General features: G+C 36.6%; 2 protein-coding genes across 2 annotated transcripts; one reads left to right on the plus strand and one right to left on the minus strand.

Annotated features, from left to right (window-relative positions):
- Positions 1-15,461: 15,461 nt before the first annotated feature.
- Positions 15,462-42,888, minus strand: LOC140147059 (metabotropic glutamate receptor 1-like). Its single transcript, XM_072168830.1, has 2 exons — positions 40,816-42,888; positions 15,462-16,034 (listed from the first exon to the last, which is right to left on the minus strand). The coding sequence occupies exons 1-2, from the start codon at positions 42,886-42,888 to the stop codon at positions 15,531-15,533; spliced, it is 2,577 nt and encodes an 858-aa protein (XP_072024931.1). The 3' UTR covers positions 15,462-15,530.
- A 5,879-nt stretch (positions 42,889-48,767) lies between these two features.
- On the plus strand, positions 48,768-56,889 carry LOC140147993 (uncharacterized). The gene is made up of 5 exons (XM_072169817.1): positions 48,768-48,863; positions 49,498-49,578; positions 50,015-50,227; positions 53,949-54,125; positions 56,491-56,889. The coding sequence occupies exons 2-5, from the start codon at positions 49,518-49,520 to the stop codon at positions 56,748-56,750; spliced, it is 711 nt and encodes a 236-aa protein (XP_072025918.1). The 5' UTR covers positions 48,768-48,863; positions 49,498-49,517; the 3' UTR covers positions 56,751-56,889.
- The last annotated feature ends 15,200 nt before the right edge of the window (positions 56,890-72,089 follow it).

Consider the following 72,089-nt stretch of genomic DNA (forward strand, 5'->3'; position numbering starts at 1 on the left):
GTGAATAGTTGCCATATGTGAAATATAGACATTTCAGTTTTTAAAATGTAGTTTACTAGGGTATGGATTTCTGTGTATTTTATACTTGTGAGCGTATTAAAATTATTATTATCTTTGAGCAAATAGTACTGTTTTTGAATAATGGCCATTATTTAAATTTATTTGAATACGCTTAAATTAGACAACATCGCTACACCTAAACAGTGCCATTTTGTTCTATTTCCCAAACAGAATTGGAGTTCGAAGTACAGCCTTGTTACTTCCAATGGTTGGAGTAGCTTGGTTGATTGGGCTCCTTGGTAACATCAACATAAACGTCGCGTACGTTTTCGATTTAATGGGTTCCTTGCAGGTGAGTTTGGACGGCAGCTGTTGACTTTTATATCAAAGCATTGAGATCAAAATGGAAACATCATAAGCCATCGTACATGTTTAAAAAGAAAGAGGGTTGTACAAGGGTCATTTAAAATGTTCTGCCTCCACCCTCACATCTCAGCTTCTGCAAATTATAGCCGTTTTATATTTTCTATGATTATAACCTTCGGTCTTACCAAGCTGTTATTGTAATATCTTATTCCAACCGTTGTAGCCGCAGTAGGAATGAAATCGGGATTATTTGTCGTGGAAATGGAGAAAATCAATACATATATTTACGAAGAAAACATAAGTAGACCAAATTTAAGTGACCATAAAATACCCTTTGGTTTATTCAGATGGCTTAAATCAAAACTGGCATAAAGAAGATATATTTAGATTATGTAAAATGACCAAAAAAGGCTTATTCCTTCCAACAAAAATTGTTACTTTTTAGGAAAGAAAAGATAAGAGCAGATTTGTTTCGTTTTTTGTTTTGTTTTTCACATTGCTTGCGCTTCAGATTATAGATTGATCCAAGCCTCATAAGGACCCAAGCTTGGCTTTTGCACGGTGCGACCGCCTACTTAAACACAGAAATAATGATATATGTTTAATGTTTTGGTCTACTATATGATTTATGTATATGGTTCCCTTCTAGGTTTTGATTTATTTATTTATTTATTTATATTTTTTGCATTTCTACCACATAATATGTTTACACATTTGTCAATATTATTTTCTGTTAAATTCAGGGGATGTATCTAGTTTTCGTCACCTGCTATGTTAACTCAGAGGTACGTAATTGTAACCCGTAAAAGGCTCTATTCGAATTTCCATGGATAAAATGGTCCAAACTATTGTAAGACAGAAAAATTATAATCAACTTGTGTTTAAAACACACAACGTAGCAAACAAATACAACCGTTCAAGCAATAAACAAACAAAAAGAAGAAACAACATTTAAACATTGTTTTACATTCAAAAAATATGTTGCACGCATATTGCACGCAACATAGCTCATCCCCACACTTTATCCTATCAAATAGAGATTTTGGCTGCAGAATAAAGCTCACATTTTCCTCATATAATCTTAGATTTTAAAGCCATAATGTACGACCTTATAATATGAAATTGTTTTGGGTTTTTTTCAAACCTGATTTTTTGGCATATTTGTAATGTTTACACATGTCCCAACTTGCACATATATAAATGGAATCAGCCAAATTTATAGTGTGTGTAGGTCAACAGAGCAAAGAGCTCGACATAAAGTCATAATTCATAATTATAAATTTATGTCCTCCCATAGAATTACATGTTAAACGGCCATAATAAGCAGTATTTGTTATTTGTTATTTTAGCTCAAAATGGACAGAAACCCTTCCTAACAATTATTACTAGTATTATTTCAGCATTTTGAGAAATCGTACATTAAGCCTTTAAGGCTGGTGTTAGATGTTTAGATGCTATGGCGAAAAATGATAGCAACATCCCTCATGGTGGGATACCACCATACTGTTCTATGGGCTGATGTGAAATACGTTTTTGCTTCTAACATCAAAACCGTCTGTGTAATTTAACTGATTGAATTCAAAACTTTTGAATCTGTTTATTTAGATACAGGCCTACCCATATCAAAAAATGAGACATTTTTCGGATAACTTCCCGATAGTCACCGGGTAGACACCGGCAAATTTCACATGCAAATTAGATAGGTAGCGGGTGACTACCCGATAAATTTTTGGGAAACAATAGTGGATACCTTTCAGGCAATAGGTACCGGATGACTACCCGATGACTGTTTTGGGAAACTAGCGGGTAACCACCCGATGACTTTTTGGGGAACCAGCGGATAACTACCCGATAACTTTTCGGGGACCTAGCGGATAACTTTTGGTGACGATATACCTGGTGACCTCTTTGGAGACTTCCTATTGACCTTTTGGGGAATGCAGAAATACAAATTCATGAGTATGCACAAATTTATTAGGCAATTTAGCTTATTATTTGAATTGTATAGTTTTTGGAGAAATACAACTTTGCAGTCATGGCAGTTGAGCTTGTGCTATCTTGCTATAAGAAACTTGAAAGTGTACAGTGTAATTATTGTAGTTATTGTACAAAAATATTCTTCAGATTTAAATTCCAATTAATGTACAACCAAATTGATATCAGCATATAAACATGTATACAGTACCTAAGTGTGATCACATCACTGACACAGCCTATAATTTCTATATCAAATATTATAATTTATTTACAACAAATAGCTTAACACAAAGCTTATAAGTTAATTGACACATTAGCTGATGATTAGTAATTTAATTGACATTAATTTACTGTCAAAATCATGTATGATTTACTAGAAAAGATATAAACTAAACATTCAAATGTGTCATATATTAGGTACATTGTGTATAAAACTGCATCAATACAAATCATTTCATACAAATTTTCCTACCTGCATTGTCATATGAAATCAAGCATTCAATGCTTTATAATTCCTACAGCATGTTCCAGATTAATTATTAAACATCTTGTAATGTCCTACATGTAAATCCATACATTTTGGACCACAAATAACTTGAATATTCTGCACAAATATATTCCAACTGCCAACAGCTAGCTACTCCATTTTGAATTCATACAGTGACCTTAATTTGACCATATACCCACCCACGCATTCTTAAGATGCTTAATGCTATTTTCAAGGTCAAATTAAAAGCGGATAACCACCGGGTAACTCCTGCAAAGAATATAAGTTTCTGGGAACCTTCTGGGTAACTCATTTGAAATATTTGAGTTTTTGGGAGACTTCCGGGTGTCTACCCGAAAACTTTTGGATAACTTAATTAGGTATCCGCAAGGTATCCGCTAGCGGGCACTTTCGGATAACTCTGGAAAAGGTACCCGAAAGGTTTCTGATAACCACCGAATGGTCATCGGGTGGTCACCGGGAAACTTTTCATTTTGCTATGGGTATATGTTAGGTACAAAACATATTATTAAAAACATCTGGCCATGCCGCTTTAATATAAACTAAATATTATTTTGGTTATTTGTTACTACTCCTAATGTGAATAAGGTAGACATTATTTGCTTCCTTTGTGTTTTATTCAGTGGCGTGCGCAGCACATTTAAAATGGGGGACAGGTTGTTCAGTTCACCCCGAATGGAGTCTGATTAGGAGTGTAAGTGCGGGCGTAGCCCGCACTGCGAGCGGCTTGCCGCGAATCCCCTCACGGGTGGGGTCCAGGGGCCGACCCCTGGTGGGGTTTTAGCCATGGGGTTTTAGCGTTTTAAAAGGCCAAGGAATCCTATTTTGAGGGGTCAATTTTGATTATTTTATTTTTCTTCTTTCCCTCCGAATTTATTCTTGATTCCCCTGAATTTCTCAGAGATTTTTTCTACCACGGACCTTCCAATTTCCCCGACTGACTGATTTCCCCGAATGACCAACAAAAGTGGAGCTGCTCCCCCCCCTTTGCGCACGCCACTGGTTTTATTGGTAAATCGCTTTCAAGTTGTGTTGGTGTGGTATCAGGTGCTATCCAGATCTGTAAATACTACTGATTAAATTATTCATTTCAGGTTCGTAACACATTAAAGAGCGAATGGAGTAGAAGAACTGGACGAGTAGATTATATAAACGTAAGCAAAAATATCAAACTAATTACAATTTGCACCATTCATAGATTATAAATGAGAAAATCAAAATAAAGAAAACAAGCTTTGGATCCCAGCAGAATTTCTATTAAAAGCAAAGTCTTTTATCGCGATGCTACAAAAATCGGAAGCTCAGGACAAAGTACGCGGTTAAAATGACAACACATCTGCACAAACCTACCACCTTTATTTTTTGTGTTTACTTTTATGTATGAACTTGGACTTTAAAAGTCTATTTTTTCTGTCCTGAATTACCTTCCTTATTCCTGAATCTCCTTGTATTGTACTGTTTGCATTTTTGGTAATTCAAATACAGAGATTATTACATTTATTATAATTATTATTATTACAAACAACATTCTGTCAGATGGGCGTAATGTTTTTTGGGGGTCCCAAATATGCTGGTGGTTCTGTACACCAAAATATGGGGTTGTAATTTTTAATGATAATCAGAAAAAAAATGTTTAGCTTTGTTAGTTTTATCATTATTACCATTACCATTATTATTATCATTATTATTATTATTATTATTATTATTATTATTATTATTATTATTATTATTATTATTATTATTATTATTATTATTATTATTATTATTGCTAATAATATTGTTACTAATAATTTTATCATTCAATATCAGGCGATGGACACTGCAATGTTACGACTGAACACCAATGAAAGATCTAGAAACGTTGTTAATGACACTGAAAAAGGATTGACAAATTCAGATGCAAATCAAGGTGCCGGCGTCGAAAACACTGCAGATGACGCAAATAGCGCTGCAGATAACAAGGGAAAAAGCACTAGCAATGACGCTGTTAATGACACCAATAACGATGCAAATCAAGGTGCCGGCATCGAAAACACTACAGATGACGCAAATAGCGCTGCAGATAACAAGGGAAAAAGCACTAGCCATGACGCTGTTAATGACACCAATAACGATGCGAATCAAGGTGCTGGCATCGAAAACACTGCAGATGGCGCAAATACCGCTGCAGATGATAAGGAAAAAGCCACTAGCCATGACGCTGTTAATGACACCAATAACGATGCAAATCAAGGTGCTGGCATCGAAAACACTACAGATGGCGCAAATACCGCTGCAGATGATAAGGAAAAAACCACTAGCCATGACGTTGTTGCTGACACCAATAACGATGCAAATCAAGGTGATGGCGTCAAAAACACTGCAGATGACACAAATAGCGCTGAAGATGACAAGGAAAAAGCCACTAACCATGAAGTTGTTGACGACACCAATAACAATGCTGACAAAATTAACACAACTGATAAAGACAACACCATTGGCAGTGTTGCACAAAACACTCTTGATGTCGCCGATAATATTCTTGATGGCACCAATAACGCGGCAGGTGGCGCCAGTAAGATTGTACGCGACAATATCGCTACTGATAAAGACAAAAATGACTCCAATGACCGTTACGCGCCTTGGGCCCGGGCTTGGGAGGACGACGACTGGTAACGCCAATATTGCGGCAAAAAAATGACAACATGGCAACTGATAGTAAAAGGGGTACGGGGCGTTAGTCCGACACGCCGCTAGTCCGACACTCCACTAGTCCGACACGCCGCTAGTCCGAATCTGAAATGCACTGCACCAGTCCGACACGTCGCTAGTCCTAATTTAAAATACACTCTGCCAATACACTCTGTCCGACACGCCGAAAATCACTGTGCTAATCCGAAAATGAAAAACACTGCGCTAGTCCGAACTGTAAACCATTCCGCTAGTCCGAATTTGAAAAACACTCCGCTATTCCGAATCTCAATTTTCGGACTAGCACTGTGATTTTCAGTTTCGGACTAGCGCTATGGTTTTCACTTTCGGACTGTAGCGCAGTGTCGGAGTGTTTTCAAGATTCAGACTAGCGCAGTGTATTTCGGATTCGGACTAGCGGCGTGTCGGACTGAAAAAGTGTTTTCAGATTTGGACAAGCGGCGTGTCAGACTATTGCAGTGGTTTCATTTTCGGACTGACGCACCCCTAAGTTTTTAGAAAATGTGTGTAGTCGGCTACCGGCCTGTCGGACTAGCGGCGTGTTAGACTGAGCGCTATTCCTATGATGTATCTCACACAATCAACCAAATGAGTTATCTGTCGCAATAAATCAAAATTAATTTAACTTTTACACTAGTTCCCAATAAACATGAAATTATGTGTTGATAATGCTATTGAAATTTACATCACAAAGTCCTGGATATATCTCTACTTTTTACGCAACAGACAGTAGCATAGACAGCAAGTGTAGTACGTTTTTTAACACAGCTCAAATTAAATTTTTGCAACAAGTGTCTCATTTGACTCGATTTTAGTATATCAGAGTTTCGTGGAAATCTTTGATTAACAAACAGTTTTATTTAATAACGGATACGCATCTTGACGTATGAAGCACCCAAGGGAGCTAATCTCCTTATAAGTTGACCTCTAGGCTTCTTTCTATATTTTCTGTCAAAGTTAATGGAATTACATCTTTTGCATCTCAATTAAATCTAAGTTACATAACGATAGATCCGTAGCATAGAGGCATAACGACTGAGGAAAGTGGCTGTGGGGCCAGGTGGTGGACACGTTGTCCTCTTCATCAGCTTGAAATACTGCGACATAATTCGCTGTAGAAGTGATGTAATAATGATGTAACTACCATAGCAATAAGGTAAAACAATCTTTGAATATATCGGGCTGCACTACAAGCAGGTTGCACTTATCATCTGTATATGTATGTCTGAGACTAAAGTCATAGATTGAATACAATACCGTTCGTTTCAAAGATACTAATCTTACAGGTGCGAGTGGTCAGCATGATATGGTTCAATTCAGAGGTATATCGCGATTGTACTAGTGAACTATATTCAAAAATTGTTTCACCCTATGGCTATGGTAGGTAGTCCGATTATTACACAACTTATACGGTAAATTGGTAAAGATTTAAGCTAAATCGTCCTTATTCATGCACATTTTGATATTGAAATTGTAATTTGTTTGCATCTGTCACGGCAAAAATTGTAAAATAATTTGAGTATCCGGTCATATGGACGACTTCAAAATGGCTGCAAATGCTTTAGTTTATTCATAATGTGTGGTCAAATATGTGGTATTTTTGACAACAATTGTGCTTTTCTTTTTATATTATAAACATTTTAATATTGCCAAAAATAACAAACGTCGATTTTTTTTGCCAGTTCTGTTGAATAATCCCCAATCATTAAAACGGGAGTCTCCCTAGAAAATATGTTAAACTGTGATTTAAATATGACTGTTATTCTACTCTTGTTACATTTTTACAAAAAGTTGTGGTACAGAGAGAGAGAGAGGTCATCGTTTGAGTGAGAAATTTATTTTTAAACATTTTCTGTTCATTTGAGGTTGAGATCATCCATAAAAAGTCAAGTGAATTATTAAATGTCTATTTACATAGCATTTTGTAATGTTTTAAGGGCTGGGGTATGAACGTTTGGACAGTATTTATTGTGGGACAATAGAGCACATCATACATATCGAATTGCATTCTGAATACGAAGAATGTCATTCTGATATCAAATAATTTTGATTTTTGAAATTCGCAATTTAATACACATTTTATGGCAAATCATTAAAATTGATATTTTTGATATTTAACAGTACTTGAAGTAAACTTTATAAATCTGATGATTTATACTTAAAGTGTATGTAGGTGGGATGAAAAGCCGACGATCAATTGAAAATTTTGACTTTCTATTGAAGATATGGATTTTTTTCCCAAAACACCCAAAAAATTAGGTCTTTTTGGGAAAAAAATCCATATCTTCAATATGAAAGGTCAAAATTTTCAATTGACCGTCGGCTTTTCCTCCCTGCTACATACACTTTAAGAATATGTCATTAGATTTATATAATTTACTTCGAGGACTGTTATATATCAAAATTTGAAAAATATCAAATTTTATAATTTGTCATAAAATTTGTATTATATTGTGATTTTCAAAAATGAAAATTATTTGATATCAGAAAGACATGCTTCGTATTCAGAATGCAATTCGATAGGTCTGAGGTGCTCTCATGTCCCACAAAAAATACTGTCGAAACGCAATAAACGCTCATTTTAGATCCCTTAAGCCCTATTTGAATGAAATTTGACAATTTTTATACATTTCCAGCATGTTGTATCGGTCATCCCACCATATTTTGTTGTTTGATTTGCATCAGTTATTATCGTACTGAGTACCCAGCAAACAAAATACGTTTTCGACATCATTCGCAAAAGGTTATAAACGGTTGTCAGAAAACGTTTAAATGTCGGGTTATATAAAGGGTACACTAATGGTATAAAACGTTTTCATAACATTAAATAACATTTGTTGGTAATTTACTGTACAGCAAACACAAATGTTTTACAGAAAACATTTAAATGTCGGGTTATATAAAGGGTAAAAAGCGTTTTAATAACATTCCAAAAACATTTTTGAAAACTTGGTACAAATCATTCTAAACAGAATGTTATTTTGGGGTTGAAAAAATATTTTGTAAAAAATGTTTGCCCAAAATATTTACAATAACGTTTTTAAAATGTTTTCACCACCTTTATATAACCCGACTTTTAAATGTTATTAAAACCTTTTGTAAAAAACATTTTTAGAACATTTCTGTGTTTGCTGGGTGCAAATATTTTAACATAATGTTATTTAAGTGTTGACAAGATATTTGGCCAAAAATGTTTGCAAAAATAGTTTACAATGACATTTCGAAAACATTTTAAAAATATGTTATTAAAACGTTTTTACCAAAACCAAAACCCAAAATGTAAATTTAAAACGTTTTAAAAACGTTTTTGTGTTTGCTGGGTACTAGCTCTCACATGTGACCAGTCATTACACAGCCGTGACGTTAGTCACGGCTGTGTCTTTTTTCTTACAGGTTCTTTCTTTCTTCTTCTGCCGACCACTACATTTGCTCTAGCACTTACATGCGCACACCGATTTTGACTTAACTTGGTCACAACCATTATTGACCATGCCCCTACATGTCACATGAAACTCGTGAGGTCAAAGGTCACGCAGGGGTCATAGGGGTCAAAAACGTGATTTCAACTCAAAATGCTTCTTCTCTCACAGATTACGTATGACGGTGACCCTACTTGCACACATGCATTGTTATAATCCAGTGTCTATGGGGTCCTCACAGATTTGGGGTCAAAGGTCATTAAGGGGTCACTTCCGGTATAAAACGAAAAACCTTCAACTTTTTTTATTTGCTATGAAAAACACAGGACAGTAACGGTATGTTCACACATGAATTGTAGTTACACTGTGTATATGTGGTATTTTTTTATTTAGGGTCAAAGGTCATTAAGGGCCACTTCCGGTATAAAACGAAATACCTTTAAAATGCTTCTTCTCCCACAAATTACGTAGGACAGTGACACCACTTGCATACATGCATTGTTATTACCCAGTGTCTATGGGGTCCTCACAGATTTGGGGTCAAAGGTCATTAAGGGGTCACTTCCGGTATAAAACGAAAAACCTTCAAAAATTTGTATTTGCTAAGAAAAACATAGGACAGTAACGGTATGTTCACACATGAATTGTGGTTACCCAATTCATATGTGGTATTTTTTTATTTGGGGTCAAAGGTCATTAAGGGTAACTTCCGGTTTGAGACGAAAAACCTTCAAAATGCCCCTTCTGCCACAAGTAACATAGCAAAGTGGTGCCACATGCACCCATGCATTGACATTAGCCAATGTCTATGGCCGTTTTCATATATTTTGGGGTCAAAGGTCATTAGGGGTAACAACACGGCTGTGTTCGTGGGTTAGACCACAGCTTAGTCTAGTTCTTCTTTCTTCTTTCTGCCGACCACTTCATTTGCTCTAGCACTTACATGCTTACACCGATTTTGACCTAACTTGGTCACAACCATCATTGACCATGCCCCTACATGTCATATGAAACTCGTGGGGTCAAAGGTCACGCAGGGGTCATAGGGTCAAAAACGTGATTTCAACTCAAAATGCTTCTTCTCTCACAGATTACGTAGGACGGTGACACCACTTGCACACATGCATTGTTATTATCTCGTGTCTATGGGGTCCTCACAGATTTGGGATCAAAGGTCATTAAGGGGTCACTTCCGGTATAAAACGAAAAACCTTCAAAATTTTTTATTTGCTAAGAAAAACATAGGACAATAACGGTATGTTCACACATAAATTGTAGTTACCCTGTGTATATGTGGTATTTTTTTATTTAGGGTCAAAGGTCATTAAGGGCCACTTCCGGTATAAAACGAAATACCTTTAAAATGCTTCTTCTCCCACAAATTACGTAGGACAGTGACACCACTTGCAGACATGCATTGTTATTACCCAGTGTCTATGGGGTCCTCACAGATTTGGGGTCAAAGGTCATTAAGGGGTCACTTCCGGTATAAAACGAAAAACCTTCAAAAATTTTATTTGCTAAGAAAAACATAGGACAGTAACGGTATGTTCACACATGAATTGTGGTTACCCAATTCATATGTGGACTTTTTTTATTTGGGGTCAAAGGTCATTGAGTGGTCACTTCCGGTCTGAGACGAAAATCCTTTAAAATGCCCCTTCTGCCACAAATAACATAGCAAAGTGGTGCCACGTGCACCCATACATTGACATTAGCCACTGTCTATGGGCGTTTTTATATATTTTGGGGTCAAAGGTCATTAAGGGGTTACAACACGGCTGTGTTCGTGGTCTTAGACCACAGCTAAGTCTAGTTATATTTTAATCCGTTTCACTTTGGAGATAATTAATGTCATTTGTAATAACTGCTTCTTCATTTTCGCCATTTTGGCAGAATATTGTTATTTCACTAAGTCCTAAAGTTGTTGAAGCTCAACGACATCCCATTTCCACCCAAGTTAAATGACAAGTCTCATATTTTTCCAAAGAAAGACCCTGGACTTAGAATTTATGCCCAAAACAAGCCATGCACCATGTACTTTTGCTGTGCTCCGACCTTTTAAACACATGCCTTTGCTTTAATTTAAAAGTCCCGATATTTTGCATGATTTGGCCCTAGTCTATTGATTTTATGCTAATGATATATGTTTAATGTTTTGGTCTACTATATGCTGTGTTTACATGTGTTGTTTAGAGGACAAAGGTACAGTGCTTATGCGATGTTACGAGTCGTACAGACTCAAGGCCAAAATCACCTCTTACCCAAATTCACACGAATGCACAATACAAACACACTGTTTGATTAAGCTAACAAAATCTAAGTCTTTAATTGAAAGTAAAATATGATTGATACATAATAACAACAATTGCATATAATGTAATAATCACACAATCACAGTTTTAGTTTTAATTAGTCAGTACTTAACCAGCAGTCTTCTTGTTGGTGATCACAGAGTTCTTGCAATGTTCTGGATGGCAGTTGTATAATCCTTATTCACTTGTCCTGCGAAAGTCAGCGATGTCCATTGTACACTTGCATTTACATCTCCTTGCGTATAAAAATCCTCACACAGAAATGGTGCTGTTCTCTCCAAACACTTAACTCCTTGCGCCGTTCTCCTAACACTTTGTCGACACCTACAAGTATGTTCATGGGTTGTACAAGACTCCGGCTGATAAGTTTTTCTCCCTCCCCCACTTAGAGTTAAGAGGTCATTCCAAAAAACTCTTTGTCAGGCGCACAAGAACTAAGTTGGCAGGCCACTTCTTCGCAAACAGAGTGGTCAAGAATTGGAACAATTTGCCTGATAATCTTGTCTCTGCACCAACCGTGGCATCCTTTAAGAAACTTTTGAGAGTCCTGCCCATCGGCGAAGAGGACTAAACTACCAAGTATACCAAGTATACCAAGTAAGTATACCGTAATCTATATAGGTAAAACTCCTTGCACAATATAATCTATCGGTGTAATTTATTCCTCGTCTTTAAACGCGGCTGTGCATTCTAGACGTTGTTTCTTTCAAGATCGGTATGTACGCAGATACGCTACGCGCCTACGCGACGCTCATCTGCATGTGCGGCGCAACTTATGGCGGCACTCATTTCCCAAGAACCTTGTCGTTAAGGTTATTAATTATTTTAAACTGTTGTGATTTGGTAGTTCACAGCATCTTACGAATGGTAGTGAGCTTTGGCAAAAATTGCATTGCTCAATTCATGGCGAGCGTGTAGAAGAATTAAAATATCACAGATATACTTTTATAGGTGCTGAGGTTCTTGAGTTACGTTGTGAAGAGGGCTGAAAGAACAACACTTTTGTAAAACGTACATAACTAATTAACAACAATAAATTAAGCAAGTTTGCAGAGTATGCGATTTGTAGAATGAACTTTCGCAAAACATCAATGTGTTAATTTTTAATAATATATTGATCTAGGTAATGAAAATCGATTTTTAGGTTGCTTCGACCAACAATACCTCGTCTACCCTTAAATGGCTCCATTTTAGCTTATAAAGTGTGGATATTTTTTTTATCAAAGTTTTTTTAATATCATGTTTTGAAAGGATTTTGATCAAACTTCGCAAGAGCCTTCGTAAGTTTTCGCATTCTCCTGTGAGCTTCGATCAAAGTGCAAAATGTGACCACTTTTAACTTCAACGGCGATTATTTTCATGTTTATTTCCTCGGTGAAATGACTATTTAGGTACAAGATAACCCAATAAATACATCTATACAAAATCTATAGGTAAGCAATTTGGTTTACATCAGAACATATAAAAAAATCATTAAAAGTCAATTACAATAATATACATTTACATCGTTAACGTGTCCAGCGCACTAAGCAAAAATACTGTAGTCTTAAGGGGTCGGTCACCTACCTTTACGCAGCATTTTTATTGGGTCTTAGAGCATATCAGACAATTGAAGATTTTTTCCAAAGCGTTTGACTTGGGCGACCATACCATCCTTTTTGATAAGATAATCCGCTTGGGAGTCCGTGAGTCCATCGTTCCATGGATTTGTGATTTCCTTCATGATAGACAGCAATGTGTTCGCTTTAATTACACTCTTTCAGACTATGTTCCACTTCATGGGGAGTACCTCAGGGTACAAAACTCGGCCCATTGGTTTTCAGATTCTCATGAACGATACTGCTCAAAATTCAACTTCTAGTTGTTGGAAATACGTGGATGACCTGACATTTGCAGAGAATGTAAATGGATCGCAACCCTGCAGCTTTTTACAATCTGATCTTGATCAGTTTACTGAGTGGTCCAAGTCTAATTTGCTCAAATTAAATCCCTCCAAATGTCAGGCCCTCCAAGTTTGCTTCAGCAAAAATAAACCCCAGGCTGGCGACTTGAGAATCGGTGCAGAACCACTGTCATACGTCACAGAAGCTAAGGTCCTTGGAATTTATCTTCAGGACAACCTCACGTGGGACTTGAGTCAACTCATCTATTCGCCGTCGAAATGATGATGTAACAGGATTAATTACCATAGCAATAGATGGATACAATTTTTAATAGATCGCCCTGAACTACAACGTCATGCGGTACCTATGCATTGAACCACAGATGTCAAACAAATGCCAATGCTTGTCTTTGAACAGAAGGGTATTGTATTCAATCTATTATTGCAGACATACACAGGAGATGAGTGCAACCTGCTTGTAGTGCAGGGCGATCTTTTCACAAATTGTATTCATTGCTAAGGTAGTTAATCCGATTATTACATAACTTCGACAGCAAATTGTCTGCCAGGCTGTATAGATGAGTTGACCTCTATGTTTATCAACAAACGCAAGGGACTGGTATATTAATATGCTTGACCGAACTGCATAGCCTGCAACCACTTAACTGTTCAATAGCTTTATGTGGCCCATACACGATTGGGGACCCTAAATGCAGGAGTGGATATAAAATCTACCACTGTGCGTGCACAATGGTAGATTTTATAGCCACTCTTGTATCTAAGGTATAGGTAGTTTAAAAACATGGACCCTGAATAAAATATAATACTACCCGACAATGATGTCACAAGTCAACTACTCCATACTGTTCACTGCATATTTCATAACAACACACTGATTTACATTAGACAGGATTAGATTTGCTTCATGAAGGCACTAAGTAAACGCGTTATGTCAGTTTTATGTGATTCCAGAGTACCGATTAGTATCGCGTTCATGTACGTCGTCGTGAACGTACATCGCTTGATTAGTCCGACGATCTTGTTCTGAAAAGCTCCTATCCCCTTCTTATTTCGACTTTGCATATGGGTGTATTTCAAAATAATAGGTATATTTCAAAATAATACGTGTATTTGAAAATAATAAGAAAGAGTAGTAGAAAAGATGAAATCCCATAAGTCTTGAGGAGATATGACCTGGACGATATGGTTTGGCAATGATACATCGTTGAATGAAAGAATGCCTTTCACCTGCGACACATTAAATAATTGAGTGTCTCAGTATAAGAACGGCCCATGGCACATTTTTGCAAAAATTTAGATTTTCAAGTGAAAGTGCCATACTGCCCTCTATTTACCTGCCACTGTAGTTACTTAGTTGTTGTAAACACTCCAAATATTATTACTAGAATCAAAAGAAACACATATTCATATATTTTCCTATGAATTCAAGATTGCAAAATGGCAAATGTGCCATGGGCCGTTTTTATACTGGGACACTCAATTAGCACAGTGACTCATTTGATACAAAGTCCCTAGAATGACAGCCGGCTCGTTACGTAACCGAAAGCCTGGGATTCAATGGATATATTTTGGGCCGAATTTTTTTTTTTGCATGTCAGATTTTGTAAGGATATTGAATCTAAAAAAGGAATACTCGCAATGGACATGTAACATGCGTCGACAACTCAACATATTTATTAATGTCCAAGTAAATTTTAAACGATGACATTGAAAATCTGTTTTATTACTGAATTCAATTCAATAGCCTTCCAATCAAATCAGACATTGGTTGAGTAACTTCATTATTCATTATGTAGCCAGACCAATAGCTAATTTCTCTCATTTTTGTTACTTGTCCAGCTGTTGCAGACATTAACCAAATTGAATGAGACAAATATATAGGTAATAGGAACAGATAATTGCGATGATGATGGTTATATATTTTCTGCCACTTTCCGCTGAGTGGCGTGAGGCTTCATCATGGCTCTTGCACTTTTTCTCCAAGCGGAGCGGCAGCAGCATAACTCTGAAAACCAATGTTGCCGAGCTGACTTAAATTCAACACGGTGGAGTGGTCGACACATGGGTCGACACATCGGCTTGCCGCTGGTCACTTCTAGCGTTTCTTTGCTACTGCGCAGTGTAGCAAAATCGTCGCCAGAGTGACAAAGCGGCAACCGGCAGGAAAGTCTGAAACCAGTATTACTTGAATATTGTCAAGTCTATTTCAAATCAAATTCATGCTCATCCAGACAACTTAAAACTGTCGGGCAGGTGTGCACCGCAGTCTAATCTGTGCTGACTAGCAAATTGGAAAACGTACGCTTGCGCTTTTCTAGCTGGTCGAATTTTATTACGACTTCATCTTTCTTCTACTGCGGATGCACACGGTGATCTAATGCTTGATTATTACGAGATGCTGAATGATTAACCGGACGATTGCTGAAGCTTGTTCCTCCAAGTGATCTATGTTGCTCCACTTCGTCATTCCCAAGAAAATGAATTGCGTATAATTTAGGTAAATACACGCATACCATGGTGAGGAATGCGTTAAGAAGTACAGCCATAGCTATAGCAACTACCTTTTGCACTACATTATTTGAAGTAGAATATAGCGACACAGCTGCAAGACAGAGTATCAATGTTGAATATACGCTCACTGCTATGAATTTGGACTCGTTGAAGTTATCCGGGACTTTGCGGGCTCTGAAGGCATAGTAACAGCAAGCAAGAATAAGCATAAGGTTGTAGCTGCAGGAAGCTAGAAAGCCATAACTGAATTGGCAGAATAATTCCAGGTGACCATCTGGTGGAGATGGGTAGATAAAGGCTGGTTTAGAAGGGCTAACAAACACCGACGGTACCATCATGATAACCTGTAACAAAACGTAAAAAGTAATTTGTTAATATATTTTGGAAGACCATAAATAACGTTCTTGTACATTACATTTTTAAAAGTAGCAAACGGAAGTATAATTATTGTTTGAACCTCGCTTAAAAGTTTATTTCCATAGCAAATAAAATGTTGTCACGAGGCCTTGATAATAAGCAGATTTGCATTCGTAAACTGAAAATGCAAGCATTCTTTGTAGAATTTATCAGAAATGATATTGATATAGATATAGAGGTCCCAGATTGTAATCGAGCACCCTGAGGAAACTAATTCAAAGTAGAAAGTACCGTTGAGACCCATTTTTTGCTGTGTTACCTAGGTAACGAAACATCCAAGATAGTGCATCCCTATCCTTATTTGAATTATTTTATCAATACGAACATTTTGTTACCTCTTTTGGCAAAATCGGAGCACTTTGATGTTTTTGACCCTCCATAGAGCCAAAAATTACCCTTTTGACCTTTTTGGATATAACTCAAGACCGATACGTCCTAGATAGGTCAAACTATACATTTTCTCAATCCTTGTGACTAGAGGAATACATTGGAATGATTAACACAATTTGAGCAAGTTTGAAATTTAATCCTGTGTAAAGTTCGATGACCTTTTCCGGCAAAAAGCTACTCCCATTCATTCATTTTTTTGTAGCCCATGATGCCAACTACCTATTGTAAAAGTGCAGCTTCGCCCCTCCCCCCCCCCCTCCAAACACCCCATCTGAGGGGCCGGCCAGGCTCATACACAAATACACTAAGCCAAAAAAGAAACTTATAATTTTTCACAAGGTCGTATCTTAAAATCCTGTCCATCAAAATTAACCAAAATGACACACATGATTGCCTCAATACTCCAATCTAAACACATGTCAATAACCAAGCAGTTGTCCAACTGACACAATAGCAAAATGCAGTGATATGGAACAGCTTCCTGGACCACATTCACCGCCCTATTGGCACTCAGCAAACGAAATCTGTGAGAACGGCATCTTGAATCCAATGTCCAAGCAAATAATGAAGTCCTTTAGTAACGGGTATGTCCACCGTGCGCTTGCACGCATGCTGTGCACCTGCTTCTCATGCTTCCAACCAAGTTCCTGATGATATCCTGGGGAAGATTGCCCCATGCTTCCCGTTACTAAAGGACTTCATTATTTGTTTGGACATGTGACATGATGATCCTGGTAAGTTTGTTTTGACTCTCTTTAATGTTTTTAACTTAATGTTGTTAAAATTGTTGGCTGTGACCTGTGATTCAAGATCATTCTCACAGATTTCTTTTGCTGGGTGCCAATAGGGCTGTGAATGTGGTCCAGGAAGTTGTTCCATATCAGTGCATTTTGCGGTTGTGTCAGTTGGCCAACTGATTGATTGCTGACATGTTTTTTGAGTAGAGTATTGAGGCAATCCTGTGTGTAATTTTAGTTAATTTTGATAGACAGGATTTTAAGATATGACCTTGTGAAAAATTATAAGTTTCTTTTTTGGCTTAGTGTAGTTTAAGTCGCATTATGTAATTGTATAATTAGGAAAGATTAAAAGCCTTTCAAAGATGATGACATTATATATATCGTTATTGTAGTGGAATAGGCAAACCAGTATGTTGTAAATAGTCTAAACTCTAGATGTTTGTATTTGCATCGCATGTGAAACTAGGAAGTGAGTGTTTGCACGAGGAAGTTACAGATACGCCAAAACTAGTAATTCGAGGAGCTCCTGAAGAACCCTATAGAGGCTATTTCGCCTTTTTCTGGCATATTTGCCTACAATTAGGGGAGTTTCATAATTCATGTATTTATGGTAACGTTTCCTCATACACCTTCCTCACATTCCTGTGTAAACTCTTCGTTTTTATATATATAGAGTGTGTACAGGGGTGTATATGTGAAAATGTACTACGTTTACATTATGACACTGTGAGTTTCTCGTCCCTTTTTGACACGGCATACCTTAATCTTGTGTATTTCGTATGTTATTTTAATTTTGTTCCCAAGTGTTTTGGTATAATACTTCATGACATGTTAACATAGTGAAGGTCAAAGATATATATCAGGCAATAGTATTAGACAAGGTTATGCAAAAACATTCAAGATACAATCACGAAATCGTATTAGACAATCGTATTTGACGCAATATAAGTATCTTAATCTTAATTACGATTGTGAAGATTATCATTCATCCAGGTATTAATAACTATAAAATTTATTTGAGTTGTAACCTGATCTACTGGACTTGAGTGGCAATACTTCACATCCTATCTCGGATTTATCATCAGGCCAAGGACAAACAAAGCAACATTGTGTATGCAATTCAGTGCAAGGACACTGGATGCGATGACGTATACATAGGAGGGATCAAACAAACTCTAGCGAAGCGTATGTACCAGCATAGGAGAGCTAGCACTGGTTGCGGAGACTCTGCGGTTTACTCACACTTAGACAGCACCAATCATTCGTTTGACAAATAAGGATGTCAAGATATTAGATCGCGAAAGCAGATGGTTTGAGAGAGGAGTCAAGGAAGCGATTTATGTCAAACGAGAGGAGGCTTCACTTAACAAGGGAAGCGGGCTTCGTTATAACTTGGCAGGGACCTATTGTTCAGCGATAAAGATGATCCTTCACACAATGTGTCATCGCCCCGATATCTTCATGGCAGAAATCCCCATAATGGTAGATCGAATCCACTAGTTCGTCAACAGCCACGCATGGCCATTTTGTTCCGACCTGTTTAATAGTTTTTAGACTATGGGCCAAAGGACCTCCGACTAAGGCTATCGACAATAACCTGGTCACTGACCTCTATAGATGTCAGTGACCCTGATACACCATCTGCTTTAGACTACCGCCACCAGTGGTCTACACTGCGCTGATACCGTGTTAAGTTCCGTTACCCTGAGTGTTGACGAATGAGGGCAGTAGTCTTTTTTTTTGTTCTGCACATACAATCTAGACGTTCGCTGTTCGTATCTCTGCCCTTGTTGAGACAACGTTGTCAAGATATGTCATCTGGGCCCTACTCTGCCATATTTGGCCGAGTAACGGTCACAATTTTCCTGTTTTTGTATAAAAATTCTAATTTAATTAATGCCTTTTATCCAAGTCAGCACTCAAGCAAAGATTTTGCATTATTAGTTGTCATGTTCGCGTTACATGGATTATTTAAGTTAAATTATGAACTAATATTATTGTTGTAATTTTAATTAATTTATATTATAATTTCATTGCTTATAAAGTGGCTCTGTTTAAGATCTGTCATATTTGGTATAGCCCTAAATGTAAACCAGAATTTTGTACTAAGCCTGTTGCAATAATAGTAAAGCCGTGTATGTCCGAGAAATGTATTTGTTTTACTGTCATTATTTCGCATATTAATTTGATTATTGTGTATTATTTTGCATATTAATGTGTTACTTGTTTAACATATTAATGTTTTAAAGCTATTTGAAATTGATTGATTTTAAAAATAAATTGTTCTATTACCATAAGCTGGGAACTAAACATTTGAACCCTCCCCCACCCACCCAACATTAGATGTTAGAGCATTATGTTTGCGATCTTACCTGAACACATATAGAGAAACATACAAGGATCATTTGCTCTTTCGGATTTGTGTATTTTGGTCGTAGAGTGGATGATCGGCATGATTGAAATATCCGATGAATTCTGTTGACTTTTAATAAAGTTGGCGCGTACGTTAGTGTAAAACAAAATGAGACAAGTATTTCTGAGAGACAACAGCCTTTTACGGTCGGTGTTATGAGTAGAGAGAACACGGCGACACCCGCAAAGAACAAACCTATGATATTAACTCCGCTAAGTTCGCGGCTTGTAGCTTTTACTAGAGGATGTTCCGAGTAAATGTATATACCTATGGTAACACAGAGCGATAGAATCACCTCAATTGCAGCTAGTATCGCAATGAGTAGGATAATTGTGTCGGTCAAACTCACAAAGTCTGGTTTGATTGTTCTACAGACTGAATGAAATATATCTGGCCATTCTGTTTTGTGACATTCAATGCATTCAGTTCCATTTACTACTATAGTATTTACAGGGCACTGTCGACAACCCCAACAGCATTTCTTTTGTAATGGAATAACGACCTGTCCTGGTCGACAATCTTCACGACATACCGATTGACCCACTCCACCTTCATCTATCCATTGTATCTTGTCTTCAAATACTGTCAGTCGACTAGAAGTATCCAATGCATCCCAAACCCCAACATTTATTAACTGATATTGCCCATTTCTTGTTTGTAAATTTGTCCAAACGTACTTTCCTTCAAAGTCCCCAACTTCATTGAATTGAAAATGTCCTCTTGTTCCTTCAAACGAAACTTGTTTTAGATATCTCAAATACTCCTGACCATCAACTTTTTGTAAAAGGCATTCCTGGGGAGCAAATATTAAATCTCCACATTTCGATACGAGTAATGAATGAAGTCCGTGTGCATGGGCATAGACACCATCTATAACAGACGATATAAGTGCAGTTTGAATGATTTCAATGCTGTCGAGATAGTCGCAATCTGAAGGCTGCCCTGAACATTCAGCTGACTCTGCAAAAGATTCCCAATGTTCATTGAACCACGTATTCGCTTTTATACTTTCATCTGACAAGTTCTGAAAATGTGAACTGAAATCAAGTACATCAGGATTAAAGTGATTGACAAACAATCCGCCTACTGGAGGTGTTTCACCATAATCTCTCGCCAATTTGATACCCCAAGCTTCGCTTCCAACCCATGTGTACTTATGTATAAGTCCTGCTTCCTTACAAGCCATCACGATCTTATCAGCGACAAAACCACTTGTAAACACTACAATGGTTTTAGCTTTTGTAACTGTTCGAAGCATTTCAACTGTCTCGAAAAGATCTTGGTCTGATGGGGTTGGTTGAATCGCCTTTGAAACAGCAATACATATACCCCTATTTTCAGCATAAGTTTGTAATGCATGTGCGCCACGAATTCCGTAACTGTCTGCTTCATAGATAAGAGCAACGTATTCCCAGTTAAAATGTGCAATTAAATCTACAATCGCTTCTGCCTGTAAACGATCAGGAGGAACAGAACGAAGAAAATAAGGAAATTGTATTTCATCACTCAGCTCATCGCTTGTCGCACCGAACGATATAATCGGAACGTGAAATATGCTACTTATAGTTTCTACAAGAATACTAAAGGAGCTACTTATAGGTCCTATTATGCCGAAAACATTGTCTGTGTGTGTTTTTAAAGCGGGGCATTGGTTTAACCCCGAGACGTTTTTGATGCCATTATTTACCAATGTCATAGCGGCCCATAGAGACATTTCATTCAAGAGACAATCATCTCGTATGTCCCATCCGAGTGTTATATTAGGTAAAATATCATCTCTGCGGTTAATATCCTCTATAGCATATATCATCGCTTCTGTAAGTTGTATTGACCACATTGAAGGTACACCATCGCAGTCTCTCTCAGAAAAATGTACAGGAAAAATTCCTCCTAGTATAAAATCTCCTGATTTTGTCAAGGAGATACATCCAGCCGGGTGAATAGATGCTACAGGTTCCACCTTTACTAAGTATAATATTGTAAATACGATGCAAATGCTGAAATTCATTTTGAGTGATATTCACTGACTATAGCACTCAAAGAACCAATTGTTGTTTCTAAAAAGACGTAAGACAACTATACCATCATTAGCAAAATGAAAATTCATCATTGGTGATTGGGTGAGAGCCCGGGGGCTCCATCCCCGGGTCCATCGTACCTTTTGGTATTATTTTTGCGACAATATTACCCATCAAGAATATATCTAAATTATATCTTATTTGACACGAATGAAATATCAAATTTCAACGTGGTCAAAACGTAAATATTACTCTCCATGGTCGTGTTGTTGAAGTTAAATCATTAGTTCTGGCAAAGCTTACATTTGTCAAACGTTGCCGAGTATGAGTTCAGATTAGTTCTAAAAATAGTACAAGTACATGATGACATAATGCAGTATAAATAGAAATGCTTCTAAGCCCTTCTGGTGCATGTGGGCCAATTCCGGTAGCACTACCAGCTTCGGGTGCAAAATTTCCGAACAAAATGAATGCTTGTTTTTAATTTTATTTTGGGGTCATTTTTTTCGGACCCAGCAGCACAATTCCACCTAAATTAAAACTGAAATCTCCCCTCCCCCGGTTTTTACATTATAAAATAAAATCTGACCTAAAAGGTGACCGAGTACGTGTGCATGATTAAAGGCAGGACAAATTAAAAGCTATTAATGAAGCAGATATTGAAGATAGCGGAAACATTATTTCATTCTTCATTAGAAAATTACAATTAGAAAAGGTAAAGTAGACGTGCGTTTTGTATATTAGTGATTTTTCTTTATCTTTGATCATATTGCGATAATGGATTCTTCCCTTATTATTCTTTCCTTCTTCTTCTTCATGAAAAAAATAATTCAATGTTAAAATTAAACCTCAATAAACAATAACAAGCTTTTCAATCTCAATTACAATTGTACATAACGTTATGACCCTTCGAGTCCGTATTCGCCGCTCGGTAAATAATGCATCAATTATTTAAAATCGCAGCATTCAGATTTACACTTTAGCAATGCTGTTAGTATATGGTATTGTCATATTATATGTATCGCTTAAAGGCCCATTCAGTGATTTGCTCATCCGGACGATCGTAAAAATCATCAAAATTCAGATTTTAGTACCTTTGTCATTGTCATAGATGTGCTAACATAGCCTGCGAGTGGTTCAGCCGAAAGCCGTGTGTTTAAGACAAAATAAGACATTTTACACGAATCTGTAATTTAGATACTGACAGTATCTAAATTAGCCACATGTATTTGAATGGGGCTTCAACTTCGTCAGTACTGCTGTTTTCTTAGTTTTTGCCAAAATTATCATTTCAAAAATACCAAATGACAATTTGAATGACTTATCCTTCACTTTTAAGCAATTTATAAACAATTTTAATTTTTTACACTTGCGCTGGGATCACTGAATGGGTCTTTAATGACCTAGGTGGAATGTAATTGCTTAAATATCCCAATCCAGCCTTTGGTTCTCAATCTTAAAATTTTATAATTTCAACTTTACTTAAACCAACGATCCATAGGCATTTCAGTAATACTGTGGACATATTTTACATATTTCAAAAATTCGAAGAAAAATCAATAAACGTCTCTAGACTTTACAGCGTACTGTAATTTTCATTTCATTATATTATCATCGATGTTCTGGCTATTCAGGATATTTTCACACGAAATTACTGTTTCATGTTTAATTTGATTCGGATGAGAAGCAACCGGTAATATAATAAAGGACAGGTTCCCTAAAGGAATTGACCTTAGGAACGCACAGCGGAGTGATGAACGATTGTGCGAACTAGAGAATGAACTAAAAAACATAAACTGGGACATCATTGGACTCAGCGATGTAAGACTAAAAGGATTAGCTTGATATGATCTTCAAAGCGGGAATACAATATACTACAGAGGCACGGAAAAGGATGAAGCTAGTGGAGTAGGAGAAAAGACCTCACCGCTAATGTCTTAAAAGCTGTAAGTGTACATCTGATAGAGTGGCACAGATGATCATCATGTTATCAACCCAACAGAAACTTAGAATCATCTAGATCTTCATGCCAACCATAGCCATAAAGTTGACGCAGCTGATGAAGTATATGAAGAAATCAATAGCCTTCTTAACCAAGACAAAGCAAGCCATAAATCATAATGGGCAATTGTAATGCCAAGGTGGAAACCTAGAGAGCTGGAGAGCAGGTAGTTGGCAAAATTCTCATTGTCCAAAGTAATGAGAAGAATCATAAACACATCGAAAGTAGACATGTCCAAATGGCACAACCAAGAATGAAATTGATTTTATCCTCTCAGACAAGCAACGTATTGTTACAGATGTATCTGTTCTCATCAAATTGAACAACGGCAGTGATCACAGATTAGTAAGATCTGCATTAACATGAGACCAGAAAGAGCTAAGCTAATACGCAAGAAGACATCAGCATTCACTGGAGTTCCAGTTAGCCCTGCAGAACAAGATGTAATGCACTGAAAGATACAGTGTGATCTTACTGAAACTTCTAAAGCCATAGCAGAAACAATAAATAGCTGTGCCAGGGAAGTAGCTGGAAAGGAAGTAAAAAAGAAGGAAGGTAAACTTTCAGAAACCACTCTAAACCTTCTCAAGAAGAGAAAGGAAATGAAACAGCAAACCAACATCCAGATAATAGAGTTCTCAGAAGTTTGCAAAACCATCAGGAAACGAATGAAGGCAGAAGATATAGCAAACCTTGGAAGCAGGCAGGAGCTACAAAAAAAGCAAAACAGGCATTAACACTTGGGAGATCACAGATGGTTGCCCTGCAAGATAGATGAGGATGAGGAAGTAATATCGGGGCGGGATGGAATCTTATTCTTTAGTTGGTAAGAATTCTGTAATCTCATTGACCAAACGTCACTTGGATAAAAACAAATCCGAAATACTTGCGTACTCCTAATTGATATACAGGCAGGTAATATTTTCTAACACGCGCGCGTATGCGTAACATAACTCGCGTGATATGATACCGTAAGATTCCCGCATACTATATGCGCGGCATGGCTGCACTGTTAAATAGCAAGGAGGAAACTGTCCTGCTTTTCAGTAACAATGTTGAACTAAATTTACTACAGCGAAGTTTACGAACAAGTCAGAAGATAATAGAATCATGTTCACTAAAGGATAAAATCGTTACCCCTATTTTGTTCTCCCGAAATACGGGAAAACATCTATGGTCTGGTGCGGTATTCCATTCAGCCTGCGGCTTCGTGTGTCGCAGGTGTCCCCACTTGAAGGTGTGTGTGACCCAACAGCCCTTCTGGGTAAAGTGACAGAAACTCTTATTTCCTGTCTCATCCCTATACTAGGGTAACAGTAAAATTGTTTAATTGTTTGTTGGAAGTTGCTTTCTTTGCATCTTTCTTTTTCTTCCTAATTGTAAATAATGCCAGCATGCTTTTTAAGGGCCTTTTTGGCTTAGACTGTTATCTGTTATATTTGATATAATATTAATCTCACTTCATTGGCCTAGCTTGTGCATCTTGTATATGATCTCAGTGTTTGTTTGTTTGTTTTCACAGATGAGATTATGTCCTTAAAAACTAACCATGTTAAACAAACAAAGAAACAAACATTATTGAAACCCCTCAACCCCCCCCCCACATTGCCCAATGAGTATACAGGTTTTGGTACCAAGGGAAAGATCGTATTCGTCCCATAACATAAGTGAAGTTTTAAAGTCTGAAATATGCTTCATTTAGGCGGTATGAAAAAACAGTTTGGTGTACACCACCCGGGGTATGCTCTATAGGCCACATTTTTGCTTTAGGGATTCAATCATGTTTCACCGTTGTTCATCACCGTTTAACAACGATGCGAACGCGTCGTCTGAGTGGTTTACTTCGCGAGGGCAGCTTTAGCTGCCCGAGCGAAGTAAACCACGCAGACGCGCCGGACAACGAAAAGAAGCTAAAGACCGTATAATTCACGGATTATTTCACGAGGAATGTCAGTTAATCATTGCCACTCAGCCTTACAAAAACTTCGACGATTACTCTGTTAAAATCAGCAACAAAACTACAGAATAAAACTGCAATGTTTAGCCGCTGAAAAATACTGGATTTAATTTGTAAAGCTTGCATACGCACACAGTTTCCAAACATGACGAATTTTACGCGCTCTCGCGTAACGCGTAATCTCGCTCGCGTTCGCGTATACGCTATAGTAAAAGTGTGAATTCATCACGGATTAACAACGGTTGGCTCCTGTACAAAGGTATAGGAGGTCTTGTTGAATCTAGAATTCAAACCGCTGAAAAAATTAAACTACGAACTTTTTGAAGGGATATCTCTAGAAATCAGCAAAATTATTAAGTGGATGAACACTACCTGGCCCTGCTATCTCTCGGCTGCAAGTCCATTCACGTCCATGTAGTTACAAAGTACATTAGCATTTGTATCAATTGCATTGTTAAAAATAATATAATGTTACCGATATTTAATTTAATCATTTTTTCATTTCCTAGCTGTCGCATGGATGTATTGATATTCATTCAAAGTGGGAAAAAGAAAAACATTAATATACCTGATCACTCGCATGAACTTTTTATCGGAATATGACGAAGACATGACTTAATTATACGCTCTCCATGGGCAATTGCTACTTTATATTCACCAATTTTGTTCTCGACAAATATAAAAATCATGATATAACATCTGCACAAGATTTTGTTGCTATGCTAATGTTTAAATTTTTGCACGACCATTGCTCAGACAATTTATAGTTGGTAACTTTTTCAACTTTTGGAATTGTTAATATTATTTGTTTTAAATTGCCTTTTTTCAGGAGAGTATACTATCTCTTTTAATGCAGTCAGCTACCTGCACAACCGATTCTTTTGTTCTGCAAGGCTCACTCAGTCATTTAATGAGGCAATACAAACGATCGAAATTGGTGTTGAAATGAGCAAAATTTTGAGTTACACCTTTTCAGTGTAAAAATTTTTTTTTCAGTCAAATGAAAAGCAATAATTTTCATTTTTTCAGTAAATGGCTGGAAAAACTATAATGCTTGATACTGATTTTTTTTTTAAATCCTGGTGTTAAACTTAGGCCTGAAATTCAGTCATTTAGTGTAAGATATTCGATTTTATAGGCTTCAGCTCGGCCCGCGAGCTTTTTCTTGGATCAACCTTTTAGCTTTTCAAAGTAATATAGTTCGCTAATGAAGGATTTTCCCCAACTTTCTAAAGCACATCACCGTGAGCTATATATCATAGTTTTGTCAGAATTTCCGTTTTGATTTCACCATCTTTCACTGTCGGCTGAAAATATTTCTAAATCAACACGTGAAATCTAAAGGCTAATACTAGCATTGTGGATCGATATCCCTGGGTTTAATAGGAATACCGGCATGGCTATAGTGTTGCCAGAACTTCAATATAGCAAAGAAATTCCCAGACCTATAGCGCTCCTACTGATCATGTTTAACCAGAACACCCAATTGGGGATTTAATCGCTGGTCGGGCAATTTGCTTTCAATGAAAAATTGACCTGGATAACAACAAAGGAAATATCGACTATTTCTGCTGGTTGCTCTCGAGATAAAAGTACTCACCATTGCCTACTTTTAGTTAGTTTGACATTTTCGGACCATGAATGGAAAAAGGGTAAAACAAAAACGGAAATTCTGACAAAACTATAACATATAGACCCACACGATGTGCTTTACAGAGGTGGGAAATATCTTTCTTTAGCAAACTATGTTAGTTTGAGACGCTAAAACATGAATTCCGTAAAAAGCTCGCAGGCGAATTCAAGGCCTATAAAATCAAAAATATCACACTAAAAGACACAATTTGATGCTTAATTTTAACACCAGGATTTTAAAAAATGTATATTCAAGCACCAAGTTTTTAACTGACATTACTGAAGAAAAAAAAAATATTGCTTTATATTTGACCGAGAAAATTAATTTCATAGCAAAAAGGTGTATCTCTGAATTGTGCTGATTTTTACATGTATCGATCGACTTTTAGCGTGACTAAGCATTTCTAAAGAATTGGTTGTCCAGGCGGCAGACTGAATGGTCATCTTAAAATTGTTTAGTACATTAAGTGGAACATAACATTGTTGAGTCCATAGTTTTAGTCTAACGGATGGACAATGTAAGGTCGGCGTTGGAGCAAAATATTGATTGGTAACTGAACATTTGAACAAATTCCCCGTTCAATTTTTGTTACGTTAGGAACTAAAATTATGAATATGTATAGTTGCTTTGTATATAAGGTACAGCTTCAACATTAGATGTTGGAGCACTATGATCATTAGGATCGCCGTCTTACCTGAATACAAATGAAGAAACACAGAAGGATCATTTCGTCGCCAGAGTGCTACACTATCGTAAGTGACATTTTTGGCCAAAATGAGATTTTGACGAATTATGGAAGACCATATAAAAACGCACATTTTAAACCAGGTTTTAAGTTTCAAAATTGCTTAATTATTTTTTAATTAATAAAATAAGATATCGTAAGTGCAATGCAATTTTAATTAATGCATGCAAGACTATCGTATGTGCCACTTACGATAGTCTTGCACGCTAATTTTATTTTTCATTTGCTGCAAGACCATCGTATGTGCCACATACGCTACTTTATTGGGCATAAACAACAAAATCACGGAATGCTACACCATCGTAAGTACAAAACAGTCTCTAACACATCACTGGCTGTGACGCTGACGGCTGTATGCGTTGTCACCATGCTGGCTAAATTCATAGCTCCCATGACTGGTAATAGAGACGATAAATCCGGTGTTTTTAGTTTTAGATTCAGTAATAAATCTTGAGAGATAACATAAACGGTGTCTTGCTATTGTAAATATTATGTGCCAAAATAAATTAACACTTGTTAAGAAACATATGATGAAAAAATATTTAATTTAGCAATGCATGCTACACTATCGTATGTGGCACATACGATAGTGTTGCACTCTACACTTATTTCTATTTGAGTGCAACACTATCGTATGTGGCACATACGATAGTGTTGCACTCTACACTCATTTCTATTTGAGTGTAACACTATCGTATGTGGCACTTACGACATCTAAATCAGTAAATAATTCATCGATTTATTAACTTTAACACCATTTATATAGTTTATATTATTAAAATCAAATTGCTTTACATTCCCATGTCATTTTATGACTACTTGGAAACAAACGTCTACGCTAAACACAAAAATGCTCCTCCTGTAAAACTGTCCAAACTGCACTTACGATAGTGTAACACTCTGCCGACGATTTGCGCTTTCGGACTTGAGTATTTAGGTCGTTGAGTGGATGATCGACATGATTGAAATATGCGATGAATTCTGTTGACTTTTAATAACGCTGGCGCATACGTCAGCGTAAAACAAAAAGAGACAAGTATTTCTGATAGCCAACAAGAGATTACATTCGGTATTATGAGTAGAGACAACACAGCGATACCAGCCAGGAACAAACCTATGATATTTACTCCACTAAGTTCTCGGCTTGTAGCTTTTACTAGAGGTTGTTCCGAGTAAATGTATATACCTATGGTAACACAGAGCGATAGAATCACCTCAATTGCAGCTAGTATCGCAATGAGTAGGATAATTGTGTCGGTCAGACTCACAAAGTCTGGTTTGATTGTTCCACAGATTGAATGAAATATATCTGGCCATTCTGTTTTGTCACATTCAAAGCATTCAGTACCATTTACCACGATAGTATTCAAGGGGCACTGTCCACAACCGCAACAGCATTTCTGTTGTATAACGATCTCTCCTGGTCGACAATCTTCACGACATACCGATTGTCCCACTCCACCTTCACCTATCCATTGTATCTTGTCTTCAAATACTGTCAGTCAGCTAGAAGTATCCAATGCATCCCATACACCAACATTTATTAATTTGTATTGTCCATTTTTTGTTTGTAAATTTGTCCAAACGTACTTTCCTTGTAAGTCCCCAACTTCATTGAACTGAAAAAGGCCTCTGGTCCCTTCAAACGAAACTTGTTTTAGATGTCTTAATAAGGCCTGACCATCAACGTCTTGTAAAAAGCATTCTCGTAGAGCAGAATTTAAATCTCCACATTTAGATACAAGTAATGAATGAAGTCCATGTGTATGGACATAGACAGCGTCTATAACAGGCGATATTAGTCCTGTTGGAGTGCCTTCAATGCTATAGAGATAGTCACAATCTGAAGGCTTGTCTGAACATCCACCTGACTCTGCAAAACTTTCCCAATGTTCATTGAACCACATATTATCTGTTACACTTTCATCTGACAAGTTCTGAAAGTAAGATATATAATCAGGTACCTTAAAGAATTTAAAAAGATTAAAGAATTTGACAAACAAACCACCGACCGGCGGTGTTTCACCATAGCATCTCGTCAAATCGTTACCCCAAGCATCGCTTCCAACCCATGTGTACTTATGTAGTAGTCTCGAATCCTTACAAGCCGTCACAATCTTACCAGCTGCTAAAATAGTTGCAAACACTACAATGGTTTTTACTTTTGGAATTGTTTGAAGCATTTCAACTGTCTCAAGAAGATCTAGTTCTGACGGGATTGGCTGAATTGCCAGTGAAATAGCAATACATATCCCTCTGTTTTCAGCATATGTTTGTAACGCATGTGCTCCTCGAATTCCATAACTGTTCGCTTCATAGATGACACCTACATATTTCCAGTTGAAATGTTCAATTAAGTCTACAATCGCCTCTGCTTGTAAGCGATCAGGAGGAACTGAACGAAGAAAATACGGAAATTGTATTTCATCACTAAGCTCATCGCTTGTCGCACCGTACGATATAATCGGGACATGAAATATGCTACTGATGTTGATGCGTCTAATGCACGATCCTGGGGGTGCATTAGACGCATCAACGTCAGCTATTATTAATTTACATGCACATGTACAGACCTCTTCCTTAGTAAAAGTGGCATAATTGTGATGTTACCGTTTCGTTGTTAACTAAACTAATCTCGAGATTAAAACAAGCAAATTGAACAGAACAAACGGCGTTTGAGAGCTAAGACTGCGCCCTTGACGTTGATGTAAGTATCATGCCACTACGGTATTTTCTAGTTCCCACATAGGGCACTTTTCACTTGCACAATTTTTTTGAGACAGGCTGTATTAGCGTAGTGAAGCAAGTCACGTAATAAGGCACGAGATATTAAGTAACCAACAAGAAAATAAATTTAAAAAAATAACAAAATTTTATATTGTGTATTTTGTTATATAAATTTTCTCTAAGATTTCAAAATAATTACTTATATTAGAAATAAATTCCCCCTTAGGTCTTACCTGAATACAAATGAAGAAACACACAAGGATCATTTGCGCTTTCGGACTTGTGTATTTAAGTCGTTGAGTGGATGATCGGCTTGATTGAAATATCCGGTGAATTCTGTTGACCTTTAATAACGTTGGCGCGTATGTAAGTGTAAAACAAAAGGACACGAGTATTTCTGAGAGACAACAGCCTTTTACGGTCGGTGTTATGAGTAGAGAGAACACGGCGACACCCGCAAAGAACAAACCTATGATATTAACTCCGCTAAGTTCGCGGCTTGTAGCTTTCACTGCAGGATGCTCGAAGTAATATACTACACCTGTTGTAACACAGAGAGATAGAATCACCTCAACAGCAGCTAGTATCGTAATGAGTAGGATAATTGTGTCGGTCAAACTCACAAAGTCTGGTTTGATTGTTCTACAGTTTGAATGGGAGATATCTGGCCATTCTGTTTTGTCACATTCAAAACGTTCAGTACTATTTACCACGACAGCATTCACGGGGCATTGCCGACAACCCCAACAGCATTTCTGTTGTAATGGTATAACGACCTGTCCTGGGTGACAATCATCACGACATACCGATCGTCCCACCCCACTTTCATTTATCCATTGTATCTTGTCTTCAAATACTGTCAGTCGGCTGGAAGCATCCAACGCATCCCATACTCCAACATTTATTAACTTATATTGTCCATTTTCTGTTTGTAAATTTGTCCAAATGTACTTTCCTTCTAAGTCTCCATCTTCATTGAATTGAAAAAGGCCTCTGGTCCCTTCAAACGAAACTTGTTTTAGATGTTTTAATAAGGCCTGACCATCAACGTCTTGTAAAAGACATCCTCGTAGAGCAGATTTTAAATCGCCACATTTAGATACAAGTAATGAATGAAGTCCATGTGCATGGACATAGACAGCGTCTATAACAGGCGATATTAGTCCTGTTGGAGTGCCTTCAATGCTATTGAGATAGTCACAATCTGAAGGCTTGTCTGAACATCCACCTGACTCTGCAAAACTTTCCCAATGTTCATTGAACCATATATTCTCTGTTATACTTTCATCTGACAAGTTCTGAAAGTAAGATATATAATCAGGTACCTGCAGATTAAAGAATTTGACAAACAAACCACCGACTGGCAGTGTTTCACTATAACTTCTCGTCAAATCGTTACCCCAAGCATCGCTGCCAACCCATGTGTACTTATGTAGTAGTCCCGCATCCTTACAAGCCGTCACAATCTTATCAGCTGCTAAAACAGTTGCAAACACTACAATGGTTTTTACTTTTGGAATTGTTTGAAGCATTTCAACTGTCTCAAGAAGATCTAGTTCTGATGGGATTGGTTGAATTGCCAGTGAAATAGCAATACATATCCCTCTGTTTTCAGCATATGTTTGTAACGCATGTGCTCCTCGAATTCCGTAACTGTTCGCTTCATAGATGACACCTATATATTCCCAGTTAAAATGTTCAATTAAATCTACAATCGCCTCTGCTTGTAAGCGATCAGGAGGAACTGAACGAAGAAAATACGGAAATTGTATTTCATCACTAAGCTCGTCGCTTGTTGCACCGTACGATATAATCGGGACATGAAATATGCTACTTGCGGTTTCTACAAGAATACTGAATGAGCTTGTTAAAGGTCCTATGATGCCAAAAACATTGCCATTGTGTGTTTGTAATGCTGGGCATTGGATAAATTGCGAGACGTTTCTGATGCCATCATTTACCAATGTCATAGCGGCCCATAGTGACATTTCATTCAAGAAACAATCATCTCGTATGTCCCATCCGAGTCTTATATTAGGTAAAATATCATCGCTGCTGTTAATATCCTCTATGGCAAATTTCATCGCTTCTATAAGTTGTATTGACCACATTGAAGGTGTACCATCACAGCCTCCCCCAGAAAAATGCACAGGAAAAATTCCTCCTAGCGTAAAATCTCCTGATTTTGTTAAGGAGAAACACCCAGCCGGGTGAATAGTGGCTACAATTTCCGATTTAAATAACATTGTTAATACGATGCAATTGATGAAGTTCATTTTGATTAGGTAACTTTCTAGAAAAAACGTAAGAGAAAACAATCAGCAATAGAATTTCAACGACAGCACCGTGGACTGCTACATCGAGTATTCTAGAGGTGTTTTAGTGGCCTCCTCGCTAATGATTTTAATAGCGTAGAAAAGTGATATTGATGAAATTAATTTTGATTATTTGATGCACCTGAAATCACTGAGTTCCCGACACGCTATTCATCGAGAGGTACCTTTTGTTCGAGATAAAGGGCTTCCGCCATTAAATCGGTAACTGACCTGACCAGCGTATTAACGCTATAATAGGCAGGCTACTGTCAATAAGTGATGAAACGAAAGTCACGTAAAAGCGCCTATACGAACGAGAGGTACCTTTTGTACTAGTCCATCCCAAGGGTGTGCGTGAGTTGTCGCATGCACACAAAACAGAGGTTCACCTACAATACAAACCTATTGCAGCGCCCAAATTGGTTTGGGCGCTCATTTGATTATACTCAGTGAACACGCTTTGCTCTACCATTTCGCTACGGACAGTTCAGCATCATAGGCAAAGTGTGCGCTCTGTGTGGCGGATATAAGAATCTACACAAGTAAGTTGTCTACATTGTTTGTCAATAGGTCTACATATAAGGATTTGAAGTAATTATGATATCACTCCTACTGTAGTATTTTTAAGGACATTAGCCGCGGTCCACATCGTGTTTTATTATGTATAGGCCTACCATAGTATTTTACATGAGCATCGCGTTTATAGGAGTCTACCCTGGACCTCAAATGTGATATATTTGCTGATAACTCGAGAAGCATATACCCATACTATTTCTGAATCAATCAATAAAGCAAAGCAAATCATACTTGTAGGCCTATAATACTATATTAAATATAATTGCTGACCAACCGATACAGCTCGATACGCCCAATGTATGAATAAAAGCACCTAACAATAAAGTCGCCCAATTGAACAGTTGTAGGTGTCGATCGCACGACTTCATTAATATTGATTGGCAACATTTTCCAATATGTCAGCGCTCAAATCGGACACAATAGAACAATAGACTCTTCAGTGCGTTGATTGTACCCACGTATCCCAAATGTGTGATTGTGTGGTCTGAATTCTATAAAGGAGGCTTTAGCTGTCGATGCAATCATCTTTACCACCCACCTGAAATTAGGCGCTTCATTTAAATAAATTGAATGCTCTTGCTGATCGATTACACATTTGAATGTATGAAGGCTGCCATTTCCACATATCTATATTACACTATAATGGTAATCACTATACGTATACAAGCAAGTATAAGTATAGGCGTATAAAGGTTGTTTTAAGAAATTTCCATTTAATTTTATTTTAAGAAGGAGATTGGTATAGAAATAATGGCGTACACAAAGAGGGGAGAGGGTTGGGAGGGGGCAAATTCACCCATGTGAGAAGTCTTGGGAGGGAAGGAGGGAGGAAGAGGGGAGGAGGGGATATGGATAATGAGAGAGGGCTGGAGGAAGGGAGAAATGAAAAGATATATAAAGACAATAGATAAATTGAATTTATTGAAATATTTTAAGGAAAATGATGGGAATGAGAGAGGGAGGGTGAGAGGAGACAAGGAGAGCGAGGGAGTGATAAAGTGTAGGAATAGGAAAGAATAAGTAAAGAGAAGGGAAAAGAAAGGAATGATGAATACATTAAATAATTATTATTAGGCCTATATAATAACTAAACACATAACAGCACTGGGCAGCCATTCGATGATGTCAATGCCTTTATTCGTTACCTAATTAAAACGCCCAGTCAGATGTATTTCACACCTGCCAAACACAAGTCACCCAATTTCGAAAACTGGACGTTGAATGTACACTCTCATAAATATTGATTGGCAACATTTTCCAATATGTCAGCGCTCTAATCGGAAACAATAGAACAATAGACCCTGCAGAACGTTGGATACGACCGAGCAATAGTTGAGCTTAGTCAAGAAAATCACGTAATACGGCGCGGAATAAGCAACAAAGAAGAAAATAAATATTTACAAAAATATATTGTGTATTTAGTAATATTAATTTTCTGTAAGATTTCAAAATTATTACTTATGTTACAAAAGGTTTTGTCATACAACAGTGAGAAATCATTATTATGTTGTATGAATGAAATACAAGGGCCATTCATAAGCAATAACGAACGTATAAGAAATGAAGGAAAAAACCCTTTGTCGCAGCGGGAAATCAACTTATTCTCGTGAAAATACAGCTTATTAATCCAATGTGAACATGGGGTCATCGATTTAAATATTTTACTAGCATATTTAGTTTACACCTCAGCTACTTAGTTTTTCACAATATGATACTAATGGAAAGAAATTATCAAATGTTTGTCACTTTCGTCTGTTAATTTTTTTACAGAACGAAAAAATATGCATCACCTCTTCCACAAATCAGTCTCTTATACAAGACTTACCACCACACGCTTGATTGCACATTGAGTATCCCTGGCAAAAGTACCTCTCTCATTCATAATTGACTGTCGAAAGTTAAGCGCGATTATGATGCCTCTTACATATTGGAACTTGATGATGAAGAGGTACTTTTTGAAAAACATAATTACATAATGTAATGAAAAGCTTTAAGCCGTAGGTCGATGCGCACACGATCGGAATTATTCACGCTTCGTCAGAATAAATCGGTTTGAGAAGTTCTACTGTAATGAGGAATACATGTATGAGGTCCAAACACAACGGGCATATTTTATATATTTCCTGTGATACAAAGCTAGACGGGTCGTACTTTTGTTTGTAAGATTAAATAAAATATTGGCTATTCTAAAATTACAGCGCAATGCCTGTAAGGTTCATTTCATTAAAAAAATATCATCGAATTTCTGATTATTCTGCGTATTTTCTAACGACAACACTGTCATATTTGATTTGATTTTCATGAGAAGCCGGTTCTAATATAATAATTTCTTTCTTTCTTTCTTTCTTTCTTTCTTTCTTTCTTTCTTTCTTTCTTTCTTTCTTTCTTTCTTTCTTTCTTTCCTTCCTTCTTTCCTTCTTTCCTTCTTTCCTTCTTTCCTTCTTTCCTTCTTTCCTTCTTTCCTTCTTTCCTTCTTTCCTTCTTTCCTTCTTTCCTTCTTTCCTTCTTTCCTTCCTTCCTTCCTTCCTTCCTTCCTTCCTTCCTTCTTTCCTTCTTTCTTTCTTTCTTTCTTTCTTTCTTTCTTTCTTTCTTTCTTTCTTTCTTTCTTTCTTTCTTTCTTTCTTTCTTTCTTTCTTTCTTTCTTTCTTTCTTTCTTTCTTTCTTTCTTTCTTTCTTTTTCTTTCTTTCTTTCTTTCTTTCTTTCACCTACCTAAGTTCTGACGCTGCTTCGTATCAATGGAACAAATTACCGGGCTCTATTCGCAATGCCTCTGCCAAAAGAAAATTCTCCTCCAGAGGTGTACTGTCCTTTAATCTTCTTCCTACCAGAGCCAAAAATCCGTTGCCAGCTACAGTCGGTTATTTTAAATATGCTTGCAAGTAAATTTCACCTTATGATGTCCTATAGTGCAATATCACTGTTTTTATATATCATTGTTGTTTGTATGCAAATTTTATGCCTAGCTGGTCTAGTTCTTATTGTATTCATAATTTTGTTAAATTGTGCAATCTGATTGATACTTATTGTAATGTATCTTAATATGTATTGTTTACTTTTTGATGTTTTAAGTTTGACCCCTGGGCCAAACTGAAAAACAGTGTTTACACTGAGTTTTGTTACCCAGGCAAAAGAAGTTTTAATAAAATAAAATAAAATAAAATAAAATGCCACTACAATACAAGAGTTTAAAAACAAACTCAAAACTCATCTATTTAATCTGAATTTATAGCATTTATGTCGTTTTTTCATTAACCATGCATCTCTTCTTTCCTTGTTGGAGGACAATGTTCTTGTTTTTTCCACTTATTTTATGCTATGATATAATATTGTATTTTATAATGTTTCAATAATGTTATTGTACTTTTTAGCTCGGTGTAATTTAGAAAAAACTTACGCTAGCGCATTGTGTAATTTCCTGTGTGTCCTTTTTATTTGAACAGCGCATCGAAACTTCAGTCTTTATAAATGTAATTAATTTTATGTTATGTTATTTTGTGTAATTCACCCCAATATGTAACACATCTCTGGATACAGACTGCCTAAAACAACCACTATTAAATATTATCAAAGATAATGGTCATTATTAAACTTATCCGCTGCTAGTGTAGCATAGACTTTACAGGAAAGCTCCGGCAATCGCAACATACGATGTTAGAAAATTGATTATCAAGCACGAATCACTGGGTTTTATTTTAAACAAACTCATATTGACCATACAAACGAATTAAAACAGCCGTCTCTCAATATGCGATATTCAAAATTCCCGGGCGTCGGGATTGTCGGTGCAATGACGTCCCAGTAATACAATGAAGGCTGGCATAAATTGAGCACAAATCAACATGACGTCATTGCACTGGATAATTTCGGCGCGGGAATTTTGGATATCGCGTGTTGAGAACCGGCTGTTTTTATTAATTTTTAGGTCAAAATGAGTTTGTTCTAAATAAAACCATGTGATTCGTGTTTGATAATTATTTTTTAACATACCGTAGAATTCCGTCTAGAAGCATATATGCCTCTAAACGAGGTTTTTTTTGAAAGGCCAATACCCTTCTCAAAAACATTGCAATAGATTGGTCTTACAAATATACATGTTTGTACAGCCGCCTTTATCAGTAATATAGTTGTTCAAACTCCAAATAACGTTTTTGTTGAGAGTGTCTGCCTCTTGTCTCTTGTGTCAAAAAAAACTCGTTTAGAGGCATATGCTTGAAGACGGAATTTTACGGTATAAGGCATAATGTTGTGATTGCCGGAGTCATTCTTTAATGGATTTACAAACATATAGGCATATACTCCCAAACCAATGGAGTTTTAGTATAAACATGATAAAAACTGCCACTAATGAAGAATTAATTTCTTATTCAAATAATTATGCTTTTATTAACAATTTCATCCACAATAAATTTTTCGCGTTGCTTAAATTGAAACATTTATGTTGAGAAAAAAGACGCAAAGTTTGTCTATTTACTTTCTCTTTATATATTTGAACCCTTTTTAAATTCATTTCCCATGCACTGCGTTTTGCTTATGATTGACCTCACCTAGAGCAAATGGAAAAGATATTAAAAACAAATTACATCACACGATAAATAAGCCCCAATTCGTGGACATATGCTGTAGTCAAAATCGCATTACACGACGCATGTGTCTACTTAAAACCTCTGTTCATTTGTCTTAAGTACAATTATTAAATGCTTAAATAAAATCCTTTCAAAGTTGATAACATCCATTGTAGGATGTCATCCATTGAGAGAAATATGCAAACACGTACCTATGATGTAAATACTCACACTGCCAAAAAGTTTTCCAACATCTCTAAAAAATCGAAAAAATTAGAGAAAAAAAGAGTTCGGCAAACTGTAATTAAGGAGGATTGTCATAATACCACGAGTCATTCAGGCGGCCATTGTTGAAACCTTTTAGCCTCGCTTTCGTTTCCGAAGGGCAGATTGTTTTGATCAACGTTGGTTAAAATCCTGCCCAAATAATTGTATTTTTACTGTTTAATAAACGTAGTATAATACATGGGTGTTTTTAACAGTGTAGGTGTTAGAGAGAGAGAGAGAGGCTACCGTCCGAAATAATTGAAATATTGTCTTCGTTGTATATTCCGATATATTATTATATTAAAGTTTTTCTTTTCCCCATTTTGAATGAATGTTAATTTTATGCTTGAGACAGCCAATAAATGGACAAATAATTAAACTAAATATCAGTTAACATAATATTCTAGGTAATTACGTTTAACAATATAGGTTAATTGATACGAATGGCAATGTACTTTGAAAGTACATGGACGTCATATGAAACCCTTCACCGAGCAAAGAGTAAACCCTACAGAAAGCGTGGGCAAGGTAATGTATATCCACTCGACTCAATTTGATTGACTCGTATTGGAGTTAGGACATCATAGATAGTAAGCCAGACCACCCCAAGTACAGTTCTGTTCCATAAGTGTTGCATCCGTACGTCTTCTTGCATCCTTGTATTAAAGTTGTTCCAACGTTCGCTCATAATATCCATTCCGCTAATTCAAAAGCTGCGTAAGTTTGTACGACTCATTTAAATTTGCAATCGATTTTTTTAAAACCTATTGGTCACAAAAGGCAAATTGAATTTACTAAATTATTTGGAAGGTGTCGTTGATTTCAAGCGGCAGATGTTGTCTGACCTGCAAATCATCAACAGAATCAACAAAATGTTGTCTACTTTATCAAATGGATGATCAACAAATCCTATACACTTAGACGCTGTACATGAATAAAAAATAGAATATTTTGTACGAGCAATATTGAAATCCTATGAACTTGAATTTCAATATAAATCTTATGTTGCACACAAAAAAAAACCCATTTGATATTACTACTTGAAAAACATAATTAAATAATGTAATAAAAAGCTTTAAGCCGTAGGTCGAACATATTAAATCATTTCCAAAATGAGTTATAATTGATTGAGTCAAAATTCAATAAAATGTTGATTGCTTATCGGTATTTTTTACTTTGCTCTATACACTCGTGGCGTGGCGCAATGGTTAGGGTACTTGCCTTTAGTGCATGAGGTCCAGGGCTCAATTCCCGGCGGTGGTAATTTGCTGGGATATTTACTTGGAAAAAAAGATTAATTAGCAACTTCTGTAGATTAAATTCAGACTTCCGCTCTCCCCATGGTTCATTTAGAATTGAGTAAATAAATCATGAAAGTACTCCGTCCTTCGGAGGGGACGTTAAGCCGTCGGTCCCGTGTGCAGAGAGCCACACCTGTACATGTATCTCGCAGCCAGTTTCGAAAAGAGTAGGGTGTTAACCCCTGAATGTTCCTAACCCGTCCCGGTGTTCAAATAGACCCCAATGGAAATAAGCTTCAATAGAGGCTTTCTTGGGTTATCCAGGGTTGTCAAAACCCGAACAAATCAAATCAAGTCAACCTCAAAGCGCAAGTCATTCGCTGGCTCGCCGACTATTGTTATACAATGTACTTTTAAAACTGGCCCTTCGTCTAATTAATTGCTTCTAACTTTACTTTTTGAAGTCACATTGGATTAACTGTGCAGGATTAGATAGTCCATCTATTTAAAAAAAATTACCCAAATGGTTCACATTTAAAATTGGAATGTTTTTTGTGCACGGATACTTTTTGGTGCAGTTTATATACATTACCCATTCATGTTTTCAAACCACCTACAGGAAACAAACAAGGACAAATTTTGAACGCATATATAGTAAAGCATATTGTGAAAGTTGAAAGCCAGAACTCACAAAGGAACGTTTGTGAGTAAAGTTTCCACATCGCAGCGCGATGCGATGCTGCGATGCTTTTAAAACATTGCAGCATCGCGCGATGAAATTAAAATGTACATTTTAATTTCATCGCGCGATGTTTTAAAAGCATGGGGGTCTGCATCTCCTTTTATGGTCATTCTGCCGACCTTGATTTTCCAGCAGCCAATCACAAGCGTGCACAGCTGCGATATCATAGCGCGATGCTATAAAGTTGAACAAAATCCAACTCCATCGCGGACTGAAATTTCCATCGCGCGATTGAAATTTTCACCGCTGAAGCTCGTAAAAAACTGGCTCAGATTTCAGTTTTTATAGCATCGCAGCATCGCATCGCGCTGCGATGTGGAGTCAGGATCGGGCTTTATGGCTTTCTAGCTCTCAATCCTCGACTTTGTAATCTTCTTACCTGGATACAAATAAAGAAACATACAAGGATCATTTGCTCTTTCGGACTTGTGTATTTAGGTCGTTGAGTGGATGATCGGCTTGATTGAAATATCCGGTGAATTCTGTTGACCTTTAATAACGTTGGCGCGTACGTTAGTGTAAAACAAAATGAGACAAGTATTTCTGAGAGGCAGCATGTGAGTACGTTCGGTGTTATGAGTAGAGAGAACACGGCGAGACCCGCAAAGAACAAACCTATGATATTAACTCCGCTAAGTTCGCGGCTTGTAGCTTTCACAGCAGGATGCTCGAAGTAATATACTACACCTGTTGTAACACAGAGAGATAGAATCACCTCAACAGCAGCTAGTATCGTAATGAGTAGGATAATTGTGTCTGTCAAACTCACAAAGTCTGGTTTGATTGTTTTACAGACTGAATGGGTGATATCTGGCCATTCTGTTTTGTAACATTCAAAACATCCTGTTCCGTTTACTACGATAGCATTGGCTGGGCACTGTCGACAACCCCAACAGCATTTCTGTTGTAATGGTATAACGACCTGTCCTGGTCGACAATCTTCACGACATATCGATTGTCCCACCCCACCTGCACCTATCCATTGTATCTTGTGTTCAAATACTGTCAGTCGGCTGGAAGTATCCAATGCATCCCATACACCAACATTTATTAACTTGTATTCTCCTTTTTCTGTTTGTAAATTTGTCCAAACGTATTTTCCTTCTAAGTCTCCAACATCATTGAATTGAAACAGTCCTCTTGTACCTTCAAATGAAACTTGTTTCAAATGTTTCAATAAAGTCTTACCATCAATTTCTTGCATAATACATTCTCGTTGTGCAGAATGTAAATCGCCACAACTCGATACAAGTAATGAATGAAGCCCATAGGCATGGGCATAAACAGCATCTATAACAGGGGATATCGGTCCAGTTTGAGTAAAGTCAATGCTATTGAGATACTCACAATCTGAAGGCTTGCCTGAACATGCAGTATTCTCAGCAAAGGATTCCCAATGTTCACTGAACCACCTATTCTCTGTAATACTTTCATCTGACAGGTTCTGAAAGTGAGAGATGAAATCAGGTACTTGTGGATTAAAGAATTTTACAAACAATCCACCCACTGGTGGTGTTTCACCATAATCTCTCGCCAAATCGTGACCCCAAGCTTCGCTTCCAACCCATGTGTATTTATGTATATCTCCTCCTTCCTTAAAAGCCATCACGATCCTATCAGCGGCTAAACCAGTTGCAAAAACTACAATGGTTGTAGCTTTTGGAACTGTTCGAAGCATTTCAACTGTCTCAAAAAGATCTTGTTCTGATGGGATTGGTTGAATCGCCTTTGAAACAGCAATGCATATCCCCCTATTTTCAGCATAAGTTTGTAATGCGTGTGCGCCACGAATTCCGTAACTGTTTGCTTCATAGATTACCGCTACATATTCCCAGTTAAAATGTGCAATTAAATCTACAATCGCTTCTGCCTGTAAGCGATCAGGAGGGACAGAACGAAGAAAATAAGGAAATTGCGTTTCATCACTAAGCTCATCGCTTGTCGCACCGTACGATATAATCGGAACATGAAATATGCTACTTGTCGTTTCTACGAGAATACTAAATGGGCTAGTCAAAGGTCCTATGATGCCAAAAACATTGCCATTGTGTGTTTGTAATGCTGGGCATTGGATTAATTGCGAGACGTTTTTGATGCCATCATTGACCAATGTCATTGCGGCCCATAGAGACATTTCATTCAAGAAACAATCATCTCGTATGTCCCATCCGAGTGTTATATTAGGTAAAATATCATCTCTGCTGTTAATATCCTCTATGGCAAATTTCATCGCTTCTATAAGTTGTATTGACCACATTGAAGGTGTACCGTCACAGCCTCTCCCCGAAAAATGTACAGGAAAAATTCCTCCTAGCGTAAAATCTCCTGCTTTTGTTAAAGAGACACACCCAGCCGGGTGAATATTTGCTATAGGTTCCGATTTCACAAGATACGATGTTGTTAATATCGTAACGATGTAAATGATGAAATTCAATTTGATCAGGTAATGCATTCTGATAGCACTGAATATTACATTCGCAGAAATAAAAGTAGTTTCTAAAAAACGTAAGACAAAACCAGCAGCAATAGAAAATCAATTTCTACACCGTAGTTTAATAAATCAAACTGAAATCACTTAGTTTCTGTAATCACGACCAACTGTTATCATGACCATGCGACAATAAAACTGTCGCTTATTGGCGCTTTTTCCCCCCAATACAATACTATTGTCATGTTATTTAGAGCAAACAATTGATTAGTTTGATGGTACATTGGATTGTGATTAGACCACACTGATATTTTTCTCTTGAATTGTAGCTAACAAGCCAGGTCAGATTGATATTAAAATTACAAAAAGAATCAGGTGATTACTTGTGACATTTGATCCCTGATGATTGATTGACAGTTGGGAGGTTCCGCCCCAGTTCCATCATACATTGTGGTCATATTCTTTTCTGAGCTGATATTACCAAACAAGAATATATTTATTTTTATGGGAATACAATATAGCTATACATTTCCAGGTAGATTAAGGGGGTACTACACCCCTGTGGTAAATTTGTGACTATTTTTGCATTTTTCTCAAAAATTAATAACACACTGGTAACAAAAGTTATGTATATTATTGGGGCAAGGAATCCAATTACTACACTGAAATTTCAGTGAATCTAGACAAGCGGTTCAGTAAATATGATAGGAAATGAGGTACGTCCTAGCAGTACCTCATTTTCTATCACAAGTATCGAACCGCTTGTCTTGGGTCAGTGAAATTCCAGTATAGTAATTGGATTCCTTGTCCCTATAATATACTTAACTTTTGTTGTTAGTTTTTGAGAAAAATGCAAAAATAGTCACAAATTTATTGAGGGGTGTAGTACCCCCTTAAGGATATCAATCGCTAAAAAATAAATTCATATCAAAGGTTAAATTTGATCGTATCGTCGTGATTGACGAATAACCAACAACTTTTAAACCGTCCCTGTCCGTGTCATCTTGTATAGTTCTGACTACAGAGGGCTCGGATATCGACTTTCTTTAATGCGTTGTGCATACGATCGTCGAATCGCGTATGGCACTCCACGACTTTTTAATACGGTTTGGACATATAGTAATCGCGAACCCGGGAATCGCGGATTAGTACGTATGCAGTGTTACGAATTATTCCTAGGTGACATTTTGTGATATTAGCGATCTCCCTACAATGATCAATCATAAAAGATCTGTAATGATAAAGTAGAATTATGTTGGTACGAGTGTGGAAAATATATATTGTTCTTTGGGTTTTTTAAATACTTTAAGGATACGATACATGATTTACCGACAAGTGACTCATTTCGGAATGCGATCATGAATTTTGAAGAAAAAAAAGTTTCCACAGGCTTCGTTGGGACTCGAACCAGCGATTCTAAACTTCCTTCGATTACGCGTCTAGCGCTTTACCACTCGGCCACCGTGGCAGTTGAGCGAATGAGTGTAATGATAAAAGATAAATCTCATAATGCCATCTTTAGCCTTTTGTTTACTAAAAAAGACGCGTTTTGTAAAGATAGATTAGCCGTTTTATGCATAAATAGCACGAACGTTTGGGAAAGGTTTCAAACAAATAATAAAGACACTGATGTGATGATGAAATTGCGTAAGTCGGGAATTATCTGCGTCGCAATGTTTTGTTTTGGTGTTTGGAATTTGACTTTAAAATTTACGACTTCATGACATTATCATTCGAAATCAACAAAAGATATTTCAACACTATATGTCCTCATTCTTTATCTAGAATGTTTTGTACATATATGTGAAATAGCTTCAACAATGGTTCGCTGCATAATGGTAAAAATAGCCTTGACCTAAAAAAGGGCGAGAGGTACCATATTTACGGATTCAGGCTAAATTTAAAATTGATATAAAACGTTTGTTTTTTGATCGATTACCAAAATTAATTTTTGTCGCATAAAGAAATTGTATCTGGCGTGAATTACACTACAGTTTTTTATTCCTAGGGCTGATGATTTTTAATGATAGAGTGAATCCCCTGGCCCTCTATAATTACGCAAAAATGATCGACTCCCTTAAGTTGAAAATTAACCAAAAAAACAAGTAAAAAGGCAAAATTATTGTCGATGTTTTAATTAGTGTGCTTTAATCATGCTTCTGTAAAGTTAAGTCAGTGATTTTCAACAGCAGATCTTTGTCATAGCTGTAATTCAATTATCGTGTATGAGCAAGGTGAATTGCATTATTATATTGCTATACAAAGTGTATTCATGTAGCCGCACCATGTCTGCAGCGAGCGAAGTAGCTTTGTGACTGATTAGTGGTTGATTGGCTCTTACATCACATTTTTCAAATCAACTTAATTGTACTGCATTCAAAATATTAATCACGCTGCTCTTAACTTCGGTAACAGCATCCAATAAAGGGTTATACAAAATAATTAGTGAAGTTACTATATACTAATTATGTGCTTTGAAGAGCATAAAATTTCCGGACGCCGTGCCAAAATTGGCTCTTCCTCCTTCATCAAACATCATAATTGTTATTACACGGAGTATGTCTGTAGCATTTTCTCATGACTTGGTTATGCGGTCACCAAATCTCTTGAAAATAGGTAGAATTGACTTCTGCTAAAAAAATTCTATTGCGATGCTATTTCAAGTAAAAAGTTAATATCTGGGAATACACTTCTAGTGCCCGTTTCTATTCATCGTTATGTATTCTTCTCCCGTGCATTTTTTTCGCGAACTACCCTTCATAGCCAAATTATATAAACCTGCACGGTAAACAATGCATTATCTAAAACCCGCACGCTAAACAATAGATTCTAGATAACACGTGCACGCTCATATACTAGAAATACTACTTTCACATAACTATATAGTAGAGTTAGGTGGCGCTTTCGACACAGAGGTCACATAACTATATTATTGTCTGTTCGATATATATACCATCAAAAAAGTACGAATATACATTCTGTGGTGTTAAAATGGTATAGTTACAAACGGTGTTCTATTTTGCAAATATCATTGTCATAAGCTATGATTAATGACCTCAAATAAATCAAACATCAAATGAGAATAATCGAGCTTCTATTAATTAAAAAGGGCCAAAAACAGGTGGATCATAATTATACAAGATGACACCATTGCAAAATATTCAGCATTTTACAAATGAAATACATGTAGGCCTATATCTAAAATAACATGGCCGGGCCAGGAAACACACACTAGCGCATAATATCATGATCATGCTTTATAATACTGAACAAATTGTAAAATCCCAATGTCGTGTGTTTTAATATAAGCAGATTTTAAAGTTCAAATTATAGAGCTATAAAGTCCAGTTGATATTGATATGTTTTTTCTCTCATCTCAATTCACCGTAGTACTAGTCGGACATCTAAATCGATCGTTTCCAGGTGAACTGGTTCAGTGCTCTCTGTGTTCGAAACCACGATATTAAATGATCACAACATAAAGTCAATTGGTTACAAACCATGCGTGAATAAGTTACTACTAAAGTATGACGTATGGCGCAATCGATACCATTGATAGCTAACTTATACAGGGATTGATTTTCTTTACCAGTTAAATGCTACCTAGCTGGTCAATGGCCTGACGGTGTTTTTAAAATGTAAGATATTTTCCTAATATTAAAACTAATATAATGAATGCAGCAATTAATATTGCCTATTGTTTTAATACACTCAAAGTGTATGACGGATAATGTACTCGTGCAAATGCATTCGTCAAGATAATTGCACTTGCCGTGGAGTTATTGCATTTAGCTCTCGAGCCTATCGGCTCTCGAGCTAAATGCAATAACTCCACGGCGCGTGCGATTATCTTGACGAATGCATTGCACTCAGTTCATTATCCTTATCATAATTCTACTAATCGTTGAGGTAGAATATAATTGTATTCCTGATGCAATCAGGATTATATATCACACGATACAATTTTTTTATATACAAAAGCAACACTATTCAAGATTTTCCTGTTTTCCATTAGAAATTGTATGGAAGGTGAAAATAGCACCATTTTGGAGATAATCAACTGTGCGAGGATTTTATGCAAAGGATGTAAAAGTCTTCGATGGACTTCGCTAAACAGTGATCTTTGCAGGACTAGTAAATCAGGATATACATAAGAATTAAAATTACTAAAGAGTGTATTTGATTGATTGTAAATTTGTATGTATTTATGTTGTCTCACAAAAGTATTGTTAAACCATACTTTTTTTTTAATTAAAAGACTAAGATATTGTTAACTTAATTAATCAATGTGTTTTGTTGTGCATTCTGAAGTGAATTTGGGGAAAAGTGTTTTGGCCTTGAGTCATTAAGCGACTCGTAACGCTAATCATTCTGAGACGACATATTATGCTAAAGCGAAGTTTCCATTTCTATTAATCCCACGTGGGAAACGTTTACAATATAATCACAAAGTTGAACAAAATAGACAATTTTGCTGCACAGTAGTCTCATAATGTTCCACCTCAAATGTATAGGAAGACCACCCGCTATGTAGAAGGTCACTTCGAGACTATCTACAAGCTGTTATGGCAGCGCGGAGGTGGTCACGTGCGTATTTATATTTTTTTAAAACCCGTATTTATAAATATAGTCCAAGCGTACTGGTGGTAGTCATTGACGCAAATTTAATGTTTCTTTCACATTTCTTAAGGCAATTATGTGCTTAATTGATATGTTTGTAAAATATCAATAAAGCTTAATACATTTCCAATTTTACGCTTTACCTAACAGCAGGGTTGTTTACGAGACGATTTTTTTTATATTAATCCCTTAAGCTTAAGGTGATATGCTATTGACTTATTTGTACTTTGTTTAATTACGGAAGAAAGAATCTACGTACGAACCATACAATTCATATGTAGCAGTTGACGAAAGCAGTGGAAAACGATTCATATGATGCTCAGATAATTTAAGGGTGCGTATAAAGCGTAAGATATTTTCATGTTCTGCTATATTTTGAAACATATTTCTTCCCAATTAGGATAAAAATTTACATTTCTTGTCTGCATAATATTACATTCCAATATGTTTCGTACTACCATCACACTTTACTAACATAATTTTGTTGAGGAATAGTTTATTGCTTCTAAGAACAAACGTCAATACCGATATATACAGAAGTTGCAAACAGAAGTTTCAAGTTTGACTCAAGTTTAACAGGTCTGGGGGATCATAAAAACATTCTTTCCTGATCATTAACCTTTGTATAATAATTGTGTATCATTTCACATCAACCTGACTTATTTTGATTGATAAAAATGTTATGGGCACCAGAAACAATTTTGTTCGATCTTTGGATCGACCGTCGATGCTGCTTCGATGCTTGTCATTAATGAACTTCCAACTAATTAATCATAATTAATGCTAAATTTATATTGGTCAATATCAATACCGGCAAAGATTCATATGTTATCACATTATAACAATATTCATTTAATTGATTTCATAAGTAATAAGGATCGACCAAGTATCGATGGTGGATCGAAAGATCGAACTAATTTGTTTCTATATTGCCTAAGTGTGCAAAGTTATGTTTTGCCGAATATTTCAACTGGCTGATCATATAAGAAAAAATATTGGGTACAAAGAAAGTAGGGCAAAATTAATAGGATAATAATATGCAACAAATTAAGAATACCCATAATGCTGCTGTGCAGGTAAACTAAAAACGTGCGTTGATATCGTTTTTAGCTCATATCAAAGAAGACGGCGAAATCTACCATATTTTGTTGATCATTATTGTTGCAGTCGGCAATTATTGGAGTTTGGCAAAATTATGCGAATTTCTGCTTGAGAATATATTTCAAAATATAATTAGGTCTAATTATTCCGTACAACGTATCTTTAAGAGCGTGTGAAACTACTTGTCTCAAACACACACCGCCATCAAAATAATTATATAAAAGCCATTGATATCTTTGTAAGCATTACACGTCAAACTTGGCTCGCCCTGGAATCATGTAAGTAGGCATTTTCTAACATTCATCTTGTACCACTGATGTGTTATCCATGTGATTTAATGTATAATATATTATATATGTTATGCCTAGGATAGATATGCGTAGGACAGGAATAACTTAACCCTAATAGTCAGTAAGATGTATTTTTAATGGTCAAGTTAATGATCGGAAAGGCGCTAGACTCTTGTAAGTGGCGATACTATCAAGTTCGAGTATCCGGCAGTGTTATAATTTCTGTTCCCATGAAAAAACTTGAGCTAACTTGAAACTGGGCGATACGATCCTGGCTGTGATGGTTATAATGCTGGTTGATTTCCCAAACGGGAAATATACGATATCTCCGGAAGGGAAGCTGGTATGAAAGTAAATAACCGCCTAAATGTGTATTTGTACCCACACTATAATATCATACCAATAACTCAATTTCACCCAGATGTGGATGTAAGGGTTTTTGCAACTAAGCTCTTCATATCGGCGTGAATAAAAGGTTAAGGTTTCTTTGAAAGTTTCATAGGTTTCAAAAAGAACCGTAAATGCATTTGTATCGTTGCTTACCCATTTACGATATGCAATGTCTCTCGATGGATATTGTCATTTTATTATTCAGAATAAAACTGACACCTTTCTTTTGCAGCTTTGTGTTTTGTTATAGAAATGACAATAAGCATGTACTTGGTGATTTTTGCCTTCTTGATTAAGTTGGTCATCGTCTACGGTATGTAAATTTAGTTACAAACAGTATAGCAGAATGTAATATGTGATGCGATCAAGCAAAATCAGTCGGAACTCTGAAATATTGATTTGTTGTTAAATTTCAATGGGGTTTACTACAAAATACAACTATACAAATGTTTTTTTATTATTCTATAAGAAACTGAAAATTTAATATTTCCGAGTTCCGACTGATTTTGCTTGATCGCATTACATATTACTAATAATGTAGTTCCAATAATAACAGTAATTCAGTGGCTGCTATTTGCCGCTGAGGGGAGTATTTTCTGGGCAAAGACTCAGTAGTGATAAGTAAATGGACAAGTATATTACCGATTTTCTTCATAAAATAGTACAGATCATTAAACAATTTAATCAACCAGATTATAGGTTACATGACAATGATCATGATGATAACAAATGGGATCTTTTCTTTATAGCTTGTAAAGACATGGATACATCTCAACGATATACGATTATATGGGAGGATAATGAGCACAAGACATGGCAAGATGCACAGGACTATTGCCTATCTAAAAGCGGAAACCTTGCTACCATAGAAACGCAAGAAGAACTAGATTATATTGCAGGACAAAGTTCGGAATTGTACAATAAGGACTTTTGGATTGGTCTTAACGACATCGAAAACGAAGGTAATGATATTTAAGTGCACGTTTACTAGCTGTAATATTCTCCAGTTATAACTCCAGAACGGTTCCTCTTAGATATATTAGGACAAACTTTACATTTTCTGAACCCTTGCGACTATAGAGGAATACATTGAACTCAACTTGCTCAAGTTGTGTTAAAACACAAGTTTGAAATTTGACACTGTGTAAAGTTCGACGCCCTTTTCCCGCCAAAAGCTACTCCTGTTCAATTGTTATCGCGTATTTTTGTGTAGCCCATGATGTGAGGGGGCCAGGCTCATACACTGTTAGGAGCTATTAGCATGATTATGGGCGTTCCGCTGTTACGGCAAAAATCCATATTAGAGAGATTGCGATGTTCCAAACGCAGCACGTGGAACGTACGTTTTTACGTACGTTAATACGGTGTTAAATATTGCTAATCTCGGTTCCAAACTGGATTGTGCTCATTCGTCACGAAGGAGAACAAGTCAGCTGGAATGAAGACTATGATAATATTTGATCTAATCTAATCTAGGTCGATAGAGGGCATAATGATTGAACAAATAACATCTGCCTAATTCAAACAGGCCGCTTTTGATTTTGACTAAAATTCTGACCTACATGCTGATTAAACTTAATTGTTTTTTTGTGCTCCCCAAATATTATAGTTGCCCAAAATCATATATTTTGGTAGATTAAGGATCACTACATCCATACATCATGACTTTACTTTAAAATGAGACTTTTTCGTCCTGAAAATTGGGCGCGTTGCATGGACTTAGACATGAGGTAAAATCAGCATATTTCAACGTAGCATCTGCGTTTTATTCTACGTTGGAATCCAAAATGGGAAATCGCAATGTCATTTTTTGTACGTAAAGTATCACACACATTTCAATGGGCTATTTCTGCGTATGAATACTGCGTTTAAATTTAGTCCATTTTTAACACATCGCTGTACCTTTATTATAATGATTTATTACAAACAAACAGGATCATAATAATAACTAGAGCTACTGTGGCTCACGAGCCACGAATGTCAGGCGGTGATTGATTCTGATTAGCATCGTTTGACCTTAGACCTCGGGTAAACTCATGCTATACTCCCCAAGTGTCAAGGATCATTTTCTGCAAGTTCGATTGGAGCAACTTTAAATTTGACCTGACCTTTGACCTCGGATGACCTTTGCGGTTTTATACTCCTGAGGTATTAGGGATTGTGTTCCCGGAGTTACAGGCTGATCGGAGTAACTTAAATTTGACCTGACCTTTAACCTTGGATAACCTTTGCGGTTTTATACTCCTGAAATGTCGGGGATCATTTGTCCTGAGTTGCAGCTCAATCGGAGCAACTTTAAATTTGACCTGACCTTTGACCTCTGATGACCTTTACGGTTTTATACTCCTCCAGTGTCAGGGGTTGTTTTCCCTGAGTTACAGGCTGTTTGGAGCAATTTAATATTTGACCTGACCTTTGACCTCGGATGACCTTTGCGGGTTTACACTCCTGATCAGTTTTCCTGAGTTGCAGCTCAATCGGAGCAACTTAAAATTTGACCTGACCTTTATACTCCTTAAGTGTCAGGGATTGTTTTCCCTGAGTTACAGGCCAATTGGAGCAACTTTAAATTTGACCTGACCTTTGACCTCGCATGACCTTTGCAATTTCATATTCCTCAATTGTCAGTGATCATTTTCTCGGAGTTACAGCCCCGTCGGATTAACTTTGAATTTGACCTGACTCCCCCCTCCTCCCCTACCCACGCTGCCCTCCCGCACTTTCCCATATATAACCAAGCAAAAGTGCATTCCCCGTGCCTATTACTTGGTCCATATAGCAAATAGCCCCCCCCAAAAAAAAAAAAAGAAAATCTTATATGAGATCCACTGTCAGCTATCTTCCCAAAACCGTACCACTGCCCCTACACTAGACGATCTCTGACATGTTCAGTTTGGTCTAGACTGTGGTTAAGATTTAATATGTTGAGACTTTCAAAATATTTACTATGCTTATCTCTTGTTATCAAAACAGCAGACAAGCTGTCTCCCTGCCTAAGTTATCTGCCAAATTGCTGCCTCTAATGATAGCTGCTTCATTTCATTTGACACAAATATTTTCACAAAATGACCCCTATCAAGCCTTACATGAACTTTGACCCCAATCTGTGGTACAACTTATTTGAAGCTTGGGCCAGCGGTTCTTGCTGACCATGTTTGGTGGTCATAGCATGTCATTTAAAGGAGCAGTAGCATTTTAAAGATTTTCACAAAATAACCCCTAATAACCCTTATGTGACCTTTGACCCCTATCCGTGTAGAAGTTATATTAAGCTTGGGTCAGTGCTTCTTGTGGCCAAGTTTGATATAAAATTGGATCGGTTGAGCCCATATTTATTGGTCGAGCTATGAGTTTTTTTACAACTCATAGCAAGACCAATAAATATTGGGCGTAAAGCATCCAATTTTATCATTATTATGTTTTGGATCCAATATTATCACAACTTGGATCCATCAAAACATAATAATGGTCAAAATTGGTGCAAGCGTCTGGCACTAGTAGCAATTTTTGGTTCTACTAAAGAAGAAAGAAAGAAAGAAAGAAAGAAGATTTGAGAGCTTCACAGTATATCAGGCGGATAAATCCGCCTGACATAATTAGACTTTCCTTCGTATGTTCATTATCTTTGACTGTCTTTAACATATTGTGAAATGGACACATTTTGTGCATTTTCAACGATGTATCTACGTCGATTTCGCACGTGGAATATCTTCAAAAATAGCTAAATACGTGACCTCGCTTCGATACAGGAGAGTGGTTTTGAATAGATCAACGTACGTCCGATGTCTACGTTTGGAAATCGCAATGTCTCTAATGTCCCAGCGCTGACCCGCTACTAAATTGAGTTTGTGCGCTCTCATATCCAGTACCTCGGCGCTACCGGAATTTTAGTTATATTATTTGAATAAGTTATAAAATCTTCTTTTCAATGTAACAATGATGTGTATTGACACGTTTTCAAAATAATAAAGAATAATGGGTAAATGTTCTTAGTCATCCAGTAGAGAGAGATTGGAATTAAATCAAATACTAGAACTTATTTTTTGCAACTTTGCGACGTTGCGTCTGGAGCCACCAGACTTCATGAAGCAAATGTGACCCGCTGGACTGGTCACGCGATAGACGGATATGTATCGTATTGATGGTCAGGTCCCATGCATGAGATTAAAGTTAAAGCGGAGCCCCCCTTTTCTGTTCTTTGTCTATCACGTGACCAGTCCAGCTGGTCAGTTGTCTAATGAAGTCAGGACGTTCCAGACGCAACTTCGCAAAGTTGCAAAAGGTAAATTCCAGTATTAATTTGATTTAATTCCAAAACGCTCTTAAGTTGGTACTACACCCCCTGATAAATTTTGTGACTAATTTTACATTAAATCTACACACTGGTAACAAAAGTTATGTATATTATAGGGGCAAGGAATCCAATAACTTCACTGAAATTTCAGTGATTCAAGACAAAAGGTTCATTATATATGTTAAGAAATGAGGTACATTCTAGCGGTACCTCTTTTCTTATCATAAAATAACGTACCGCTTGTCTTGAGTCATGTAGTAACTGGATTCCTTGCCCCTATAATATACATAACTTTTGTTACCAGTGTGTTATTATTTTTTGAGTAAAATGCAAATATTTATCAAAGGGTGTAGTACCCCCTTAAAGAAGAAGAATAATTTAAACCACAGGTACTTTGCAGTGGGTGGGCGCACCAGAGAGCAACGTGTCAAATTTTGAGTGGAGTACGGGTGAATCGAATCACTTAACCAAAGATTGTGTTCATCTCAAAAATGGTGGACAGCTTCTGAATTATGCTTCGTGCATTGATGATAGTAAAGGATTCATCTGTGAAGCTACACATCGATGTAAGTTCATACTATGTGTGTAAATATTACCTAGCTACAATCCAGGAAAAAAGGTTGGCACACTTTGCCTGTCTTTTGGTATATCTCTTCCCCCGCTCCCCCAATTCAATGTTGGACCAAGCCATGTTGTCAACAGGTCCGTGAGACCCTCCAACATTAAAAGATGGGGAGTGGGGAAAGGTGAGATATAAGGGGAGTCTGTACTTCACATATATTGCATGCATGTTTTACTCGCATCTCCAATTTTGATAGGGCACGCATTTCCATTGTTTACTGCAAGTGTGCCAACTATTTTTTTCCTGGATTGCATTCCTGAATCAAAAATATCCATCTAATTTCACATTTTGGCTTATAAAATAAAAACCATAAAAGGTATGGCCACCAAATTTTTCAGGGAATATTCCTCACATTCATATCAATATATAAAATCCATATTAATATTGTGAAATAAGGGATAAGTCAAAAGAATATTATATGATTGCCGATTATTTTCGTAGTTTATAAAGCTATGATAAATAGTCCAAAAATATGCATCTAAATTCATATTTTGGTTTCTAAAATAAAAACCATAATAAGTATGGCCACCAAATTTTCAGGGAGTAATGCTCACATTCATATCAATATATGAAATTCGTATTAATAATATTAAACTATGATATAATGCTATACAAGATACATACGCTCAACAGACGATATATAGTAACAAGAAGAGTCTTCCAAAAAGACACAGTTCACGGATCAGGTGTATAATAATTTGTTCTCACTTTCCATTTTCACATCTAACCTACTCTGCACTGATCTTACAATAAATTAGTGATTTGAGGCATAATGATACCTACACCCTGGCTTATATAACTCTCCAGCAGATACAAACTTTCAAATCAATATCACTGTAGGCCTATTGAAATTCAATTATACCATGGAAATAACCTTGGCCCAAATTATTATTAGGGCTCCAATTAAGATAAGCAAACATTACTGGGTAGATAACAGGAACTAAATTTCCTCAGTTGGAAGAAATTGAATAAATCGCCTGTATCAAAATATGCAGTGTATTTTTCATTATGCAGTAATATGCTCAGCCTTATCACAAAATAAACAATATCATTGACCTGACCCACCAATCAGTAAAGCTTATTATAATCATGTGATGGCTCAATCCAATAATAAACATGCTTAGAAAAAAGGCAAAAAAATGGTCCTGGCTGCCATTGTCTCAGTACAAGATAAGATATGCTAAAAAGTCCTTGTCATGTGGGGCAGGATTAGATGAAGGGATACGAACCTGGGTATGAGACATTAGGGTTGATGGGCTACAATAGCTTTTCAAGACACAGTGTATGTAAGGGATAAACTGTGCATATGAGATATGGGTTCAAGTGGGGGAAATGTTCACTCCGTGAACAAAAAAATCACACTTTTACGGCATTTATTTCATTAAATGTATATTTATCATAATAGCAGGACTGGTGTTGGCTGACATTGTGCTCCACATTTAGATCAGTTACTTTTTGGCCGGGATAAATGACTTCGGGACAAAAACGAACGAAATTCATTTTTTACTTGATTCGATACTCGCATTGTTTAGGTTGATATTTGAACTTCAATTGTGTAAATCAACCACAATTTCATATTGTGTACTTTTGAACACTCGAAAATGACATCTTAATTCATAATATTGTTTAAAAAAATCTTTTAAAAAAAAATCTTTAAAAAAAGCCTCATTCCGCATTCGTTTTTGAAACTGCCATGGGCTTTGAGACATAAATTTTGTTTTAGCCTTATCGGAGACCAATGTGCTATTCAATATTATATTAATTTAAGAAAATCGATCGTCTGCTTGCACAGGCTGTTTGCTCGGACTCGGTTTAGTGGGTTGTGGTATTAGTCTAGTTAGGCCGTGTAAAATTAATATTTTGGTTCTCGTCCCTCCTCCTCAATTTCTGGGATTTGTCAGATTTTTTTTTTTTTAGATTTTTCAATTTTTTTAGACTTTGGAATGATTTATGAAATCTTCATACATATAAATAAGTTTATTAGAGAACAAGCATCACTTCCAAGTCTTTTTGTGGTACTCTAGGGGGTTTATCCCTCAGAATCTCACATTTGAAAAAAAAAAAAAAAACCTCATCGTTTCCTCGAGCACTGTTGGAAAAAACCGAAAACTACTGACAATGCTAATTTTACATTGGAAAAAAAAAAAAAAAAAAAAAACACCTCCCTCCCTTATTAATTCATAAAAATAATTTGGACGAGAACCAAAACACTAATTTTATACGGCCTTATATAGCATAGATGTAGGTCAAAATTTCACCTGTGTAAACTTAAACCGTTCTCAAATACATTTTAACATTTTTCTTACCAGGCAAAAGTGACTATTATGCCATTGATCCCAATCGGCACCTGGTCAACCACGTCATCCGCTCATTTGTCTGTGAATCAATGATGGCTTGTGCTAAGCATTGCTTGAGTGAGAACAACTGCTTATCTCTCAACTTCTACCAAGAAACCACATCCGGGTTATCTATGTGTGACTTGAACTCGGAGAATCACTTATCAAGACCAGACGACTTCGTCTACATGTATGATACCTTGTCTACGTATGCGGCTCCTTTGCTCTCCTAATTGTTTGTGGTGCATCATGGTCAGTTTAGAAAGGGTGGGCTTTTTTAAAATTTATTTATTGATTTATTTTAAATGTAAAGTGTCTTACCTTTTCTGATAATAATTATCTTACTAAAACTCAGACTTATACTTTTCATTAAGTAGAATTGAGTTGAGATATATGGCCAAAAAGTGGTCATAATAGTAGGGATGTCCAACACATTTGCTGCTAGGAGAGTTTCCCACACTCACCCATGTATTGTCTAGATGCAAACACATCTCCATGCAGTAAATCCCAGACCTAATAAATAGTGTACAGCACTTGCTGTGGACCAATTTAGGCCTAAAACAGGGTGTTTCAAGAAATTCCTTATTGCACCAGTAAACATTAATCAAACTCTTTCCTGATTGTCCAGTAAATAGAGATGACCTTCCTTATCAAGGGATCAGTTTTTTTAAAGAAACAATCAATGAGATGAGAACTACAACATGTTGAAGTGACAGCATTCTGTGCATCAGGTGTTTGCAATCATCTCCGAATTTGGATTGATTCAGATAAACTTACATACCTATAAAATTTAACTATTTTTTAAGACAAAATGTGCAGATGTTAAGAAATTGAAGCCTACCAAAACCCATCTCGAATTATGCACTTCTCACCACCATGTCCATTTCAGATATGCTACCCATCATGGCTTCCATGCACACACACCCCAGTGTAGTAAAGATAACCTTTGAGTTGGAGCAAATTTCTCAAAATGAGTAGTAATTAATGTTACCAAACTTATGTCATGATGAAATATAATCATTTTTGAAGATAAAATGTGCTGATCTTAAACGTTTGAACAATGTTTACGACTACCACTATTCATTTAAAATAATGCACTTATTGTTCAGCTCCTCTATGGAGATATTTTCCATGGCAGCCATCTATGATCATACTCGGGGTTCCTTTCCCGAGGTCTTATATTTTTTGTTGTATGTCAACAAAATCGCTTAAATTTTCAAGATGATCTTATTTCATCTTGTTATAAGCAATTATAATGTTTCAGATATCGCTAGTTAATAAATACATTAAGGAAAAAGTACCTTAAAGTTGTACTTTTTGTTATTATTCCTTTTTGGACTTTAACTTTTTTATAATGTTCTAGCAGCCCTATATAAAACCGTGACACCCGAAAGGCCACATCTCTCTGGAATGGAACGTCTGATTAAAGCCATATTATAACATTTCTGTAAAAATAGATAAGTATTTATTTTCCATAAAATGTTAGCTTTTACTGTCAGATATCCCCTTTTAATTTTGAGCCGAACAAGCATAGAAAATTGGAATTTACTTCTAGCGCCCATGCATGTTACTCCCGCGGTTGTAATACGGTACGATCCTTGGTGATTAGGTTTGGTATTATAATGATTTTTTTAGGGAAGAGTAGAAGATGATCAAATACGAGAGAAATGCTTCATGGAATGAAGCTTTCGTGTCAATTTGCGATTATGTGGGGTGGGAGTTCTGTTTTGGGGGCCTATTGTAGTGAGGATATTGCTTTGGATATTGAATATTGTTGAATTTCGTTATGCAGGGCCTAGGGTATATGATGGATAGTATAGAAGACACAGATAAGTAAGCTTCCCCCCTAGTCATCTATACACTCATTCTTGTCACACGACGAATTTCGACAAAGTCATGTAAACGTAATTTAGTTTTTCACCTGACCTCCGTCCAGAAACAATCCTGAAATGTTGAAAACCTGGGGTCGGCGCACTCATGCCAGTTTATCAAGGTCTTTTGTACTGTGGCTAAGAGAGGCTAGGAAATACTTAAACTAATACTAAAAAATCATACCCTCCTTTCATATCAAACAATTCCAAGAAATTGACAGGCCTGTTAAATCAAGGGTATCGATCGTTATTCTTCATGAAACGGGCACAGCCCATTTTTATGTTATTAATTCTGCTAAAAATTAATTAATAAATAACAAAATTACGTCATAATTATGACTTTAAGTTAGGCATATTACAATAAATATTATTTCATTCAGCATTTTGGGTATTAAAACACTAACAAAATAAATCGTACATTATTGCTTTAAACTGCCCGACACCGACCCGGGTGAGCAACGGTGAACCACGAGTCAGTGGCGTAGCCAGGATTTTGGAACCGAGGGGGCACAACTTGTAAATGTACCGACGGAAATATTTTTTACCGACGGAAGTTGTGATTTGTTGACCCAAAATTTTTTAGCATGGTTTGAAAAAGTGAAGAGCAAAAAAAAAAAGAAAAAAGGATAATAGATAATAGGCGCTACTAACATAAAAACACATACTTTTTATGTGCAATTGTCAATTTTTCATCATTTTTGTTACAATTCTCCTAATTTTTCTGTCCCCTGGATGGAAAATAGTATATTGTTAACCCAATTTTTTTTTCAACAACGCCTTCCGCCTACCGACGGCCTTACATGAACCGACGCCCATGACGAGCGGGGGGCACCGGCCCCCCTGGACCCCCCACTGGCTACGCCACTGCCACGAGTCAAAAGTCGCCTAATTGGGCTACCATATCGCGGGGTTGGCAACTCTGGTTGCAAATACACTTCTGACCTTCAACACAGTCATGTCTTCCGAATTTATTCCTTTTTCTGCTGACCAGAATTGAACTTCGTTAATTAATGTTTTTTATCAGAGATAGTCACCACAAAGATACTGAGCTGTGTTCTAATAGCTTTGGTCACAATCAGTTAGCAGTCAAGCACATAAACCAATTAGTGATTTCATGATTGGTCAGTGGTTATTTTGTTTGGTTTAAGGATTAGGTGTGCAAAGGTCACGGTCCTGTTGTCTAGCTGCGTACAGTATGGAGTAGAATGGGCGCGTACAAGTGGGAGGTTGTCGATAACCTCAAATAAACAACCATAGTGCAAAATTTGACCTTAAGTTGCAGAGTATGAGTTTTTGTACTCACATTTTCAAAGGTCATTCAATGAATGCACAAATGTATTGGGGTTAAAGAACTGTGCCCTGATAGATGAGCATGTTGTAGATTCTTCACACTGTAAACAACTAGTTCATGTGCAAACATGTTCAAAACATACATAATTAGAATGGTCAAATGTCACCGTCTATCGGGTTCTAAGAGGCGGTAAACTGGTTTAAACCATACCTGACCATACAAAGGTCACGGTTTATTTGGTATTTTTATAAGTCCATTAATTTGGTATTTTAAACAAAGAATATACGCACACCATTTTATCCCGTGCATATCAGAAAACAATAATAAAATAAAATCCAAGCATATTGTGGTTTTATTTCTGAGCTGGGCATAATTTTAGCAAAACAATTGCGAAGTAAATAGCAAGAGTGAAATTAGACGCAAGTCATGCCAATAAGGTGCGCCCGCTTAAGGCGGGCGCCCCAAAAAGAAGGAAATCATATATAGTCAGAAAGATCATTTGGTATATTTTTTATATTTCATGTTTGTTCGTCTGTTTGTTTGTTTGTTTGTTTGTTTGTTTGTTTGTTTGTTTGTTTTTTTTATCTAGGGCCTACCCAAGATACCATTTACGGTGCGATTTGCAAATAAACCCGTTGCGACATGCATCATCTTCTGTGAACACGCGCGAGCCTGTGCTTACGGCATGCATCATTTACGATCTGCATCATTTTCTCGGAACGCGCCCGCAAACGGCTATCTTCTGAAGATAGCATTGCAGGCCTAATAAATAAATAGCATTTAGAATCTCATCCCGATTCATTGCATCTTTCTACTCTAGAAGTAATGTTTTACATTATTTTCTCTAAATTTTTACTTTTTTTTTTAATAGCGCGGCATATAGGCCGAATGCCGAATTTTGTTATTCGCGCAGAGTAACCGTGCGCGTTTTAGGATTTTTTTCGCTATATCTACTGAAGATAGGCCTAGCATTTAGAATCTCATATAGTCCCAAATTAACGCATATAGTCCCAAATTAAACTAAAACAAAATGTCGCAACATTTGCAATTTTAATTTGTTTCTCAGTAGATCATCACCAGTAGGCCTATAATTCGATTCGAAAATATATATCTCGCGCAGGGGACAATGAAAACATAGGCCTACATTTTATTTCAGCTATATAGCCTACTAGTATTCAGTAGGTAGAAGAAAAAAACCACATGCAATTAAAATTATAAAGCAAAACAAAATGTAGCAACATTTGACATTTTAATTTGATCTTCAGAAGATAGCAGTAACATGATTCTATAAAATATCGCTTTTGGGTACATATACCACTAAATCCGCCTGCGAAGCGGTTTCCGGTAAAAGTTTATCACGCCTATAGTCCCAAACTTTGCATACAAATTCTAGAAAATCAGTACAATATTAACAATTTTAGTGTTGAAAATCGTGTTTTACTAGAACTTGTGAATGTGATCTCTACAAATTTGTAAAGAAAATGTGAAAATTTGAGTGATATTTACGATTATATGCGCATGAAAAAACGAGGTCAGAAAGCGGTTAGCAGTCGGATGTAAACACAGGAAAATGTGACCTTTTTATATAGCACTAATTTTCTGAAAAATTAGTCGGACCTAAAATTTGTAGTCATTTTCAGAAATGTTATGCAGAATTTTGTTCTAGTTAAGATGATATCAAATATATATTTCAAAGTTGGACGTAACTCGTCTTATGGCCAAAACGCGTGACCCCTATTTAGCACGTAAAGTCTCTGGAAAGCTTTTCTGTGGTATGTACCCTTTATCTCGTTCAGCAGACAAAAACGACAACCAACGGGCATTTAAATTTGAGCTATCTGCAGTTGATAGCAAAATCACACTTATCCGACAAACACCAAAATGACATAAAACAGATAGAGAAATGTAAAAGCTTAATTTCAAAGTTTGTTTCAGTGTCATACAGTATTCGGTTCTTGAGATATTTCAATTTTAATATTACCCATGTAAATCAATGCAGGAGCTCTATAGACACCGGCACCAGAATCGAGCAAATTACGGCATGTCTCGCCACATTTTCTTTTAGTATAAAAATCGGCACTAGGCCGAATGCAAAGCTATAAAGAAATATTAAAATGAAGAAGATGAAAAAAATTGCTATCTTCAGAAGTAGCAAGCAAGAAAAAATAATAATAATAATATTAAAAACAAAACAAAAAAAACATTGCCTAGCACGCGTTGTAGATGATGATTCAGTACGGCGCGAAACGGTAAAACTGCATTGAACGGGGTTACGCGCTCAGAGAAAAATCGGCATGCCGACTGCAGAGCTATAAAGAAATGTAAAAATAACGAAGCTGACCAAAATTTTAAACGGCACTTATAAAGCAGAGATTATCATCTGCCTGTTTCTCTATTTTTACCTCTTTTTTTCTCCCTTTTTTTTAATAGCGCGGCATAGGGCCTATAGGCCGAATGCCGAGTTTTTAATTCGGGCAGAGTAATCGTGCGAGTTTTAGGATTCTTTCGCTATATCTACTGAAGATAGCATTTAGAATCTCATCCCGATTCATTGCATCTTTCTACTCTAGAAGTAATGTTTTACATTATTTTCTCTAAATTTTTACTACATCATGTAGCGGCGAATTTTTTCTTTCTAATACATTAGTTCCGATCTGAAAGTTTAAAGCGCTATTACAGACTCATCACTTTCCGCATCTGACTGTTTCTCTATTTTTACCTCTTTTTGCCCCCTTTTTCTTATAGCTTGGTATATAGGCCGAATGCCGAGAAAGATCATTTGGTATATTTTATTTATATTTCATGTTTGTTTGTATGTCTGTTTGTTTGTTTGTTTGTTTTTTATCTACCCAAGATACCATTTACGATGCGATTCACAAATTGGCACCCGTTGCGACATGCATCATCCTCTGTGAACACGCGCGAGCCCACTTCCGGCATGCATCATTTACGATCTGCATCATTTTCTCTGAACGCACCCGTAAAAGGCTATCTTCTGAAGATAGCATTGCAGGCCTAATAAATAAATAGCATTTAGAATCTCATCCCGATTCATTGCATCTTTCTACTCTAGAAGCAATGTTTTACATTAATTTCTCTAAATTTTTACTTCATTATGTAGCGGCGAATTTTTACCTCTTTTTTGCCCCCTTTTTTCTTATAGCTTGGCATATAGGCCGAATGCCGAGAAAGATCATTTGTTATATTTTTTTATATTTCATGTTTGTTTGTTTGTCTGTCCGTTTGTTTGTTTGTTTGTTTGTTTTATCTAGGGCCTACCCAAGATACCGTTTACGGTGCGATTTGCAAATCACCCGTTGCGACATGCATCATTTTCTGTGAACACGCGCGAGCCTGTGCTTACGGCATGCATCATTTACGATCTGCATCATTTTCTCGGAACGCGCACGCAAACGGCTATCTTCTGAAGATAGCATTGCAGGCCTAATAAATAAATAGCATTTAGAATCTCATCCCGATTCATTGCATCTTTCTACTCTAGAAGTAATGTTTTACATTATTTTCTCTAAATTTTACTTCATCATGTAGCGGCGAGTTTTTTTCTTTCTAAGACATCAGTCCCTATTAGAAAGTTTAAAGCGATATTACAGACTCATCACTTTCCGCATCTGCCTGTTTCTCTATTTTTACCTCCTCCCCCCTTTTTTTTTCATAGCGCGGCATATAGGCTGAATGCCGAGTTTTGTCATTCGCGCAAAGTAACCGTGCGCGTTTTAGGATTTTTTTCGCTATATCTACTGAAGATAGGCCTAGCATTTAGAATCTCATATAGTCCCAAATTAACGCATATAGTCCCAAATTAAACCAAAACAAAATGTCGCAACATTTGCAATTTTAATTTGTTTCTCAGTAGATCATCACCAGTAGGCCTATAATTCGATTCGAAAATATATATCTCGCGCAGGGGACAATGAAAACATAGGCCTGCATTTTATTTCAGCTATATAGCCTACTAGTATTCAGTATAGGTAGAAGAAAAAAACCACATGCAATTAAAATTATAAAGCAAAACAAAATGTAGCAACATTTGACATTTTAATTTGATCTTCAGAAGATAGCAGTAACATGATTCTATAAAATATCGCTTTTGGGTACATATACCACTAAATCCGCCTGCGAAGCGGTTTCCGGTAAAAGTTTATCACGCCTATAGTCCCAAACTTTGCATACAAATTCTAGAAAATCAGTACAATATTAACAATTTTAGTGTTGAAAATCGTGTTTTACTAGAACTTGTGAATGTGATCTCTACAAATTTGTAAAGAAAATGTGAAAATTTGAGTGATATTTACGATTATATGCGCATGAACAAACGAGGTCAGAAAGCGGTTAGCAGTCGGATGTAAACACAGGAAAATGTGACCTTTTTATATAGCACTAATTTTCTGAAAAATTAGTCGGACCTAAAATTTGTAGTCATTTTCAGAAATGTTATGCAGAATTTTGTTCTAGTTAAGATGATATCAAATATATATTTCAAAGTTGGACGTAACTCGTCTTATGATCAAAACGCGTGACCCCTATTTAGCACGTAAAGTCTCTGGAAAGCTATTCTGTGGTATGTACCCTTTATCTCGTTCAGCAGACAAAAACGACAACCAACGGGCATTTAAATTTGAGCTATCTGCAGTTGATAGCAAAATCACACTTATCCGACAAACACCAAAATGACATAAAACAGATAGAGAAATGTAAAAGCTTTATTTCAAAGTTTGTTTCAGTGTCATACAATATTCGGTTCTTGAGATATTTCAATTTTAATATTACCCATGTAAATCAATGCAGGAGCTCTATAGACACCGGCACCAGAATCGAGCAAATTACGGCATGTCTCGCCACATTTTCTTTCAGTATAAAAATCGGCACTAGGCCGAATGCAAAGCTATAAAGAAATATTAAAATGACGAAGCTGACCAAAATTGCTATCTTCAGAAGTGGGAAGCAAGAAAAAATAATAATAATAATATTAAAAACAAAACAAACAAAAAACATTGCCTAGCACGCGTTGAAGATGATGATTCAGTACGGCGCGAAACGGTAAAACTGCATTGAACGGGGTTACCCGCTCAGAGAAAAATCGGCATGCCGACTGCAGAGCTATAAAGAAATGTAAAAATAACGAAGCTGACCAAAATTTTAAACGGCACTTATAAAGCAGAGATTATCATCTGCCTGTTTCTCTATTTTTACCTCTTTTTTCTCCCTTTTTTAATAGCGCGGCATAGGGCCTATAGGCCGAATGCCGAGTTTTAATTCGGGCAGAGTAATCGTGCGAGTTTTAGGATTCTTTCGCTATATCTACTGAAGATAGCATTTAGAATCTCATCCCGATTCATTGCATCTTTCTACTCTAGAAGTAATGTTTTACATTATTTTCTCTAAATTTTACTACATCATGTAGCGGCGAATTTTTTCTTTCTAATACATTAGTTCCGATCTGAAAGTTTAAAGCGCTATTACAGACTCATCACTTTCCGCATCTGACTGTTTCTCTATTTTTACCTCTTTTTTGCCCCCTTTTTTCTTATAGCTTGGTATATAGGCCGAATGCCGAGAAAGATCATTTGGTATATTTTATTTATATTTCATGTTTGTTTGTATGTCTGTTTGTTTGTTTGTTTGTTTTTTATCTACCCAAGATACCATTTACGATGCGATTCACAAATTGGCACCCGTTGCGACATGCATCATCCTCTGTGAACACGCGCGAGCCCACTTCCGGCATGCATCATTTACGATCTGCATCATTTTCTCGGAACGCACCCGTAAAGGCTATCTTCTGAAGATAGCATTGCAGGCCTAATAAATAAATAGCATTTAGAATCTCATCCCGATTCATTGCATCTTTCTACTCTAGAAGCAATGTTTTACATTAATTTCTCTAAATTTTTACTTCATTATGTAGCGGCGAATTTTTACCTCTTTTTTGCCCCCTTTTTTCTTATAGCTTGGCATATAGGCCGAATGCCGAGAAAGATCATTTGTTATATTTTTTATATTTCATGTTTGTTTGTTTGTCTGTCCGTTTGTTTGTTTGTTTGTTATCTCTATTCAAGATACTATTTACGGTGCGATTTGCAAATCACCCGTTGCGACATGCATCATTTTCTGTGAACACGCGCGAGCCTGTGCTTACGGCATGCATCATTTACGATCTGCATCATTTTCTCGGAACGCGCACGCAAACGGCTATCTTCTGAAGATAGCATTGCAGGCCTAATAAATAAATAGCATTTAGAATCTCATCCCGATTCATTGCATCTTTCTACTCTAGAAGTAATGTTTTACATTATTTTCTCTAAATTTTTACTTCATCATGTAGCGGCGAGTTTTTTCTTTCTAATACATCAGTCCCGATCAGAAAGTTTAAAGCGATATTACAAACTCATCACTTTCCGCATCTGCCTGTTTCTCTATTTTTACCTCCTCCCCCCTTTTTTTTTTTCATAGCGCGGCATATAGGCTGAATGCCGAGTTTTGTCATTCGCGCAAAGTAACCGTGCGCGTTTTAGGATTTTTTTCGCTATATCTACTGAAGATAGGCCTAGCATTTAGAATCTCATATAGTCCCAAATTAACGCATATAGTCCCAAATTAAACCAAAACAAAATGTCGCAACATTTGCAATTTTAATTTGTTTCTCAGTAGATCATCACCAGTAGGCCTATAATTCGATTCGAAAATATATATCTCGCGCAGGGGACAATGAAAACATAGGCCTGCATTTTATTTCAGCTATATAGCCTACTAGTATTCAGTATAGGTAGAAGAAAAAACCACATGCAATTAAAATTATAAAGCAAAACAAAATGTAGCAACATTTGACATTTTAATTTGATCTTCAGAAGATAGCAGTAACATGATTCTATAAAATATCGCTTTTGGGTACATATACCACTAAATCCGCCTGCGAAGCGGTTTCCGGTAAAAGTTTATCACGCCTATAGTCCCAAACTTTGCATACAAATTCTAGAAAATCAGTACAATATTAACAATTTTAGTGTTGAAAATCGTGTTTTACTAGAACTTGTGAATGTGATCTCTACAAATTTGTAAAGAAAATGTGAAAATTTGAGTGATATTTACGATTATATGCGCATGAACAAACGAGGTCAGAAAGCGGTTAGCAGTCGGATGTAAACACAGGAAAATGTGACCTTTTTATATAGCACTAATTTTCTGAAAATTAGTCGGACCTAAAATTTGTAGTCATTTTCAGAAATGTTATGCAGAATTTTGTTCTAGTTAAGATGATATCAAATATATATTTCAAAGTTGGACGTAACTCGTCTTATGATCAAAACGCGTGACCCCTATTTAGCACGTAAAGTCTCTGGAAAGCTATTCTGTGGTATGTACCCTTTATCTCGTTCAGCAGACAAAAACGACAACCAACGGGCATTTAAATTTGAGCTATCTGCAGTTGATAGCAAAATCACACTTATCCGACAAACACCAAAATGACATAAAACAGATAGAGAAATGTAAAAGCTTTATTTCAAAGTTTGTTTCAGTGTCATACAATATTCGGTTCTTGAGATATTTCAATTTTAATATTACCCATGTAAATCAATGCAGGAGCTCTATAGACACCGGCACCAGAATCGAGCAAATTACGGCATGTCTCGCCACATTTTCTTTCAGTATAAAAATCGGCACTAGGCCGAATGCAAAGCTATAAAGAAATATTAAAATGACGAAGCTGACCAAAATTGCTATCTTCAGAAGTGGGAAGCAAGAAAAAATAATAATAATAATATTAAAAACAAAACAAACAAAAACATTGCCTAGCACGCGTTGAAGATGATGATTCAGTACGGCGCGAAACGGTAAAACTGCATTGAACGGGGTTACCCGCTCAGAGAAAAATCGGCATGCCGACTGCAGAGCTATAAAGAAATGTAAAAATAACGAAGCTGACCAAAATTTTAAACGGCACTTATAAAGCAGAGATTATCATCTGACTGTTTCTCTATTTTTACCTCTTTTTTTCTCCCTTTATTTTAATAGCGCGGCATAGGGCCTATAGGCCGAATGCCGATTTTTTAATTCGGGCAGAGTAATCGTGCGAGTTTTAGGATTCTTTCGCTATATCTACTGAAGATAGCATTTAGATTCTCATCCCGATTCATTGCATCTTTCTACTCTCATGACTCTAGAAGTAATGTTTTACATTATTTTCTCTAAATTTTTACTTCATCATGTAGCGGCGAATTTTTTCTTTCTAATACATTAGTTCCGATCTGAAAGTTTAAAGCGATATTACAGACTCATCACTTTCCGCATCTGACTGTTTCTCTATTTTTACCTCTTTTTTGCCCCCTTTTTTTCTTATAGCTTGGTATATAGGCCGAATGCCGAGAAAGATCATTTGGTATATTTTATTTATATTTCATGTTTGTTTGTATGTCTGTTTGTTGGTTTGTTTGTTTTTTATCTACCCAAGATACCATTTACGATGCGATTCACAAATTGGCACCCGTTGCGACATGCATCATCCTCTGTGAACACGCGCGAGCCCACTTCCGGCATGCATCATTTACGATCTGCATCATTTTCTCGAACGCACCTGTAAAAGGCTATCTTCTGAAGATAGCATTGCAGGCCTAATAAATAAATAGCATTTAGAATCTCATCCCGATTCATTGCATCTTTCTACTCTAGAAGTAATGTTTTACATTATTTTCTCTAAATTTTTACTTCACCATGTAGCGGCGAGTTTTTTCTTTCTAATACATCAGTCCCGATCAGAATGTTTAAAGCGATATTACAAACTCATCACTTTCCGCATCTGCCTGTTTCTCTATTTTTACCTCCCCCCCTTTTTTTTTTTTTTTAATAACGCGGCATATAGGCTGAATGCCGAGTTTTGTCATTCGCGCAAAGTAACCGTGCGCGTTTTAGGATTTTTTTCGCTATATCTACTGAAGATAGGCCCTAGCATTTAGAATCTCATATAGTCCCAAATTAACGCATATAGTCCCAAATTAAACCAAAACAAAATGTCGCAACATTTGCAATTTTAATTTGTTTCTCAGTAGATCATCACCAGTAGGCCTATAATTCGATTCGAAAATATATATCTCGCGCAGGGGACAATGAAAACATAGGCCTGCATTTTATTTCAGCTATATAGCCTACTAGTATTCAGTAGGTAGAAGAAAAAAACCACATGCAATTAAAATTATAAAGCAAAACAAAATGTAGCAACATTTGACATTTTGATTTGATCTTCAGAAGATAGCAGTAACATGATTCTATGAAATATCGCTTTTGGGTACATATACCACTAAATCCGCCTGCGAAGCGGTTTCCGGTAAAAGATTATCACGCCTATAGTCCCAAACTTTGCATACAAATTCTAGAAAATCAGTACAATATTAACAATTTTAGTGTTGAAAATCGTGTTTTACTAGAACTTGTGAATGTGATCTCTACAAATTTGTAAAGAAAATGTGAACATTTGAGTGATATTTACGATTATATGCGCATGAACAAACGAGGTCAGAAAGCGGTTAGCAGTCGGATGTAAACACAGGAAAATGTGACCTTTTTATATAGCACTAATTTTCTGAAAAATTAGTCGGACCTAAAATTTGTAGTCATTTTCAGAAATGTTATGCAGAATTTTGTTCTAGTTAAGGTGATATCAAATATATATTTCAAAGTTGGACGTAACTCGTCTTATGGCCAAAACGCGTGACCCCTATTTAGCACGTAAAGTCTCTGGAAAGCTTTTCTGTGGTATGTACCCTTTATCTCGTTCAGCAGACAAAAACGACAACCAACGGGCATTTAAATTTGAGCTATCTGCAGTTGATAGCAAATTCTATTACCCCCACGACCCATTATTCAAAATCGCGCACTGTGATTTGTTGAAACGCGTCACGTGACAGACCATTAATTAGCGATAAAGTGTCAAGGGCAACGAACTTTATGTTCTATCATCACAGCGCACAGCAGAGCGCACAGCACACCTGCTTATGTAGGGGAGAATGGAATGTCAGGGGTGTGTTATTGTATGTGCATACCTGGTATAGGGGAGAATGGAATGTTAGGTTGTGTTATTGGAATGTGCATACGCTTTGGCTACGCGTATGCGCTCCACCTTGAGGTAAACAACTTGAAATATTTGAGCAAAAAATTTGATATTTTCTCTTTAAATCACACTATTTTGTGGTAATAGAATAGAAATAAAGGGTGCAGCATTATCCTTTACACGCAAATAATGTGTCCTCGGCAGTAAAAACGTAAAAACGTAAATAATGGGTGAGGCGCAGCCGAACCCATTATTTAAACGTTTTTACTGCCTCGGACACATTATTTTCGTGTAAAGGATCATGCATTGCCCTTTATTTCATAAATCACACTTATCCGACAAACACCAAAATGACATAAAACAGATAGAGAAATGTAAAAGCTTTATTTCAAAGTTTGTTTCAGTGTCATACAATATTCGGTTCTTGAGATATTTCAATTTTAATATTACCCATGTAAATCAATGCAGGAGCTCTATAGACACCGGCACCAGAATCGAGCAAATTACGGCATGTCTCGCCACATTTTCTTTCAGTATAAAAATCGGCACTAGGCCGAATGCAAAGCTATAAAGAAATATTAAAATGACGAAGCTGACCAAAATTGCTATCTTCAGAAGTGGCAAGCAAGAAAAAAAAAAAATAATATTAAAAACAAAACAAACAAAAAACATTGCCTAGCACGCGTTGTAGATGATGATTCAGTACGGCGCGAAACGGTAAAACTGCATTGAACGGGGTTATGCGCTCAGAGAAAAATCGGCATGCCGACTGCAGAGCTGTAAAGAAATGTAAAAATAACGAAGCTGACCAAAATTTTAAACGGCACTTATAAAGCAGAGATTATCATCTGCCTGTTTCTCTATTTTTACCTCTTTTTTTCTCCCTTTTTTTTAATAGCGCGGCATAGGGCCTATAGGCCGAATGCCGATTTTTTAATTCGGGCAGAGTAACCGTGCGAGTTTTAGGATTCTTTCGCTATATCTACTGAAGATAGCATTTAGAATCTCATCCCGATTCATTGCATCTTTCTACTCTAGAAGTAATGTTTTACATTATTTTCTCTAAATTTTTACTTCATCATGTAGCGGCGAATTTTTTCTTTCTAATACATTAGTTCCGATCTGAAAGTTTAAAGCGATATTACAGACTCATCACTTTCCGCATCTGACTGTTTCTCAATTTTTACCTCTTTTTGCCCCTTTTTCTTATAGCTTGGTATATAGGCCGAATGCCGAGAAAGATCATTTGGTATATTTTATTTATATTTCATGTTTGTTTGTATGTCTGTTTGTTTGTTTGTTTGTTTTTATCTACCCAAGATACCATTTACGATGCGATTCACAAATTGGCACCCGTTGCGACATGCATCATCCTCTGTGAACACGCGCGAGCCCACTTCCGGCATGCATCATTTACGATCTGCATCATTTTCTCGGAACGCACCCATAAAAGGCTATCTTCTGAAGATAGCATTGCAGGCCTAATAAATAAATAGCATTTGACCCATTCCATGTCAACTCCAGGGATGTGCACCGCAGCACCTCTTCAATTTTTTTCTTTTTCTGTGTGGTGGTAGATATTGATGAGATAGTAAAATCCTGAAAATTTGAGCTTCATACTCCATTTCGTTTTCCCGTGGCATCAATTTGAAATTTAGGGGGGTCAGCGTAAAAAATGTGTCGCAACGCGAAGACAACGTTTGGAGGTCCATAAATGTATAAAGGAACCATTTACAACTTTTAAAGTATGTATTCTGAGGTACTTTTTGATTTGTGTAGAATGTCAAATCTCATGGAGAATGCAACTGATGTGTTGAAGCTCGAGTCCCAAAGCTATCTCTCAGAAATGTTGTCCAGGACATATTTTCAAATACCTGCAAGTTGATGGTGGATCAACATGCCTGACATTGGTTTTCAGGGGGGTCAAAACTCCAAAAGTAAAAATAATTTTATTGTCCATTTTTGCCAGTCAGAGCCCTTTGGTAGGACATTACTCTTATCCCATATTGAGCCTATTAGAATACTTTTAGCTGAGATATTACCCATACAAAACCCCAATTGTACATTTTTTTGTACATTTTGAACCCCCTAAAACCAATATCAGACATTTAAAACTTCAGGTATGTTGAAGATATGTCTAATAGGCTCAATATTAGTTAAGAGTAATGTCCTACCAAAGGGCTCTGACTAGCAAAAAAATAGACGGTAATGTTATTTTTACCTTTGGAGTTTTGACTCCCCAAAGTTGGTCCTGGATGGACGAAGTTGCATTTGAGGGCCCTATATCTTTTAAAGTAAAGGAGTTACAAGTTTTCTGATGCCAGATTTGAATTCTACACAAATAAGTACC

The sequence above is a fragment of the Amphiura filiformis genome, chromosome 3, assembly GCF_039555335.1.
Source record: "Amphiura filiformis chromosome 3, Afil_fr2py, whole genome shotgun sequence".
Lineage (NCBI taxonomy): Eukaryota > Metazoa > Echinodermata > Ophiuroidea > Amphilepidida > Amphiuridae > Amphiura > Amphiura filiformis.

Coding starts and splice junctions, on each gene's coding strand:
- LOC140147993 (XM_072169817.1), top strand. CDS start 49,518: ATGACAATAAGCATGTACTTGGTGATTTTTGCCTTCTTGATTAAGTTG. Junction 49,579..50,014: donor TAAGTTGGTCATCGTCTACG/GTATGTAAATTT, acceptor TTTTCTTTATAG/CTTGTAAAGACATGGATACA. Junction 50,228..53,948: donor TAACGACATCGAAAACGAAG/GTAATGATATTT, acceptor TTTAAACCACAG/GTACTTTGCAGTGGGTGGGC.
- LOC140147059 (XM_072168830.1), bottom strand. CDS start 42,888: ATGCATTACCTGATCAAATTGAATTTCATCATTTACATCGTTACGATA. Junction 16,035..40,815: donor GTTTCTTTATTTGTATCCAG/GTAAGAAGATTA, acceptor GTTTTGTTACAG/GTTATCATGATGGTACCGTC.